At 45.3% G+C, this 72,089-nt stretch overlaps 1 protein-coding gene across 1 annotated transcript; it reads left to right on the top strand.

Moving 5' to 3' along the window:
* Positions 1 to 6,164: 6,164 nt before the first annotated feature.
* LOC146789817 (V-type proton ATPase 16 kDa proteolipid subunit c) lies at positions 6,165 to 54,961 on the top strand. Its single transcript, XM_085632172.1, has 3 exons — positions 6,165 to 6,315; positions 26,869 to 27,052; positions 54,044 to 54,961. The coding sequence occupies exons 1-3, from the start codon at positions 6,249 to 6,251 to the stop codon at positions 54,246 to 54,248; spliced, it is 456 nt and encodes a 151-aa protein (XP_085488298.1). The 5' UTR covers positions 6,165 to 6,248; the 3' UTR covers positions 54,249 to 54,961.
* Positions 54,962 to 72,089: the final 17,128 nt, after the last annotated feature.

The raw sequence follows: 72,089 nt of genomic DNA on the forward strand, positions 1-72,089 counted from the left end.
TTTTTTGTGGTAAAGATGAGGTTAGTAGGGTCCCTGTTTTTACATATCTAGGTCTCTTATTTGATGAGAAGGGGTCCTGGGGTTCGCAAGTGAAACATAAAAGAAATGTATTTGCAAGATCCACATCAGCCCTTATGGGTTTCTCAAAACGTCTAGGAGCCAGACCCATGGAAGCTATTTTAAAGGTCTACAAGGCAAAATGCCTTGCAATAGCTACTTATGGTTCTGAGATCTGGGGGTACGTTACTGAAAAACAGCAGATCCAAGTGGTGGAAAATGCATTTCTAAGAACCTTATTATCTGTGCCACAGTCAACCCCTACTTTTTCGATACATGTGGAGATGGGGCTGGATTATGTTTTAGACAAAGTGAAAATGGCCCCGATAATATGTGAGTTTACCTGGTCTGGAACCCTACCTGAAGCTAGTAACACGCCCCTTCCATCGTTTTCTGTTAACCAGATTTCGATTTAACTTAATTCATTTCTTTCTGGGAGATTTTCCCAAATGGGGTGTTCCGGATAAAGCTGAGCCCTGCAAGTGCGACAATTCATCGTCACAAGATACTTTACATTTTGTCATGTTTTGCAGGTTTTACTCAGACATTAGGAAAAGGTATTTAGTACCGTTGCTTAAGGAAATAGGGTTTGCTCAGGTTAGACCAGCACTTGTACACTTACAATTACTGAGTAATGTCCGGACAATTTTCCATGTCGCAAATTTCTTAGTTGCTGCTGCTCGTATTAACAATACGAAGAAAAAAAAAGTTGGCTCAGGGCATGCTGTACTCTGATCTGGTATGATGCTGTGGTTTTTATTCTGATTTTATTAGAAGGTTATGACTTTTAATCTGATTTTAAGTATAATATTTATTAATGATATTAACTGTATGGAATTTTTATTGTATACCCCAGTATGAATTTGAGGGGAATGTGTCTTAGGTCCCTGTCTTTTGCCTTATATAATGTTAATTAATAGAATTTATGGTGCTATATCTGTTTCCACTTTTAACTTGTCTACTGATGTAATTTTCTGTAATTGTCTCTTTTTGTGATATTACTTTTATCGAATAAAAGTATATGACTGACTGACTGACTGACTGAGTGAATTTGATGTTGAGGTATTTGGTCTGTGACGAAGGGGGAATTTGATGTTCCATGCTGCAACAAAAGCACCGCCAGTTCACAGGAGATACAAGCACACGCCGTATGCAAACATCCTCCCTTGGCCTTCTCTTACCCCCGGTTCCTTCTGCTACCGCCTGAGGCTGTGCACATCCTTCTTACCTGCTGAAAGGCAATATAACTCTCCATGTGTTCCCATACCTGACGTGTCACGCAGTTTGGTGCTTATTTTCCCTCAATGTTAAAGAATAGGAGATGTTTCAGCACCCCGGCAAATGTGCTGCATAGCTAAATTATTATTATTATTAGGAAAGTTTATAAAGCGCCTGGTTACGCAAAAGCGTGTCCCCGCGCTACACTTGCAAGAACTCAGAACAGAGGAGAGGAGGGGTTCAGTTACATTGAAAAGAGGTGAGTTTTTAGGTTCTTGCGGAAACTGGATTCCGAGGGGTCAAGGCGGAGATTAAGAGGCAGAGCATTCCAGCATTTAGCTGCCAGGTGGCGGAAAGAGCGTCCACCCATACGGGCCTTTCTGATTCTAGGGACCACCAATAGACCTCTGTGAGAGGAACGCAAAGCACGCGAGGGAACGTGCTTGGTGGCTAGGTTCTGGAGCGGTACCGGCGCTTTCCGCGCAAGAATGCGATGACATGTACAGAGGGCCTTGAATTCCACTCTGCGTCTTACAGGTAGCCAGTGAAGGCTATGAAGAGCCGCTTTGGAGTCTGATCTTTTGGGGTGTTTTAAAATGAGGCGGGCTGCCGCATTCTGTAATACTTGGAGGCGTTTTACTGCCTTACAGGTGGCACCTAGATAAAGTAGGTTGCCATAGTCCAGGCGTGATGTCACAAGGGCATGTACCAGCGTTTTCCAGGCGGACATGGGGAGGAGGGCAAGGACCCTGTGTAAGATTTTTAAGACGCTGAAACAGACACCCGCTACCCGGTTTATTTGGGGACCAAAGGACATCTCAGCATCAAACCATACACCAAGGTTCTTGACCTCCTGACGAGGTACCGGAGCTTCCCCCAGGCAGGGGGGCCACCACGCAGACGACCAGGCGGAGGGGCTCCCCCCCACCACGAGCACCTCTGTCTTGCTTCCGTTTAGTTTAAGGCAATTGGTAGACATCCAAGTAGCAAGATCTTGCATGCAAGCCTTAAAACTACTTGAAGCAAGTCCGGGTTCTCGCGATAGGGAGATGACCAGTTGCGTGTCGTCTGCGTATGACACGATTTCCACACCATGACTCGCGGCAATCGAAGCCACTGGGGAGATGTAAAGATTGAATAGGGTCGGGCTCAGGGACGATCCTTGGGGAACGCCCTGTCCCAGATCCATGGCTTTCGAGTAATGGTCGCCCAGGCGGACTTGGAAGCTTCTTCCAGTCAGGAAGGATTGGATCCATAAGAGTGCAGCTTCAGATATTCCCCCATCATTTAAACACTGTAGCAAGTTGGCGTGAGCTACAGTGTCGAATGCTGCGCTCAAGTCCAATAAGATGAGGGCCATAGTCTGACCCTCATCCGCCCCCTGACGAAGAGCCTCCGCTGCAGTTAAAAGAGCAGATTCTGTGGAATGACGGGGACGGAAACCGAATTGCGTCTTGTGCAATAATGCCGCTTTTTCGACGAAGTCCATCAGTTGTAAATTGACCAGTTTTTCGGCTACTTTGGCCAAGTAGGGGAGAAGGGAGATAGGGCGAAGATTCTCAAGCTTCTCGAAACTGATGGTCGGTTTTTTCCTAAGGGGTAGGACCACCGCCTTTTTCCAGTCTTTAGGTACAGTGGAGCTACTAAAAGATGTATTAAGTAGGTGCCTGATATAGGGTTCTAATACCACTAGGCTGTCTGCCAGGCGCTTAGGTGTAGTGGGGTCTCGAGGAGAACCCGACTTCACTGATTTGCAGATTTTTACGAGGTCTTCAGGTGGAGGGATAGCAAAGTGGGTCAGTCTGATTCTGTTGTTCCATTCCCTGGGGCTTTCGATGAATTCTGCACCCGCTCTGGGTTGTGTTGGGACCGCTGCGTAAATTGTTGCTATTTTCTCAGAGAAAAAATTAGCAATTCTATTGCAAGCGTCAGGGGAACAGTCATCTGGGACACTGGAAGATTTCCCACTCGAAAGGGTTTTGTAGAGTGAGAACAGCTCTTTAGTAGAATTACTGGCTTCACTAACTCTAAGCGTATAGTAAGCAGTTTTGCTCTTTCTAATTTGACCGTGATAGAGTCGCCTCTCGGTTAGGTAGGCGGCTCTAGATTCTTTGGAGAAGGTCTTGCGCCATTCTCTTTCGAGTTTCTTCAGTGCAGATTTCAAGGATCTAAGTTCATCGTTGAACCATGGAGCTGTTTTTTGTACACGGCCCCCGGAATTCGTTTTTTTTGATTTTTGAAGAGGAGCCGTGCAATCAAGTGCCTCAGTGATACGTAAGCATAGATTGGTGTTGGCTGAATCTGCGTCAGCCCCCCCCGGGCTTCCCCCTTTAACCAGTGCCTCGCCGAATTTACTCTGGGAGAAGGTAGCCCAGTTACGCCTAAGATGATATAGCAAAGCCGGCTGCGGAGGTCTATATCCAGGGATTCGAATGGTAAAGGGAACTAAATAATGATCCGACCAGGGGATAGGAATAGGGGGTTTAGATTCTACTTCCTCCCAATTTGCAAATATTGGGTCCAAAAGATGACCCAGCTGATGTGTAGGGCCGTTCACTATTTGTGTCAGCTGGAGAGCACCTAATGCCTGGCTGAAGTTCGTGCTTGTACTGTTTGATGGGTTGTTGAGATGCAAGTTGAGATCACCAAGTACCAGAAATACATATAAGGTCCCAAAGGCGAGACCGATTGCATTGCAAATGCTTGTTTTGGACTGATGCTGTTTTTCTTTGCACTGGGTCACTTCTAACCAGGCCCCAATGCATGTACTCTGACTCCTAAAAACATTTTAAAACTGGCTATATTGCTAATTGGCATATTTAACTTACCTACTGGTCCCCAGTATATGGCACCAAGTGTACCCAGGGCCTGTGCGTTAAATGTCACTAGTGGACTGCAGCACCCATTATGCCATCCAATACAGTGACAGTGCAAAAATGACTGCAGGCCTACCACTGTAGTTCATCGGTGCAGTTTTAAGACTGCAAATTCAACCTGTGAAAATAACCACTTTTGTCAGGCCTAAACCATCCTTTTAACTATTATTAAGTCACTGTTCAAACTGGAATGGCATGGGGGGCAAAACAACTATGGATTTAGGCCCAGATCTCTTTTCCGGGGTGAATGTATGACATTGTTCTGCATTCTGTCTATCAATTGTTCTTTTTGCAACTTTCTAAAAGTGGTATTTTCAGAATTACAATTTAAAATCTAACTTTGCCATAGTTAGGATTTTAAATTGTAAGTCCAGAGACAATTAGGAGACCCGATAAAGGAATAGGCTATTGGGACATTCAAAATTGATTGGCCCTAGCGAAAGCTTGTCCCCATGGCAGCTAAAAAGCATTCTCTGGATTTTTGTGGGTTTTTTTTGTGCAGATTTATATAGCGCGAACTGCACCTAAAGGTATTGGAGCGCTTTTACATGAGCACCAGTTACGTTACACTAGGACACATTGATTTCTTGGTAGGCATGGGGAGATCAAGTCATTTGCCCAGAATCACAGGAAGCTGAGCCGATACCAAGGCTCGAACCTGGTTCCCCAGCTCCACAGTTGGCAGCTCTGGCTATAAGGCCACAACCTCTAGGGACCAATTCATGCATGTAGCGGTCTAGTCGTTGGCCGCCTCAGAGAGTGGAGACCCCCAACCCGGAACACGACACACACATTGTATCACCTTCTGGCCAGGCGTGGCCAGAAGGCTTTAAATAAACGGGCCGGAGTCGCTCGGGACTTCCGGTCCATACTTGTACACCGTGAGTCAGAGGTCTCCTCATTTAGGATTCATGGCCTACCCCCACTGCTAGGCCAACAATGTACATACATGTAACAAACCTCAGCGGCAAAACATGCGGTGTCTTAGAATAGCCCTGCAACATATGCAGGTTGGGAAACATTTTTTTAAAGAAGCGTCACTGCACAAATACAATAAAATCCATAGTGTGAAAAAGCACTTGGGTATGCAGCATACATGCTAACATTTAGAAACAGAAAAGAGGGAAATTTTGAATTAGAAAAATGTCGAAGGAATTTATTGTCTGCAGTTGACAGGTATGAAAGCGGAATTAATTTTAGGCGTGGTAATAAGGATGTTTTTTTAAAATGTTTTTAAAAAGCTAAACGGGGGCCATCGACATTTTTAATTACTGCGAAAACATCTCAGTGACACCGGGTGGGGGGGGGGGATGAGCCAGCGCACCGCAAGCTGTGTTTAGCACCACTGTAATTCGATACAAACCTGTGTTCCCAGGTACGGTAGAGTAATGGAAGGTGGTTTCTGTGTGAGCACCACAAGCCCCACCTCGGCGCCCCCAAACTGGGAGGGGCATCGCTCCTGACTCTAAGGTGCGGTGTAACCGATGCCATGATATTTATCGAGAACGATGCTTATGTTTAACCTATGTTATATACCCGAGAGACCGACACTCAAACCTTTCACACCTAAGGGGCTAAGAAAAGTGTCAGGTCAGTAGTGCTTCTATAGAGGGTATCGACTGAGATGCTAATTAACTCGTCGTGGCCTCGCCTACTATGCTAATCAAACCACACGTCACTCCATGCTGTCAGAGCACTTAGTGCCATGACAAGTGGTACGATCCTGAAGGGGGGTGCAGAAAGTGCGTCGAACGACTCAAAGAATGTTCGGTGTTACCACACCCTTCAATGTTGCCGCTAAACACACTATAGTAAGTCTCGCATCCAAGAGTCATCACTGACACTGCAAATTCGTCTCCCTTTCGGCGACCCGGTGGTAAGGTCCAGGGAAAGAGGTGAGACGAAGGGAGGAGGTGACGTCGCTGCGTCAGGGGGAGCCGGCGCGTGACGCCGCCGTGGTCGCCATTTTACGGACGGACGCCCTATTAAGAGCGACTGTGCGGGGCGGAGGCTGCAGTCTGACAGGCGGAGAGAAGCTGTAAGAGCGGTAGAGAGATTATAACAGGGCCGCAGCATACCCAGATCTCACCCGCAGCCATGGCCTCTCCAGACTATGCCTCTTTTTTCGCTGTTATGGGTGCTTCCTCTGCCATGGTGTTTAGCGGTAAGCTTGTTGTTTCTCCTCGGTGATTGTATTACTCATCATTTTTTTTTTTTACACTGTTCATTTGCAATCGCATTTGTTCTTGTTCCCCAAAGGTTGAGGTTTCTTTTGGTGGCCGCTGGGTACCTTATTGAATACCACCACCCCTAATGGTTATTTTCGGATCTTTCCGGATACCTTCGGCTCTGCGGCTCCCGAGTTCGGAGCTCCGCCTCCTTGTTAACAACCGTCCAATTCCGTCTTTTTTTCTGCCGGTGTTCCTTGTTCTCCGTGCGCTTCAGGCGGGTGTACTGACGTCAGCGGGTCTCCCGACTCTGTCATGTGATTGCGGGTGGCCCGTCATGGAGGCTGACGGGCAAGGTGTGGTTGTTCTCCCGTAGTATAGGTTCAGTGGACTTCCTTTATGAAGGTTATTTTGTGATACTAGGTAATACATCTGGACCTTAGCCACTGTTTCCGTTCGAGTTTAGTTCACTGGCCATCGCCACGTTTCCAGATCTTCATCTGTCCTTCGTATGGGCTCCAATATTGGCCATCGTCTAGATCACTATATGAGCTGCCGGCGGCAGTAGCGGGCTGTATATCGGATACTGAATTATTATGGGGCTAAAAGCAGTGCATGTGCCTTTAACTGCCCAAGCAAATGTGGTAATAGGACGCGGTTCTCTAGGTTGTCACGTGAACATGGTGTTCAGGCCGGGCTAGCAATTGGGCTCTATCCATTTCTTTAAGAATATTGACCGATAGTTCTCATTGTGGCCTGCTGACACCCGTCACGACTTAATCCTTTTATAAATGGAGGGCATTAGGGATGTGTAGCGAATACACACTACGCTGGCTGTCTTATTGTACGTAGCATGGGTGTTGCCCTTAAACAGATTAATAAACTGGGAAATGTAGTCGGTACTAGGCTGTTGGTGTGACGAACGGTATCACATTTGGTTACCGTCTATTGTACACCCACTGAATGGAATTACAGGATGTGAACCTTAAGTAGTGTAGGGCAGGCAATTGATGTAGTGTGGGTGTTCAACTTAATGGCTTATTGTGGTATTGTCAACGTTTACTTCAAGTGACATCCTTTCACCGATTGATCTATTCGATTACGGAAAGGCAGTGAGTGGTGTGAGTATTTCTCGTTCTACTTTGATCTTATGAAAAGCTTCACTGGCCAATATTACAGTGTAGTGTAACGAACATTTTCTTGCACCCAACGGCAAGTAATCCTGGTGCCCGTTCACTATGACCTCTGCTTCACCTCAAGCCCATTTACCCGAATAGGTACATGACCAAGTTACTCGTGAATGGCTCTTAAGTATTGGCTTCTAGGTGTTGGTTGGCTGCTTTTGAATACGATTCTTCGGACGAAGGATTTTTCTTCTTTGGAGTACTGAGTGCTTTGTATTTTCAATTCACGTTTGCGACTTTTCTTGCTCTTTGTGGGAACAATCTTCTTGGACAAAATTCGGGTTTTGAATTGGAATGGAAGCTGGAGGAGGTTATATCTGTGCATACCGGATTCGCGACTTTTGTTTAAGTATGGCGCATGAAGTGTCCAGCTGATGCCGTAGCTTCAGACTTCTGTTTGATTTTGAAAATCTATTTATCAGGATTGCGGCGCTTGCGCTGCAAGTGTCTTGTAACATTCCCTATATTCGCAACAAAGCTGACCTATTTTCGGAATGTAATCATGGCTTTGAATATTTGCTAATTCTGGGTTATTTGATGTTGGCACTGCAGGATTACCTCCTGCGACTGGCATTGCAGGGCATCTTTTGTGTTTTGATTTTTTTGATGGCTGCATGCATTGTGATTGTTTTACGTTTTACATTTAGAAAATGGAGTGCCGGTGCCCATACATGGCACTGCTCAGAAGCCCGAGGTTGGCGCTATTAAATGTCAGCGCGCCAATAACCAAGGCTGTGTATTCCTGATCGACCTCGAGCCTCTTAAATCCTCTGCTAGGAACTCCCGGCCCCATTATCTCACTCTTACAGGTTACAGCTTTCTTCCTCTTTTGCATGTTTCAACTTGTATTTTCTCTTTTTAGCTTCTGCGAGTTTTTCCTGGTCTTGCTCTAGGGAAATGTTTGATCACGACAAATAAGTGCCGGTCACCAAAAATTAGTGTCTTTGTCCGCCATTGGCTCAAATTAAGTAATGGTTTGACATTTAGACGATCTTGTGTTTAATTTCAAAACGCTTCGGTCTTGGTATTTTTGACTGTGGCACTTCACAACAAATAGATTGGCAACTGTGTCTTAATATTATCGTGTACAAAAGGTTCCAAAAAACATAAATTGAAGGTTTTTTACTCGTTATGGCCAATTAAAGTGGTTGTTTAGACTTCAAGGAAATTCTTTATTTCAGTGTGTTCTAATTTCTATAGAACATTGGTAGCATTATTCCTCGAGGCAGATTTCGTGCACATAATTTTCTCTGAGCCAATTAAAGGGACTCGCAACCTGGCAGAAGTGGAATCGTTGGCCTAAAATTCTATTGTATAGGGCTACAATGTAGTTAAGTGTCTTTATCTCACTTCTCGCTGGTTTCTGTTTTGGAAGACAGAGAAACATTTTTTTTGTGTGGATACATAATTGTCCGTTTTTGGAATTTATTAGTGACATCTAGATCATCGAATTTGATTGAGTTGTAGTGTGCTTTTTAATTTGTATTATAGCGCTGCAGTATGAATGAAATATGCTGCCGTTTTGACACACTGCCCATTTATCATTGCGATCCTGTCGCCAATGCAAATCTACCTTTTGAGAATTTGACGAAGTAGCATATCCAAAAGGGTCGAGTGGGCTTCAGAAGCCTAATCCTGGATTTATCTTCGTTCCTGTAGTGCATCCTAGAAATCAATTGGAACCCTGGAATACTTGCCAGTACTCAGTCAGCTGCTCCTGCTACTATAGAATAGTGTTAGTGTAATCTCGACCTACCCTCCTCAACTAAGGCTCACAATTCGGGGCATGTAAACAAAGTTAGTGCTGAAGGAAAGCACCTTTATTTCAGCACCACTTCCCATAGAAAGAATGCTGTGCCTAAAAAGGAGCAGGGGGTTTAACTCTAAGTATTAATACAACAGCTGTATCTTAGTATTTCCCCCTCCCAAGAATAGTGCATCTTCCAGGTTTGGGTCTAGACCTAAAACAGCAGCCTCAAATTGTGGATGCAAATTTTGCTACTATTTGAAATATTCAGGCTAAACGTTAAATTAACTCGAGCTCCTTGCATGCCTCGGAGTTAAGTCCATTCTCCAACACTGTCCAAAGGGTCAGGGATAGGCATTAAAACGAGGAAACCATAGCACCCCTTTCTAACAGGTTCCGGCTTTGAGGTTACATAACCTTTCGGGTAAAAGGTTATCTGTCTAGTGGTGCATAAACTGTGCAGTGAAAGGATCCTGTAACTGGGCCGAGTGTAGCAACATCTTCCGAAATACAACTAATCGCAGCTTTTCTGTTTGCCTGGTCATCTTAGTCGTAAACTACTTCTGGTTGTGATACCAGAACATGCCTTATTTCAACCTGTATCATTATACCTGGCAAATACTGAAGCAGCCTTTATTAAGTGGTCTCATCGCTATACTACACCTACTTGGAAGCTTGGCTACTCAGATGCCCATTGATTATTTTGCACTTGTGAGCTAGGTTAGGTGGGCGCTCCTTTCTCGGGCACCACTTTTTTGGGTGTTTTTTGTTTTTCGGTTCCATGGCTAGCATTTAACCTTTGCACTGATGCCCACCAATTTCTTATCCTAAAGCAATACTCTGGAAGTGGAAAGATTTTATGATTGAACTGTGATGGGGCAGAAAAATGTTAACGAATATGCTTTTCACATTGAACCAAGTCTTGCTGTACTTCAGGAAGTTACTGGGGACTCTGCTATACCACTCTTTCTTGTATTGGGTACAGTGTAGAAAGGGGCCTTTATGAAGTTGATCATTTTCTTGTTTCCTGGGATCAACAGTTATTGGTTGCTAGATCTAGCTAGCAAGTTGTGTGCCCACACATTTAAATAGTTCTGGTAGAACCCTTCGTTAGTGCACTAAGGGACAGAGCTGAAATTGTTAAAATATGCTTTAAAAATATATATTTTACTTTAAGAATGCGATTTGCAACGGTTTTTGGGTTGTACTGTATTTTACTAGCGTCTCACAATAGGGCTTAATACATTTAGTCAAATTCCCCTTGTCTGATGCCCAGTGGTAGTACCAGGTGCGGCCTCTGCAATAGGGTATAGGTGCTTGTATGCTGTAGACGGATGTGCAGTTATGCTTTAGTGTATACGTGTACTTTGTATAGTGGCAGAATGGGCTTTGTGCATAGTCTCAATTCATTCTTTTAAGTCTGGGTTTTGAAAGTCCACCTGCCAACTATCTGTTGGTATACAAAGTGGGCTTTGTGTTTGTCGCTTTCAGTTAATGGCTTTCTTTGACCATAGACTGAGACCCAATCACACCTTTGCCCAACACCGCAGAATATTCGTATCTCACCCAGGTCTACGTTCTAGGAGTGTATTAATCTGTCTACTCGTTTGTTATGAATTACTTTCCAACTGTAGCTTTGTCTGTATCCTGGTTGATTCCCTCCTATATCTCCCTCCAGTGTGCTAATGTAGTATGCGTTAATATATTGAGTCCAGGGTAACCGATTTTGCAGGTGCTTGTTTTTGCGTTTCTAGCTTTATGAAATCAAAATGAGTGTTGTGTGTAACAACTCTAAAGCAATTTGCGCTTCTATAGCTAGAAGAGATTAGTAGCTGCTTCGGTGGTGACTTGGCTTTGTTTTTACTCTTAATGTGAAGGCAACCCTTGGTGTAATATTCGTTATCACAAATCTTATTTTATTTGTAGCTTCTAGGGTGCATTTGGCGTGTACAAGATCTTAAAGTAGTAAGTTATGCTGATTATGCAGAGTTCTGCTGTGGTGGTTTGATGTCCATTTCAGTTAAATAATTTAGGTTGCACTTTAATTATCTGAACGAATCCAGTCTAGGTGCTCTGGACTAGTATGTTTAAAACCTGGCGTACTTGGTACATGTAGTGCAGGTAACCATTAAAGTTTGCTTATCTGACGAAAGTCTCGATCATGGATGCCTTTTTGTGAAATAATCTTTACTTCGTGGGTTTCCCTTAAAGTGCTCTTTCACAACATCGTCTGTTTTTAGTAAACGAGTCTAATACTGATTAGATGGTTTGGTATGGCAAAACTTGTGTATGGTTCAAGATGTTGTCACTGTAAACATGTTGGTGGTAAATAACTGTCCAGAAGTACTGGTGAATGGGATGGTAAATCAAGACTGCATTCCTATTTTATAATTTGTCTGGTTGTTTTACGGGTAGTCTCGCGAGAAGCAATGCATACATTGACAGCCATTATACTCCATGCTGGATTATGTTTTTGCAACTAGTGTTCTGCATTTTCGCGTATTTGACACACCAGATTGTATGGTATTCACCTCGTTGTCTAAGGTTGTATCGCTATGACTGGGCAGATAATTTTGTAAACTAATCCCAAACAATTTACTAACCTGAAGCTGGCCAGATCTAGTAAGTGCTTCTTTCCAAAATGTTTCTCACATTCAGAGGAGGAAATTAACTTCAAGTGTGAAAGGATGAAGTACACCTGCATGTTGCCAAGCGGCAATATTCAATTAATCTTTATTCGGATTCAAAAAATGTATCCATAAAAGCACAGGTAAAAAAATCGATATTAAAATCAGGGATGTGGAATTCCTATAGCCCAACGCCCGGGACATATTGTTTGGGGTCAAGGGCAACAAGTTTCATGTGTATTTTGTCCTTGGGACAAGTAGGCCTAACTCCCTACATCACAAACCCTTTGACTGCCAGTTTACAGTACCACATTATGGGTCAGGGAAAGGCTTTGCCTTCAGTTAAGTTAATAATTGTGTTAATGTTCAAACTTTTTTATTTATGGTTCATTAATGCAAAACCTTTATTAGGGTGAGTGATGTAAGTACATGTTATAAGTTCAGACTGTACTACTGACAGTGGGTCCAGTATAAAAATGTGTACACAAGATTTCAATATTTAGCAATATGATGCTATGCATACTGCTCCCAGAATGCTCTGATTAGATGCAAATGTATGCAGAAGCTTGAAAGCAAGATTGATTCTTTGCTTTCAAAATAAAGTGTTAGCAAAAACATTTCGCTAAACTACTGTAACATTTTAGGTACCATTTTCCTGCAGCATGATTTAGTAAAATGTGTTGATGTGTGCTAGTGTTTCCCAAAAATATTCATAATGGAAAATCAGTGTAACCAGTTTATTAAGATTATGGGAAATATACAAGCACTGGTAAAGCCAATAGGTCTGGAATTGTTGGTCAGACTTTTGGTTTTGTCAATACGTGACTTGTTTTGGCATGTTTTTGAAAACCTTATTGGTGTGGGAGCTACTGGGCCCTCATAACAAACATTGGCAAACGCAAAAATTGTGTTGGTCTCAAAAGGCACACATTGCAACAGTAGTTCCCGGCACTGAACAAAACGACTGTCGATTTATGCTCCTTGTGAAAGAACAGAATGCCGTCACTCACAGTGAAGCTAGCCGACCGAGAGAAACAGAATTTTAATAAACACAAAATGTCATGGTTAACGCCAGACCGTATCAGGGGCCCAATTATTAAATAAAGTTTCAAAAGTGCACTAATGTCCTTGCATTAAGTGCAGATATACGACTTTCATGAATTCACAAGACTTTACAGAAGTAGGCCAAGAAATAGTACTCCTAGAAAATATTTGTGAACTGCATTTTAGCAGGAGCTAATATGCAGGTGTAGATGTACTCATGCGAAAATCTGAGTGTTTGCAAGTTCACTTTCCCTCCAACCAGTTTTTCCCCAACCCTGAAGTTTTATGGCTGCCATTGTCAGGAGTAAATTTCCAACCTTTCTCAGTATGGAAAGATTAGATAAGAGTTGGTAAAAACCCTTAAAATATGCAAATTAGGTTTGCACAGACTCAAAGGGGCATTCCAATCCTGGAACTGATGCTTACCTTCAGCGCTAGTATGTAGATCAGCTGAAACGTGGCAACATAAGGGAATTGCTAGTGTTCAAACCTTATTATGGAAGGAGCCCTGGCATAATGGGAGGTTATTCCGGAGCTCTTGTGTAATGAGATTGCTGCCATAATTTGTCACCGCATTACATGGCACTAAAGGTACAAGTGGATTTTGTTACAGGACAAGTAGATTTATGAAGAAAACTGCCCCATGGACAAGTAGATTATTTATAAAATTCCACACCCCTGTTAAAATACATAAAATCGATATAATAGCATTGTACAAAACGGTGCCCATAAAAGTCCGATAAATACAGAATGACATTACAATATAGCTGTAAAGTGCAGTTGGTTACATTTGTTCATTACAAAATGCCTAGTTTCATGTGATCTAAAAGGGAGATAACGTGTGCAGTGCGCGCCTAGAAATGAACCTTCATTAAATACTCATAGCAGTGCGTGAGCAGACTGCCGCTTTCAAGACGGAACCTACACGGAAAACCGAAGCATCCTCTTCTAATTTAAGAATTTCTATGTAGGCTGTCTTATGAGCAATAATGGCGGTTTCCTTAAAAGGAATCAAACCGTTTTGTATACATTTAATAGAAATTACAGGAAAAATAGAAAATGTTGCATTGTCACATGGGCATAACATTTGATCTATCTTAGCATTGAATCCTAGGGGGTACAGAGTATATATTTCATAGTACTCGCTCTTAGTCGAAACAACAATCCTCTTTCCCAGCGGCTAATATTCTTTAGATGGCGGCAGTCGTACATTTTCTAAGGACGTATACCTTGCTACTGAAGATTTCAGTAGTTCTTCATCATGTCTAGCCCTGCTATATTTGTCATACAACACCTCCTGAAGAATTTTTTTTTTCTTCCTTACACCATCCATATTAGTTGGGTTTAAGAAGATATGTTTGAGGTTTACACTGATAAGACTTTCCTGTACAGCAGAAAGCCATGGTATGTCTATCCCCTTTTCACATTTCAGGCAGTCGGTGATTATATTTCTTGTAAGTATTGCTGCTGGATTCTGCCAAATTTTAAGCCAAAATATACTAGGCTGTGCCCTAATAAAATCCTCAATTTATGGCAATTTTAACTCTCCATGTCAGATATACTGTGATGCGGAGATTGGGGCCCCCAGCAATTTCCTACAAAGTCTGTTTTCCTCACCCTGAATGCCACTACAACCAGTGAAGCCCCAAAACTTCCCCCTAGTAGGTTGCAACAGGGATACACTACAATTTAAACATTTTGGTAATGGGTAGTACCACCTCCAACACTTTTCGGTTGGGGTAGTGACAATACTGAATTGATTTAGCGAATTTTCCCCTGCTGTGTGCCCCATGAGTAGTCCAGGAACCATTGGCTTACTATTATCAGCCCCAGATAAGAATAAGTGCTGGTGCTTAGTAAACGTTCGTTGACTATGGGGATTGAATTAACAAGGTGCTTTTTTGGACCACATGCCATTTTAAAAGATTTGTTAAAATTTGTACAAAGATCTAAAACTGCCATAAAACGAAGCACTGTATTAAAGTGCGCAGTGCATTTGGTGTGCGGCCCATTAGGACTTGATCATCCCTATATAATAAGGCGGGTAGGATATTACCATTAATAATGGGAACATCATTAGTAAGCTTAGACAGGGAGTCATGCAAATCATTAATATATAAAATTAATAAAAGTGGGGCCAATACGCACCCTTGCCAGACCCCTCTGCCAATAGTGAGATCCTGTGTGACCTCACCGCCTTTACCAATCCGCACTCGGGCCTTTAAGTCCCTATGTAGGTATGCTAAGAAATTAACTTAAACTTCGTCCAACCCATATTTTAAAAGAATAGACCAAAGGTGTGACCTGTTAACAAAATCACAAGCTGAAGTGATGTCCATAAAGGCTAAATGGGGGATTTTAGTGCTACGGTAGATTTACCAATTAAGTTAAGGTTTAGGCACTGTTCTACAGTACCTATTTTGCTTCTAAAATCTAACTGACAAGAATTTAGAATTGTTCATCCTCGACCCGGGACTTAATCTTAAACAGGATTCTCCCAAGGATTTTTAATGTATTGTCAATCAGGGAGATTGGTCTATAGCAGCTAGGGTTGGAACAATCGCTCTTTTTAAAAATAGGAACAATAATACTAGTAATCCATGTGCAAGGAATTGGAGCAACAGTTAGATTATTAAATACATTCAATAAAAGGGGTGCTATAAAACGGGTTTGTGTTTAATAAGATCGATCGGTAGCCCGTCTGGACCAGGGGCTTTATTGCCCAAGCCTGGTGTATGGCTTCCTTGACTTGAGATATGGATATCTCAATCCTAGAGGGTCATTGAAGGTTATATGGTGCCTCATTCCTTGGTGTGGCTTGATAGATCTTTGAAAAATGGGATATCCATGCTTCGCTGGAAATTATACAGCTTGTAGTAGTTAATGTATGGCCTGCAGTTCTCATCTCCTTCACAGCCGACCAAAAACCATTTCAGTTTAAGTTTGACAGTGCACGCAAGGCTATCCCATCTCTTTTAAGACCTCTTCTTTCCGTTGTTTCGTGATGCACTTGTATTGGTGTCGCAGGGATTTTATTAATACCGGGTCCCTAGGATTCATCACAAGGGCCTCGCGGAGATCTCTTAGCTCTAGAGCAAGTACTATCAAACCAGCGTGGACCTCGATTAGACTCAGTTAGTGGTCTAGATAATATTTGTTTAATGACCCCACACAGTTGAACAAAGGCATCAATTACCGCAGGGTTGTGATCGACTGGTAACTAGCAATTAGTCCTGGAAAAGCTTTTATCATTCTAGGAAATGGGTCGTTATCAACTCCTCGCCCTCGCCAGGCTAATCTTAGATTATCAGTGGAAGGCACTAGGTTGCTAGCCCCACTTTCACAAACTTTGGCCTGCGGGCCACTTTTAGGGTTGTGATCGCCCAGAAAAGCTCGTATGACCTCAGCCCTTAACAAAAAATCTTCCAGTGAGGCAGATATTAACGCATAGTCAATAGTGGAGGCACAGCCTCGCCCTCTATATGTTGGTATGATATGACTATCTTTATGGGATACAGCCGCAATTTCCATTACATTTATTAGATTGTAATTCGACAAATGAATCAACAGTTCTGCTCCCTAATACACGGGCGTTTTATCTCTAGTGGGTTCATGATCTAAAATGGTACTGCTAGGAATCCTTGCATTGAAGTCACCACCTAGACAAATACCAGCTAACTTGTCAAACAGCCTTTGCAAATTTGAAATAAAATTTCACGTTTATAAAATTTCCATTTGGAATGGTATGAAAATCATTATTATAAAAATTAATCCAACAAATGGAAACACCCAGAGTATAAATTTAACGCCTGAAACTTGTCAGCACCCTAACACTGCCACCTGCAGAGATTTTAATCCAAACAGAAAGACCGCCTGATGGGCAGCTGATCTTACGGATAGGAGCAGTTCTGTTATAACATTTGAACCCTTGATGTAATTCCTGTGTTGCCCAGGTTTCTTGCAGCATGAGGATGTCATATGCTTGAACTACTTTTACCCATTCATCCAATTCAATTTTTGAGGCCAAACCGGCAATATTCCAGCTCAAGATATCTAAATTAAATTTGTTCACGACAGCAAGTTGGAGATCCTGGCCTTGACATATGGGCATAGCTGGTAGGAGAATGGTCGGGTTAGATAATGGTGAAGGTGCCAGTCAATCCTGGTTATCAAGGCCAGACAGGCTAGAAAATCTATTATGCATGGTCAGTGGAGGGGCCTCATGAGTTCCCGTCCCTGGTTTGTAAGAATGACCCAGCGGCAATGACCAATAAGAGTGGGGTTCACTGTGTTAGGCTCCTCTTTTCGGTAGTTTGAGTTGGGGTACACCAGCTCAGGGCTCGACAAATCCACCCGCTCGCATTTGCGAGGGAGAATTGATGAGGACTAGCTATTTTTAGGTCCTACTGGGCGAGTAGGAAGAGAAACTAACTTTTGTCCTCTGTCTGTGAAAACGAAGCAAAAGTGACAAGATAACAAGATTTAAAGGCATTTTTATTCCTCATAAAGGGAATGAGCAATAAAGATGCCTTTAAATCTTATCTTGTCACTTTTGCTCTGTTGTCGGAGACGGAGGTCAAGTAGGTTGAAGTGAGGTCGAGAGGATTTTCAAGGCACTAGACCTGCAGGACTAGTACCATTTTTCGGATTTTTCGAGCCCTGCCAGCTAAAACCAGTACACATGGGCATGCTCCCGGGGGAGAATGAAGACTTCACTGCTGCCTTTTGTCAGTTCCCTGCTCCGGCAGCTAGGGACTTCACCACTTTGTATGTTCTGCATGCTATGTGGACTGGCCCTAAAACGCCGCAAATTTGCTCGCGCTGCAGTACTCACTAGGGTATTTTGTGTCGCTGATGGCCCACATGGTGGAATGACGTGGGCGACTCATTGGCCCTATGCTAGGTTGTTTATCATAAGTAACAATAGATTTAGATAAACATTCTTTAACTTTATTGCGAGTTATACTGGTTTCTTCAGTGGCTGTTATAACTGGTGCCTGTGATTGCTAACCACTGGAAGGTACACCAACAGGATTAGAATTCAGTCCATGTAGTGTAGTAGTTTTAAGGGCAGTTATTTGGGAATTTTACTTGTCTGACAATGTCTCCAAATCTAATCGTCGGCAGAGAATGGAAAAGTTCTTGTCCAGTGTCTTTAAGGCGTTCGCATACAGTGTCCATAATGGAATTGATTGAGGCCTCACCCGGTCTGCAGCTGGTAGAGAAGGGCACAACAGCATCAGTTTGTGTACTGATTGAGCAAGTTATTACATTGGTTTGTGTTGGCTCCACTACTAAATCAACCGTGGCACTGTCGGGGGCGTTTACAGAGCCCAGGATCCATGCGCTATAGCAGTGCGGGAATGGATTACGCGGGGCAGTTGTTTCCTTTTAAAGACAATTGGTTTGGTTGGCTTACTTTTTCGTATTGCACCTGTTGATTTAATTATAGGAAGGGCAACACCATCCGAAGCGCCATTACAAGGTGCTGCCAATACCTCACCATTATTAGTCATTAGATCTTATTAGCGGCTGGGTACTGGGCGTTGAGATGTGTTAAGTGCCTTTGAATTATCCTCATTGTTGCCTAGAACTTCCCCTAACAGCGAGGCTGCATGGTGGCGCTGCCAGACCCAATGACATGTGCCTCTCAGTTAGTTCTATTTCGTTTACGACTATGTTGACTGCTCTCCAACATACTATCAATGCTTGTTTTAGTCAGTGGGTTTAGGCTTGGTCCTCATTACGTTTCCCCATGCTTATGAGCTTACCAGTACTTGTAATAGCGACAGGTAAAATAGATTTTGACTCACCTTAATGTAGTTGGGGTTGCACTTAAACGAGAAATGGCCCAGCCTCTTCTGGGCTGTGACTGGCACGCCCTTGGCCCGGGCACGCCCGCGTGCGTCCCGCGCTGCGGCAGCCCTGCATTGTTTTTAAGCACCTCCCGGCACTTTGTGGCGTGCGTGGGCGGCCTTTGCGCCATTAGGAATGCTGGGCCTTGTAGTCCCAGCCAGCGACCTCCACTCACAGCCGGGACTGTGGACTGCCCAGATCACTCTTTGCTGGTGGCTGGCAGGAATGCGGAGATTTGTGCAGAAAGTAGCACAGGTAGCAGCACCAAGTGAAAAGGACTCCCTCAAGCGGCAATCTATTCAACTTAACTATCTGAAACTGATTTTGAAAAATCCAAACTTTAACACCTTAAACTCCTCCCATGCCCTGAAATTCTATAAAATGATTTATTATTGAATGTAGTACTGTCTGGGCATTGGTTGCACCTCATCGGTGCCAGTTTCATACCAGAGTATAGCAATAAGCATCAAATTTAACCAGTCCAGCTCTGCAGAGTTCCTTCTAACGCACAGCAACACGTGTTGCTGCATTTTTAGTAACTTTTGACGCGTTTTTTTTTTTAATCTACAGAATGTTATCTACAGTTAAGCATTAATCGCCACGGCTGCACAATCACAATTCCAGTAGCCCTGTTCTAAACATATTTAACCATTGCTGTTGTGTGCAGTTGTCCCTTTTAGTGGTCTGACTTGACAGCACAGCTGTGAAAACCAGTGAAGGTACATTGGCTCCTTCCATATGCTGAGAGCCAAGGGTACATGTTTCAATTGGGCACTAGTTGAGAGTCCACATTACCATACCACATTCATTTAACCCCTTCGACGCGCATGACGGAACGGTTCCGTCATGCACGTCGGTTGAGCTGTGCGCATGACGGAACCGTTCCGTCATGGCCCCGCCCGCGCACGGAACCTTCAGCGTGGCGTGGAAATCCGCGCTGCGCTGAAGGGGTTAAAGACCGACCAATTGGCATTGCCAGCGCTTGTTAAATAGTTAGACAAACATGATTGCCAAACATGCTCTGGGCAGTCTGATCTTAAGTGTACAGTGGGAGCCTTTATCAGAAATGGGGCAAATGATTGAGAATCATTTGAAACCCTTACCACACTTATCCTCTCTCAGCCAGGATTTGAGGGACAGGATATATTACTGTAGGCCCCCACCCAACTACCTCTGCTGTAGTGGATCACTGTAGGATGGCTATGCCAAAGCTGGCATTCACAGATACTAGGGAAGAGTAGCCACCCAAAGCACAAATAAGTGTTTGAAATAAAAAAAGTTAAACCTCACGTGTGGACTTGGAAGGCTATTGGTTTATCTCCAGTTTGTTCCAGGGGTGAATTTGGATTAAGTCCACTAAAGCCGGGGGGGGGGGGGGGGGCGCTGAGGTGCTGCCCTAGGCAGGTATGTATTAATGTACACAAACTTGTTTTACTTGATTGTGAACCTTCCTGTTTTGAGAAGACTTAGGAGAAAAAATGACAGCCTGCTATGGCATCCGGCTTGACTCTGTCTCCCTTAAAGGCCCCCAAGAGTCATCTTGCCCCCAGTGAAGTCTTCTAGACAGAGAATTTTAAAAAGGAAAGACTTTTGGGCACGTTGCCCTGGTACTGGGCTGTGCATATCCTTTAACTGCTCAAACAGTCTGCCTCCCCAGTCAGGGTTTGTTTGCCCTCCTGCTGTGGTCAACAGGCCACTATGGATTGATTAATATATATTGCCTAGCTCCTGCCCCTAACGCTCTGATTTTCCTGCCCAGCCACCATCCGCTTCGGAAGCTTGTTATTCCCCCCCCCTCCCCCATGCCATCCAAATCTGGGGAAAGTCCATATGAATCAAGCGGCTGTTCGCCCCCCAACCCCCCTCCCACCCCCGCGGTGTCCTTTACTGGGCCTACAATACCCCAGCCTCATGGGACTAAAACTTGAACAGACCACTTCCACCTGATAGTGGGCACCTTGGTGCCTAAATCCAAACTGAAACATAAGCCATCTTGCAAACCGCATCAAGACATCATGAAATTTAATTTTTAAATAAAGGTTGAGTTTAAGGCTCTCCTAAATGACCAATTAAACTTATTGAGTAAATAAATTATTCCATATCAAAGGTCGAAGCTAGGACAATTTTCCAGCCCTGAACCCAGACTTCTTAATGGTTGGCCCTGATAACAAAAGCTGACAGTTGGTGTGAAGGTGCCCTGGTGACTTAAACTGAAACTTAGCGAGCAGATTGTTTTCACAACCATAAAATATCTCGAACATTAAGCAAAGAAGGTTTAAGGCCACCTTTTCTTTACCAGACAACCAATGTAAAGCAATGCTGTTCTGTGAAGCATGGTCTTATTTCCACAGCCCACATGCCAAGGATTGAGGCACGCAGATTTTAGTTCTAGCTAATAAAATTGCCGAAATTACTTGAGCATGCTACGGTGTAGGGATAAACTAAAGGCCCCAATAGCTTTAAATTTAAATAAACAGGTTGATTAATCTATTGATTGAGGGACCATAGTTAATCAACGTTTAAACTTAATAAAAAGTATCAGGAGTGGGAGCAGGACCAAGGAAAATGGGGCCACAAGTTTGCACACTAGAAGTAGCTGTATTAGCTTTAAGCTGAAGGAAGTTAACTAACATACACAACGATAAACCTGCAAGACAAGATGTTTTGTGCTGGCTTTAAAGCATGTAAAGAAAATAACCTACAAGTAATACAAAATGCTGCGGCTGGTTTGTTGCTCAATCTCCTGATAAGGACTAACCTGCTCTCGCTTGCGTGCCTTGGCTCCCAATGAATAAACTATATTTTGTTCAAAATCTTGCTTAACTTTAGGCTGCCACATGAAATGGATCCAAGGTATCGTTCAGCCAGGATAGAACTATACTGCCGGAGTAAGAATTTGTGTTCATCAGATAGATGCCCGATTGAAGTCCCTAGGATCCACCTTTCGAAAACAGGGGGCTGCTCATTTTCCCTAATCAGACCCTTGGTATGGAATGAACTCCTCGACCTTCGACATATTGTATGGTTGTCAGGTTAAAAAGCAAATGCATTGACAGAACTGATTTATATTTATAATACGATGTGTGGTAATAGCATACGTTGTAAAAGCAAGTGTTAGGGAAAAAATGCGTAGCTAAGGCTTTCAATTTATTTCTCTGCATTGTTCCATCGTACAACAGTCAAATACACACTGCTAAATCCTCCTATATAATACTTGAAACCAGGCATACAGTTTCAGGTAAGTCAGATTTATGTTCCTTAGCACCTATAACACCTTCATCCACGTGTTGGAAACCAGCCCAGCATTTTACTGGAGCAGCCACCAGACCTTCACGAAAGCTAGTACCTAATGGTCGCCATTTGACTTGATGAGATCCTAGATTGGAAACTTTTTTTTATTAAAAGAAATTTTAAAAGTGCTTCAGCTGTGTTTATTCCAAAAAAGTAGCGTCCCAATCCTTGCAGATATTCCTGCTTGCCTAATCCGAATTAGTTCTTTAAAGGAACTGGGGAAAGATCATATCATTTGTTTTCCTCTATTAGGATTTGCAGGTAAAACATGGTCTTTCACTTAAGTTGTCAGACCTTTAAAACTGCTATATCATCCGTCCAAAGAAACATCCAAACTCCTTAAGCCTTCAATATTTCATTTCTTCCCAAGCATGCACTAGGACTGTTCCAAGACAACCTTTTAAATCCATACTGACTAGACTATCCGGAGACCTAATTTGACTTTAAATATGGCCCTTCAAATGAGTTGGAGTATGTTCTGGTGTAGACCATACATATAGCTTCAACAATCGGAGATGTTTTGGGAATTTTCACATCAACCATATGAGCATTGATCTCAGAGGATTGGAAGTTTTTACCATAACAAGGATAGCTGACAGGCCCTTTCATAAAATTCATTCAAATTCCTCTTCCAAATTGGGAGGTAGGTGTTCTAATAAAACAGAGAAGAGTCAGCTACTAAACACTTTGTTATTGAGTCACACAATTTCCCCCCCCCCCCCCATCTCCCCTATGCAAGGCTGTTTACTGTCAATGTTGTACTATTCAGGAATGGTTATGGTTAAGTTGATGATACATAGCTTTAACACCCAGATTTCAGTTAAATAGGAGGCCCCAGTCATGACCAGTGGTATCTAACCATGAAACTGAGTGCACAGGTAAAGAGCGAATATTGACTAATCCTGCCTAATAAAACTATGCTTGGTTCTTTTCCATAATTATCATTCCAAATTAGCTAAAATTAATGTGTTTTTTGATCCAGTAAGCAAGTCTGGCCACTTTAAACCAACTTCTCGATATAATGGATTTAAGGTAGTAACTTAGAGTTTTTTTTTATTTTTTTTTTAAATGAATTGCATGGCAAATATAGATATTTACCTTCCGGGGAAACTAAACAGTAGACCAGCTTGCCTTAAGCAAGCCTCTGACTTCAACCCTTAAGTACGCGAAGGCCCCCACATGCAAAGAATATCTAGTAAACTAAAAGGTTAACCTGAAGGTATGGTCTCAAATTGCTAAGCAGCCCTCAACTTAAAACCTAACTGTGCAGATTGGCTGTGGAGCAAGCAAGTTGTGATGAAATGGTGATGTAAGAAATTAGGCACGAGATTATCTAACAATCTATGGATTCACACAAGTTTTAAAAGCCTAAACCATAGAAACAGTGAAATACAAAATGACAGTAACCAGCGATTGTCATCAATAAGTTATTGGACAGGAGACGTAAAATATGGTAAGAGAAATGCCCACTTTTAGGTGTAGTTTTGAGATAGGCCAACAGGGAAAGGAGTGTTGTCCCACTTGGCCTCCTCCAGATGGGAGACTGTCTGGTGCTGGGGATGAATTGCTTGGATTGTTAAACTGCTGCCCCGCCCCTTCCATTGACCTAAAACTCACACAATGGGCTAATTGCCAAAGTCTTGCACTATATTCCCCCATTTCACCTAATTGAAACGCTGGTGGTGGATCGAATGTGCTTCGTTTGAACAACTGTAACCAAATTAAGACCACTTAGACATCACATGGCCTAAGACTAGTTCCTGTCATGAGCGATCGGCCGGAGCCATACAAGGATGGTGTTCTGGGCCACTGGAATTATGGGGCAGCTTTAGTCAACAGAATATGCTGCACTTTCTGATATCATTTTGTAGTTTTTTTCACATGGTAATACTGGCTGGGCAGAGATTTAACCTTATTGCCAGTTAAATTTACTAAATGCAGAAAAAAGCAACTAAATGAGTTAACCTTTCCAAGGGGCCTACCGCTGCCCGCAAAATGTTGCAATATTTTTAGTAACTTTTGATCAGGGTTGAGCTAGAAACGGAACTTTTTTTTTTTTGTTAACCTGCAGATGATGGGTTATCTGGCAAATAGGACAAATCAACAGTTAAGCAGGAAAACCTGCAGAATCCCAGTTCAGTGGCCCTGGGTACAGTATTGATCAGAACTTAATACCGCCATTTGTAGAGTGCGAACAGCTACCTTCATAGGTGTCCCAGCACTAGGCAATAGATGGCATGCAGCCGTGCTGCACACCGCATAAACTTGCATGTTATGCTGTGTTGTAGGGCTTTTTTGTATCCAAACACATTCCAGAACTTTCCCTCAAATTCAAGCAAAAGCAGATGTCTTGGGCAAAGTTTGTCATTCGCAGGGCATGTCTGATTATTTCTTTCCTTTGAGGCGTTGTGCTACAAATTAAAAAGACAAATTGGCTAACCTAGAGTTCTGATGTGATTTCCTGCTTGGTCTACTTGATATTTGAAGAAATAGGCCCTTAAACTCAAATATATTTTTAGCTTCTCCCTTCATTGCAAAATAGTCTGATTTAGGATTGGTTTTTTAGACATTTTTCATCACCACTTTGAGCTGTTTTTTAAATAACCTTTTGTCCATTGCAAGTAAATTTCCCCCCCCCCCCCCCCCCCCCCCCCCCGCCTATATTCAGCTATCAAGGGTGCCATATTCATCTATCATATTGGCCAGGTTTGTTCTAGTAGCTTGTTAATTACACCACGTTCTGGGATTGAAGGTGATAAGGGGGTTTGACGAGTTTAATGGCGTTTAGTCCATGATCCAGTTTTAGGTCTCTAAACCTGGCTTTTGGTGAAGGCGAGGTGATGTAGAAAAGAATGGGACTAGTTGACGGGCAGCATGATGTCATTAAACTGACAGTTTCTTAGCATTCATGGTAGAGTTAAACTTTCTCATTGGTCATTTTGTACATAGTTAGGTTAGATTATCCCAGTGGGTGAAATATAGTGAGGCTGTTCCTAGTTCACTGCATCTGTTCGAGGGCCCTTGCTTTGATCTATTGCACTTCAGGCTTCTTCACTGGCACCTCCTCCGTTTATCTCCACATTGGGCATCACCTGAAACTTATTCCACCTATTTTGCGTCTCATAGAGATCTCCCTAAATTGAAGACTGATTCTTTTAGACACTTGCATGCTTTTTAGTGACTTGCCCACGTCTCCTGAGTTGATCAGAAGAGAACTACTTATCAGCTTCTGCCTACGACCTGGTACTGGATGTGATCTGTACTCAATAGAACTAAAGATTACTAACGATTCCGTGGTAATTTGTCTTTTTGACTATTAAACTCATAAATACACTTGTGAAAATATGGCATGTTTGTCACCATCGCTATGATAGCTCGATGTGCTGCATTATGCTGCATAATTTACCCCTCTGCGGCCTAATTCCAGTAGCCCTGCACATGCTGTGAAACCTGAACTGTTGGTGTCGGACCCACACACAGACTGACTTGACGGACCAGCATGGGGATAGTTTATAGACTTTCCTTAACTTAATTAAGGTGCGTCTGAAAACATACTTGACACGTTTCTTTGCAATAATAGAGGTTACTAATTAAAACCATAAACCAGATCATACAATTCATAACATTTAAAAAAGCATACAAGAGAAATGAAAGTTTATCATGCATCTAATTCGATCGCTAAACATCTATATATTTTTTTACAGTAAAATAGTTTAAGACAACCATTTGTTTATTTTAGTTTAAGTATTGCTGTCTGAAAAGCTTCACAGCTGTAGCTATGTATATTCACTTGAAGTGACTCCCTAATGACAAAAGACTGAATAATCTGTATTGGTGATCACTCCTTATGAAGGCCTTATCTTGCAGCACATTTGCATACTGGGTATGCCGGAGGAGCAGCAGGGGTAATAGAATGGAATCCAAAAGGATGCATGGTTGTTCAAAGTTAGTACTCGGATTAAATCCGAGGGATGTGCCCTAGTCATCACTGACTGAAATCTGTTAAGTGACCTTATTCTCCCCCCCCCCCCCCCCCCCCTCCCCTTTGCCTCCAGTATTTCCAAAGCAAATTCAGCATGCCCATCCGGTGTCTCTCATGCTGAAAATGGAGGTTTTAGACCAGGCCAGCTTGGCTTGTCAAACAGATGTCCCCAGTGTGGAATGAAATATTAGCACTCGTAGCATGATTCATTAAGGTAGTGCAACGTGGGAACCATAGCAGACCCCTTCTTGTACGTTGAATTTGTGGGTAGAATGCTAAAACAAGGTGCTAACTAGACCAGTTAGTGGAAAGTGGGTGGGAGGGCTACTCGCCCTCCTCGCACCACTTGCAAAGTGACTAGTTATGGAAAACTTGTATATAAAGGAAACACAGCATTTTCCCATCAGCTTGTAAGTTCACCATTGGCTGCACGTTCCAGGTCTGGAACGTTTGTATTAACAGCTTCAGCTGCATGTTTGCTCCTGTGAAATATTAGCCAACCGATTGGCCATTGAGGTAGCAGTAGGCTGGGGATTCTTCCTAATGGCATGAAATGTCGAAGTAACTTATTAATAGCTGTTACCATTCCCGCAGGAAACCTGGTCTTTGGAAAAATGCCTTAATGTATTTGCATAACTTGTTTTTTTTTTTCCCTCATTCACCACTCTTCCACTGCCAAGTCTAAATATAATTTTTTTTGTTTAATAACATTTCACTGCCTTCTGTGTGCTAGATTGGTTACACTGGCAGGGTGTATTAACACTTCCAATTTGTTTATTTCGGATCATTCTAATGCTTTTTTTCTGTTCTATCGCCAGCCCTGGGAGCAGCTTATGGCACAGCAAAGAGTGGCACAGGGATTGCAGCCATGTCTGTCATGAGGCCGGAGTTGATCATGAAGTCGATTATCCCTGTTGTCATGGCTGGTATCATTGCCATTTATGGTCTAGTGGTGGCGGTCCTCATTGCAAACTCTCTCACGGAAGGGATCACGTTATTTAAGTAAGTATTCTATCCATCATATCCTTGCGAATTTAAAATGTAATTGCATTTGTGATACTGGACCTGAACTTGAAAATGTGTCGTCTGAAATGTATTAGCAAACTTTGGCTGCTAGTGTCATGCCTAAGTGAATGGGATGTTTAGAGGAGTTGCAATCATAAATGACCGTGTGGGGTTGATACTTTTGCGTTTATAAAAACCTGCCTAAATGAGGAGTTACTTATACACTGTGATGTACCTAGAGAACCTGTAAAATGATTAACCGTTCTCAAGGGCTAAACAATAATTTCACAAACCACATGACATCTTCTGTTTTTAAATCTTTAAAGGATGCTCCTTTGCCATATTTGAGCATGAACCTATTTTTTACTGACAAAATAAATTGGATCCTGTAGTGGTATGAAAGCACTTCATGGCTCTGTAATATATATCTGACCTCTGATCGTATTTGAGGTAGCGATTTTATGCTTTACCTTTGTTTCTGTGGTCTGATAGGATTTCAGCAGGCATCACTGAGGCACATATTTCTCAGTCTCTTTGCTAGGTCTACTTCAAAAGCTGAGATTCAGTCGGTTTGAGGATCCATTATGGTGCACAGTAGTCTGTTTGTTTTGGCTGTCAGTTAAGGTGTTTGAACTGCCGTTCAAAAGCTGTAATGGGCCATTTTTTCATTCCCTTTATTGGTAATTGTATTTTTATAGCACTTACTACCCCCAATGAGGCATTGAAACGCTTTTCAGCAGGTAGCACGCTACTCAAACCCAAAATGAGGTGTTGGGATTAGTATAGGAACATATGGATTAATTTTAGCTGGGTACATGTGAGTCTGTTAGTTGGAATGAAAAGTATAATGGAGGGATTGAAGTGGGGAGGGTCTAGAAAGTGTTTATTGGGCGATCATAGTAAGATGAAGTTTGGGATGAGTCAAAGGAGGTATACATGAGGGAAGAATTTAGAAAGGGTTGTGTGGGAGATCATAGTAAAAGGAGGGAGGAGCCTACTTTTTATTTTTTGTAGATTATAGTAGATTGACGTTTTGGGAGAGTTGGTGTGAAGGTAGAGTATCTATTGAGAGGTATAGGGTAGTGCATTAGTCTATTTTTTTTAGTCTATTTTTTTTTTACAGTAGGAGTAAAGTAATATAGGTACAGAAGTACATGGAGGGTATACATGTATAAGGAAGATAGTATATCAAGATTTAAGTTTTACTTCATCTCAGACTCGAGGGTTGCTGTAATTCAAGCTAATTTGTTTTATTTTATAACCATTTTTTTCAATATGGAAGCAAATTGTAGATAAATAGTGATATTTGCATATTGTGATTAATAAGATGGGAGACCCATAAGCATCTAATCAAAATAACTTATCAAGACTATGCAGTGACTTGTATCCAAAAGTACTGTTTACATTTGTTAAGCAAACCTTCAAGAATATAAATAAAAAATATATAATTGTACATCTGTAGATCAAAAAATATACACCTAGATGTAATCAAATGTTTGTTCACAAAGATATACTGCACGTTTGTGTTTGGTGGTTTATGTAGGAAAGACTACTTTTGAGTAGTATTCTGAAGATAAGGTAGATACCTGTAGATCTTGTGTTTGGGGGTAATGAAATCCATAGTCAGGGGGAGGCGTGCCTCTGCAGGCCTAAGCACATTAAAGGGGAAATGAGGATACAAATTCTGTCATGGGTAGGAAAACGCAGCAGTTTTGACAGTACTAATTGCACAGAATCCAAGAGTTCTATTTAAACAGTCATGAGTAGAGAAACCTCAGTTAAAGTTTCAAAAATTCACAGCACAAGTCCGTTCTTGCCACCTTTTTTAATTGTGCCTCTTTGAATGCAATCATTGCAGGCTCCTTGGCAGTCTTCTTGAGTGAGTTGCCCTTTGTTCCAGCTCAGTCGTTGGCCAGCATGCTGTGTTCCCTTGTCACAAAGTTAATCTCTTATCCTTTGGGTCATGGCTGGTTAATTTTGATTGTTGATCTGCCCCTCAAGGGTTTTACGTTCCTGTGATTCCTCCAAGCAGATCTCACTTCAGATATTGTATGCTCCGTGTGATCTTGTAGGCATTGGGTCCTCTACTTTAATATCGTAATTCTTTTAGTTTATCCTGAGAACCTCTTCTGTGGGAGCATGGAATGACCCAGTGTAACACTTTTATTTGTGCAGTGTGTTTATTTCTGCATATGTAGAAGATGCTACATTAAACTTCTGTACTGACGTCCCTGTGAGCAGATTGCTAATTCTATGGTATGTAGATTCCTTATTGCGTGCAATGAATGGAATTCCAAGTTTCAAGTCCTTTGAGTAGTTCTGTGGGGAAAAGGGTGGTGTACATGGAGCATAATAAACTATCTTCGTTGTTCAGATCTTTAAATCACGTTTATATTGGAGGACAAATATATTTGTGGTATCCGATTTGAAGATGGTTTGTAGAGCCAAGTCTAAAGGCTAGCCTTGACCCGCTACGTCCATTAAGTTGAGTTTTTTTTATTTTTATTTTGGATTTTGGGTAAAACCATGTTTTCTTTCTAGAAAGACTCCACTTCATGGGTTTTAGTACATACAGGATGTTGGAATGAATACACCCCAATGGAAAAGAATAACCTAGTTATACTCACCCCATCCAAATACCATGACCCGTCTTGCAACATAGTTGCCATTATTTGTACGCAGCGTTCCCTTGTTTTGAGTCACTATCGCCAAAATTCCTCTTCAAGGAGGGAATCTGCGCATACTTGATCTAAAACAATCCCCCCTGTAATTGGCCCACCTCTACCAGATTTAAGGGTGTTTTTCTGGGCACCACATCGTCTGATCGACTGCCGTTTCAACTCCCATACAAAAGTCCTTCCCAATTTTTTCCATGCCTCCAAGAGATGGTGGCCCATCCGCTTTCCATGACCTGCCTCAACCCCTTTTTTCGCCAGGGTAAGAACCAGGAACACAGTAATTTGTATCTATTGTCTCTGATTGAGAAGAATCCCTTTTGGCTGTAGCGGTGGTTCCCAAACTGTGCGCCATCGGAACTAGCCAAGGGTGCTGTGCACGTCTTGAGAATGTAGAAAAGGTATGTTCTGAATTTTGTAATGTGCAAAATCTATTTATTAAGACTTTTTGTTGCCAGAGTAACCATTTGGGCATGTCATGTGGGCTAGTAACAAAAGTGCCACCTATCTGTGCCTGAAATCATGGTTTGTCCCAGCACGTAACTTGATTCATTGAATGAAGAGCCTCCGCTTAGGTGGGACCAGGCTGAATTGGGACACAGCGATGCAGTGTTATTGCTGGCAGTGTTCTACTTCAGGCCATCGTCATTATGAGTAGGTTTGATAGAGCAGTGAAATGTGAAATTTTTCCGAACTCTACAACCCGCCTTCTTTTACAACCTCTTCGCAATGAGTCAATATGAAAGCAAATTGGCCATTCTAACAGTTCCCAAAATCGCAGAACGCGCTACCTATTAATAGGACTTGTGTTCGGTTGCACTTGATGGAGATCAACAAGACAAGGTCTCGTCCAACTGGACTGTTTGCGGCAATCATTTCTGAGCCTTATCCCTTAATATTGCGAAGTCCCAAACTTTTCAGCTTTGGGAAACACCATCTCACACAAACCCCACATTACTAGCATGGCCACCTCCCTGCATGGCACGAATTGGCACTGAATTAGTGGGGAAATTACACCACTTAGTGTTTATTCAGTGAATAATGCAAGACTTGCCTTCGAAAGGCACAGTAAAAGAGGTTTGTTAGTCCTAAGAAAAGCGTAGGAGTATGCACTGTCACCATTCAGCATCACAAATCCTATCAAATGACACCAGTGCAGGCATAATACTTGGAATATCTAGAATTCGGAACCGGAGTTTAGCGCCTATTAACTCCCTGCCATGTAATGGGACCTATTGTGATTATTATGCATTCATCAGGGCCTTCCAAGCTTTAAAGTTCTATTTTCCCTACACTCCAGGACAGATCCTTACTACATTAGCAGTGAAAACCACGCCTTTACTCTTTCACTATAAAGGCCACAGGTTCATTCTGCTATTTATTGGCAGGTTGATTGAACTGTCAACGTTAGTACAAGTGAAACCGCTGTAACTATGATTCAACCTAACAGTTCTTGTTGAGTGACTAGAACGACTAGTCTGTCACTTTCTTGATGTGGTCATGCATAGCCAGTTTAATTTGCACTAAGTTAGTGTTTCATATTTCATATAATGGCGACTCATTGTTTTTTGTTTTGTATGGAAGGAGATTGATTTAAAGCATAAAAATTAATTGAGATGAGCCCAGGTAAGTGTAAAGTTTAGAGTTAAGTAAGGAGAGAAGGTAGGGTTTGGTTAACGGAAAGGGACCTAGACTGGGTTCATCAGAGCAATAGACTGAGGGAATGATTAGCACTTGGGGTTGGTAGAGGATACAGTGGTCTCCAATATTTTCTTATATTTATTGATCCACATTATTCTGTACAACTATCAAAAGTACAAGAACAAAAGGAGGAAGAATAAGTACAAATCTTCACCCATGCCAGTCACTTGAGCAGTCTTCATAGTCCATATGTTAATCTCTGCCAACGTAGAACCTCATTGGCTGTAGCAGTCTATAGCAGAATCTGCTATTTAACAGAATCAAAGGGTTTAGCTCAGACAATTAGGTCCAGGGACTTGCAGGTCAGTGTTTGGGAACTACTGGTCTAGTGAAATTACCCAAGAGGACACTTCCTGCTGGGCATGTCAACCCTTGCCAAAAACCACCCAGTGCCACACAACTCACAGTATGTATAAAAGTACCCTATTTTGCCCTTCAGCAGAGGCACATCTGGTAATCCATTACCCCCATGTGCCATAAATGACGTCTTGTGTAGTAAGCTCTATGAAGGTATTTATTGATCAGCCAAAGGCGGGCTGAAATCGCTGCCTCGCAAGGCTTTCTCAAAACGGTGGTCCAGTCCATCGATCGGCCTCCCAAGCTGGTCGGAGCGTAGGCAGCGTGTTTGAACTCTTCGTGACTAGGGACTGGTAAATCTACACTATTTTGTGATCGCCCAGATCCCCAAGAAGTTTTCTTTCCAGTGCATTCAACTCTGGAAGAGCCAAGAGGTCCTTAATGTGTGGAGTAAGAACATGACTGAGTTGCAAATAGCAATGTAATTGGCTACGATGCAGTTGGTATTCAGTCTGCGGCTCTTTAAATCATTTCAGGACAGTGCCATGCATCTGAAAGGGTGGAGATTCCAATATTCCACATCCGAAAGCCCTTGAGCTGGGCACCCAGTTTGAGCATGTCATGCTTCCACAACGGTGTCCCCTCATGCATGTTGGCCCCCCCCCCCCCCATATAAAGTAATCTAACGAGGGATCGCCCATTTCTCAACTGGGTCGCACAGCCAGTCAAACCACCTATTGCTGGTTGAGAGATGAGGCATAATGGGAAAGTACTTCAACAGAGGCAATGCCCCGCATTATGTGGATTGGAAGAATGTCCGAAGTGTGGTGTGGGCAGACCCACCCCAAAGAAGCTTAAGAATTTCATTTATCTGTTGGAACCATAGCATGGGTAATTCTGCAGTTGGTACGAGTGGGACGTAGAAAATTTTTAAGATTGTGACCTACCGGACAGTGGTAGGAGTGGCCAAATCGCACTCCTTACTTTTCTTCATGCTAGTGCTGACGACCGGTATCATGCCACATCTGGGGAGCTTTACACTCCCAAAAATGTACAGTTTCAAACCTCCGCCCCGACTCCCACTGTCATCTCTGCACGGATTTTGAGACTTCCATATAGAGCAGAGGTCTTCAAACATTTTGATACAGAGACTACCCCCTACACACACACACACACACACACACACACCGCCACCCCTCCCCAATTGCCATAGCACATTTTTACATTGGAGAAATAAATTAAACGGTGGTGAGTGCAGGGGCGTGGCAAAGGTGTGCCTAAAACAAAGGGCCTCATAAATGAAGCCTTGACGTAGGGCAGTGCCACAAGTCGTCTTGCTGTGCTCCCCTTGGCCAATGTGAAAGGGCAGGAATGCACATTATTTATGAAATATGGTGCATTCCTGTCCTTTTACCCCTGCATTGGCGCACAAATTGCTGCCTAATGCCAACATAGGCAGGATTGTTTTCATGCAGGAAGGGGCACCTTTCTGCTAAAACAAATCCTGAGAGGTTTTCCTTTCTGTGTGCTGCAGAATGCAGCACATAGAAAGAGGAACCCACATAGAGTAAAAACAAGGAGAAATTAAAACCTTTCTCCTCGTTATGCCTGCTGTGGGGAGGAGGCGTAAGGTTTTGGTGCTGCCCCAGGTTTACAGGTTTTACAAATCTGGGGCAGCGTCAAAATCCATGGGTGTTGTGTAGGAACACTCACTGCAATGCCTATGGAACGCCTACTTGACATTGTGCAAGGCAACACAGCCACTTGTCGTACTCTATGTGAGACCATGCAAAGACACACAGGGTGACTTTGCGTCACCTTATAGGTATGAATGAGACGTTTGTGCCACCAAAGTGACGCAGCGCAAGCCTCTCCTAAATCAGCACCAAAATATTTTTAGGTCTTTCACCATCCGGTAGCTACATACAAAATAATGGGTAGCTTAAATGAGAAGCATTTCCTCAATGGGAAATGCTCTGTGGTACATTATGAAACCTGTTATTTAATGGACTGCAGAGGGCTGTGTCACCAGATACGCACAGAATTAAATTTGGCTGGCGCAGTGGAGAATAGTGACTTGTGTGTATTTAGTGCTACGAAAACAAAGCACAGTGAATGTGTAAGTGGTTATTTTATACTTGCATTACACACATAATATAGACTGCTACAAACTGTGCAGATAGTTTTAGGATCAAATGTAGCCTCCAAAATGTAGATTTGAGTAATCAGACCATAAGTCTTTTTTTTTTTTTTTCTTTTTTTTTTCCTCACACATGTCCCTTCAACACCTCCCCAGGGGAACTAAGCACTGTGTAAATACAGTTGTGGTTAAAAGCTTGCACTTCACCGCCCAGTTAACTCTTTGCACCACTATGCAAAAAACCCACATCTTTGCCTTCACAATGCTTGGTTTATTCAAGCAATTAAAGCCAGAACCACTCCCAAGCACCCATTACATTTGCAGATTAACTCCTAGCGCACATCTGCATGTCATTCAGGCAAGCAGGCACCCTGGGATAAAGACTTACTTGAAGGATTGTTTTACCTGTCTGCTGGGCCTTTTAGTTTTACTGCACGAGACTCTAGATTCAATTCAGCGAAAGCATTTTAATTGGAATTAAAGGGTCCGGCCCTTTGTCCTAAAGGAAAAGCATGTTTTGTATTCCAGGCACAAGTTAGGCCTGGAAATGCGCGTCCCCCCCCCCCCTTCCCAGGGCTGGGGGTCGCCCCTTAGAGATTGAAGACCGCTGAGGCTGGACCCTACACCGAAGACTGGCATAATTTGTAGGATGCACGGCCCTGAGCTCTCTGGGTCAGTGTGGAAGAACAGGAAATCGTCCGCACAGAGCGCAATTCTGACAGACAAGTCCGCAGTCATTCAAAGCCCCTCACTTGGGCATCCACCTGGAACCATGCGGCCAACTGCTCTATGGCAAGCACCAATAGCAATGGGTAAAGCACCAATAGCAATGGGTAAAGCAGAAAGTCCTGCCTCGTGGCTCTGCGGATTTGGAAAGGCTGTTTCCGTGCTGGCAACCCGTACAGTCACGGACAGATCAGTTTATAGTAGACAGACATAGTAGAGAAATCTGGGGGCCAAATTTAGCCTCTGAAGGGCAAACAGAAAATCCAACTGACAATCAAATGCTTTATCTCAATCCACCAGAAGCGCCGCCGCGGCCTCCCAAGAAAATCTGCAAGAGCTAACTCATTGTAGATCTTATATAATGCGTGGCGTGTGTCCCAATTGGGCATGAAACCCACCTGATCAGGGTGGACAAGATCTTGCATAAATATCACAAGCCAAGGTCTTTAGGAGTTCCTACACGTTCAGGAGGGAATAGGACGATATGAATCGTGTTCCTCCAGGGGGGGGGACACAGCTAGGGGAGAACCTATAACTCAGTGTGACGCCAGTCTAGTGGGGTTAACTCTTTCTAGAGCAGAACGGATCACTCCTAAGATTCCGGCATAAACTAGTAGATTTAGCGGTGCAAAAATTGAAGTTTTGCGGCAGTTTGGCACTTTCTTTTTTTCTTTTTAAAAGAAACATTTGATTCTAGCGGTGGCTGGGCCAAATTATTGATTTTGAACTAGTGCCCCTGAAATCGCACCACACGCTTTCAACCTGTGGATGGTGGGGGAAGTGCTGAGGGCAGGGAAAGAGTAGCAGAGAAACTGCATATTCTGCTGGGACAAAACTTACTTGCAATTTGGTATCCGGGTCAAAGCAGCAGTGGTCTCCAGACAGGGGAATGGGACGTAGCAGGTGAGTAAACCAACTCCTCTCCTGCTCGCTGATCCCGTCCTTTTATTTTGCTCAGTGGCCCACACTGGGCCAATAAGGAGGAATTTCTAGGGCAATTTTGAAGGGAAAAAAAACCTTGTGTGACATTTGTATTTCCCCACGTCTCGTGGTATTAAAGTACAAGCATTGGCATAGCCAATTGGCCCTTGCCTTTGGCGCTTTGTGTTTAGCCAGAACTTTTGGCTATGTTGTAGAGCATTGTGGCTGCTGTGCATCATGTTGAATGTTAGAATAAAGTGAGCTTTTTTGATACCTTTACACAAAGGCGACGTTGTATGCAACCGAAAAACCTGATTTAAAAAAAAAAGATTTTAACATAAAAATTGTCTTCAGTTTTTTTGCACAGCTGGCAACTTCTTCCTGCCTGTTCTCATGCTTGTTATAATTTTAATTCGAACATTGGCAGCGGATGGACACTAGCGGAGAATCAAGATGCCAGATTCCAAGGGCAGACTGACGTGATGCTTAAGTGGTGCGCTAATGCAAAATGGTGGTGAATGATGTTTGGTGCTCAGGTAGTGACACTATATGGTGTGGATTGTAAAGTTCTGGAGTTGAAATAGGTTTGTGTAATTATGCGTTGTGTATTGGAAATGTGTGGAGTTGGATTGTGTGGCCTAGAACGGTGGTGTTGAGTGAATGTTTAGTGAAATTGTCATGGTGTAGAGTTAATTTGTTATGTGGTACTGAGTGGTATGTGTAGTGTTTTTATGTTGCATTGAGTAGAGTGCAATATTGAGGCGTGTAATTATGAGGCACTGAGTGGTATTATGGGGAGTGTATGTTTTATTGAGTGCAGTGTGGTGGTGGTGGTATTGTCTTGGATGCTGATGTGATGGCCCTTGCTGATAGTCCTGCCGGGGATAATCTTGGCTAGTGATGTGATATTATTGGCTAGTAATCAGCAGTATTGATTGGTGGTATTGTCTTTGTTGGTGATGTGATGGTCCTGTCTGATAGTCTTGGTGATGAGGCGTTCCTGGCTCAGTTGCTAGTGCTGCGATTGTCCAGGCTGGTATAATTCTCACCCAGGCAGCATTGCTCCCATCTCCTGGAAGCCGTGCTAGTAGTTTTTCTTTGGCACTTGTATTTGGCACAAACCGTCCTTTGTATGGCATCGGCGCCCGCTCGATAGTCCAGGACCTGGTTTCCCACTCCTTCCATTGCAGACCAGAGTTTGTGTTGAGGAGTGTGGTTAGTAGGGTAGGCTTGTCTGTTTTCATGAATTGTGAGGTTTTGCGATGTGATTGTGTCTAGCTTGCAGTTGACCGGTTGCTCTTCGTGAGGGCGAACTACCTTTAATCGATCCCAGGTCGAGAGTATCATGCGGTTAGACATTGGAAGCATTTTCTATTAAGCACAAAGAATGTTTAGTTTTTTTGTTGGATAAGAATTGTATAGGCTGTACAAAGTGCGTTTAATAGCGCCTTGCAAACGTAGTGCATCTTCCATGATCTATTTTGCATTAGAGCATTGTGCAGTTCCTGTGTCTCTGATACTCTCAGGCTTTGTCATCTCTGATGGAAGGGTGCCCCAACCCCTGCAGACTAGGAGATGACCGCCTTTTGCTAATAGGTAGGAGGGGAGCTACCAAACACATGGCACCTGGTAGACCCTGTTGTACTGTGACGCTTTGTGCGTGGACTAGAATGAGGGGTAACCAACCCCTTCTGAACCACCTCACAGGCACCCTCACGAGTGTCGGCTGTGGGTCAGAAGTCTCCAACCTAGTTTGCATTTGTACTCTCCCCTACCTCACTTTTTCACACCCCTACACTGTTCGGACAGTAATGGGTCAAGGCAGGTCTACATACCTGTACTGTGAAAAGAACGTCTTCCCCCCCCCCCCCCCCCCCCCCCCCCCCTCTCCACCACCTTCTCATACGCCATCTTAAGACAGTGGTCTGGTCTGTCGGGCAATGGTGTGTATGAGCAATTTAATACCATGGACCACGTATTACACAGCATGCACACAAATTAAATAAGTCTTAAAACTCAGATTGAACTGGCTACGCCAGAGCTCTGCCTATATCTACAGGGCTCAGACCACTGAGATGCCGCGAAGATCAGCAGCAGATGGGCCCCGTTGCCAGTGCACCTGCTGCCCCAATTGAAGGTCAGCCCCTGCTGCTCATCTCTGCAGCAGGCGTTAGCCCACCGAGATGCTGCAAAGTAGTCTCTGCCGACAGGCCTGCCAGCATGTGGGGGGTTTTGTATCTTGTACCTGCGCTGAAGGCTCCTCCGGGGAGCATTCTGTGTGAGAAGCACCTGCTATTAATTATTAATGGTAGCATCCTCGGAGGTGTGTGGGCTGCTATGTAAACCAAGAATCACATGGCCCGCTGAAGGAAAGGAAAAAAATAAAACTGTGCAGAACCAGCACTGACCGCCATCTGTTCCAATTAACACTACCGTGAGACGTGGGCGCGATAATTTGAAACGGATGGTGCTGTTGCTTCCTCCCGTGCACCCTAGGCCGGGGATAGAAAGCTGGACATGCACCCGCCTTGGACCAATTGCCTGCTGTCTTTCTTGGACGCATGCAAAGGCCAATTGCGGGTGATTTGAAAAAAAAAGACTCGCACAAGCATGTGTGTAGTTTAAAAGCCTCACAGAGCAGCACGTGCGTACTGGCTCGGGTAAGACCTAAAAATGGTACCTCACTTGTGTGGCTAGAACTAAAACGTGACAGATCATTTCACTCTGCAGAATGCGTGTTTTTTTTTCTTTCTTTCTTTTCCTAGGTGGCTAGTTATGGATTTTGGCCCCAGTTCAGCTGGCGCTCACAGAAAAGTACCAAGCAGTACCTTTTTTCAAAACTAGACACCTGGGGAGTCAAGAGTGGGGTGACTTGCAGGGTGCTCACCAGGTTAGTTTTTTGGTTTGCTTAGTATCTCCTGCAAAGCTCAAACTGTGGCAAAAACATTTCCTTGCTTTTCAGTGAGGAAAAAGTACTGAAATGTACATGCAGCTCTAAATTCCTTACCACCCAGTGCTTTTACACACACCACACACACCCCAAAAGGGAAGTGCCCACAACTTATTGTGGTGTTGTATGGTAGGTGTGCTAATTAGTTGTGGGGTCGGCAGCCATGTCGAGAAACCTATCAAACACAGATTTTTTTTTTTTAATTGGTCACCCGGGGGAGTCCAAGGAGGCGTGAGTTACCTGTCTCTTCCCCACCCAATCCCCAGTTTGCTTACGTAGAATACTCTGAAAAGGTCAAACGTTGAATAAACGCACATTTTCCTTGGATTTCTGTGATGTAAGCTACAGGGATCCACAATATTCCTCCCACCGCTTAACTGATAAAAATGCTACCCTACTTGTGTGCCTGGGCCTAGTGCCCGTGACAGGAATGGCTCAAACGATAGCCATAGTCTTTGCATGCTGAGAGGATGGCTCTGAGCCAGTCTCTGCACACAAGGGGTTAAAGGCTTTGCGAGTATGTGTTGGAGTGATGGAGACTGAAGGAATTTGCCATGTTTTGGATAAACAGTAATTAAAGACTAACTTGGTGATCGGGATGTTTTTCTAGCTAGCCAGCCGGTCTGAGCAGAGGATGGACTGGTGTGTTCATTTGATCCCTTATGACGAAGGAATTATAAACTATAGTTTATAATCTTGTCCTACTTTGGTAGGTTCTAGAATGAACATCGCACTACAAAATCGGTGCACTATTTTATGTATGTTAATTAGTCTGTCCAAAAGGGTATGTTCCTTAGGAGAAACTCACTCAATATACTTAGACTCCAGATTTCAGAGCGGTGTTTCTTTGGTTGGTGTGCTCTGATTTGGTTTGTTTTTAAGAAATGAGCAAAATATTGAGCGTCGACTTTCCTTTAACTTCATTTAGCAATGAGATGTTGCTGCAGTTTCCATCAGTGGAATGTGGTGGGGGGGGAAAAAACCGGTGTATTGTTGGACAAAGGTATATGTGCGTGAATAACCAAAGGCAGACTCCTTTTTCTTAAGCAAAATCTGCTGCTGCACAGTTGTGCAAACGCCGTAGCAGTGAGGGTTTTTAAGTGCTCGGGCATCCGCTCACTGTTCTTGCACTAGCCTCCACGGGTCTGCAGCACACTTGCATCCCCACCCATGATTCTCATTCTGAAGTTTTGTACCCCTTCTACACACCCCAGTTCCTCTAATTTGTCATTTCATTCGGACTACACCATCTTACCCACCATGACAGCTTGGAGCCAGTCGTCCGATTCTTTAGCCCTTTATTTCCTGCACCGTCTGATCCTGTGCGGTGCATGTCATCGCAACGCTCTACAATGCCCTGCTTCAAACTCTTGATCATTGTACATTGCTCTGGTTCAAAACTGTTTCTTCCCATAAGCCTTTGGGACTTGCCCTGACCCTCCATCCATAAGCTTTCATTCTCCTTGCAGAGGATTATTGAAAGTTAGTGCTGGTTAAATCTTGTCAAACCTCCCACAACCCCATCTAGTTTGACTTCGGTTTCAAAGTCCCGTTTCTCAAACTCATGTGACACGAAAGATCTGCAAGTAGTCCCTTGTCTTGTTTCACATCGCTGCCTTTGATCCATTTGACATCTGTTTACTCCCAAAATTACAAACCTGGGCATAGCAGTTTAGGTTCTTAGTTTCCCTGACCACCCTTCAGTTCTGGTCTCCACGCTGAAACATTTGGTGGGCTATAATTACACCAAGTCAACAGCATTTAGCTTCTCAAAATCGCCACTTGGCTGATTGCCTTTTTTTGGGCACATTCCTTCACTTCAGTGCCTTTTGCTTTCCTATCCTGGACTGACTGCTATAGGTGGGAGGGAAAATGCTGAGTTGAGGTTTTGTTTGCCTGTAAGATAATGCATTAGTTATTTTTGACTTTATACAAACTTAATTTTAGAAGGCCTACATACTAGACTGTTTGCTCAATTAAACCTGGTCACAGCCTAAACTTGTCAAACGTCTTTCTTCTGCTCTCGTATTGGGGTTTTCAATTTCCTACATGGGTTTTCTATGCAGAATGAAACCAAGCCATTATTTTGTGTACTTTTCCAGGTGTGTTGCTCCATGATCACCCTCCTACAGTGATAAAAGCCTTCAGAAACATGAGTGCATCACTGGTCACCTGTACTCTTGTGTTAAGGAAGCTGACATACCAACTTCTCAGACCAGATGCGGTAATGTCAGTTGCTTTTGAGAACTATCACTGCCTACCGCCATGCAGGTGCTATAGTACTTATCTTCTACTTGGCCTTTGTGTCTTGGTAACCGTTATTTGCTCCTAGGAGGTACAGGAATATCTGTCTTTGGAATGTGGGAGGTTTTTTACTTTGTATAAAAGACTGTAGTAGAAAAGGGTATATTAACAGTGGTAACCCACCACAAAAGGTGGGATACATATTACGTATGTGCATGGAGAGCAGTCATACTTTGCAGTCTAGTACGAGTAAGCTAATCGGCAAAAAATTCCAGTATTCTGACATAGGCTTATAAGCCTGTGGAGTTCAAGTGACCTCTACCTCTAGAAGTATGCCCCATGTCCTTTAAAATGTATTTGCCTAAAGGTGTTTGGGGGGGGGGGCATACTCTGTTACTTGAAGCAGGTATTTAGTTGGGGCAAGCCCTATGTCTCTAGGCCAAGATGTAAGGGTGAGCAGTTCAACCAATAATTCGAAGTACACTTGACCAGTATATAAAGTTTGTGAGCCAGCTTTTTAATTTGAGGTACACCTGCCCCCATCCCCCGCTCTGCGGGCCACCAGTCTGTTTGCTGTTTAGCAGGAGATGGTGTGAATTTGTTGCTTGGTGCTGCAATGTACTTAACATACCCAAGTAGGCAAATGATGCGATCCGAAGGTATTTCTACTTTGTCATGGCGAATAGGGCTGTGGTGAACTCACTCCAAAATGTGTTAATGTTCAAGTAAGTCCAGTAGAAGTAAAGGAACCTTGCCTCATGCATACTGACTCTAGCACAGCAATCCTGGTGCAGTGTTCTGCAAATGTGTAGTGGATAATACAAAGGCTACTGCTGGCAGGAACTGGCCTATCTGTGCACTACTAAATTGCCAGCTCTCCTCTTATCTTGTTGCAAGTCAGACTCCCAGTATGGTTTTGCTCTCTGGGGCATCTCCACTTGTATTGATTGGTCCATATAGTGAAGTTAAGGTTTTTAGTGGATGTGGTGGCCAGGAGTATGGCCAACTTAGCAGAGTTTTAGGGTGCCTAGGTGAAATGTAAGGAGGGTGGTGCTAAAGTTTCTACGGTGCCTGTGATGTGTAGTTGTGTCCATAGATATGCTGGGGTAGCCAGCCAGGAGTTCGGGCAGTGATGGGATGGTACCCTGGTTGTATAGGCTGCCTCATGTAGTTGAGCATTTTTCTTGGAGCTGCGATTTTATTTAACGAGCCCTTATGGGCAATCTATAGCAACAGGCAGGGAATAAAGCAGAACCGTAACTACTAAATTCAGGAAATGCACTCTGTGAATTGGACCAGGGTAATCTTGGATTCCCTTGGGACACTACGAAAATACAGAGAATGGATTACGCCAGGGCTGCGTTCTGTCCCCACTGCTATTCGTGTTCCTTTCCAACTACATTACATAAGGCTGGTGTGTTAAGCCCTAAGATTGGGGTGGGTGGAGAACCCCACATACCATGTCTGCTATATGCGGACTATCTAGTGATTGTGGACATGACCGTTTGTTCTGCAAAAAAAACTGACGTTTATAATTATTCAAAGAAATGCATTGCAGTTTATTTAGAAAATACTAACATGGTGCTGGGAAAGAGGGTTCCTTTAACTGGCAGTTGGGAGAGGTGAAAGTTGAGGTGGTGGACAAATATTTGGTTTGATACCAAACTAAATTTGAGGGACCACATAATCACTAAAAGCAAAGGGTCTTTCCTCAGTATGGTGCCTAAAGCAATTCAAGCGGAAATATGGAGGCCCTTCTCTGTGGCCAATTCTATCTGCCTTCTGGGCAATGGTCCGTCCACAATTTCAATAGTGTAGAGGTTTTTATCTTTAGGCAGTAAATTGGATTGGAATTTAGAGGAGGGTATATGTGTGAAACGGCTCCTTGCTCTCCCAATATCGACTTTGATCCAGGCAGTGAGTAGAATGTGATCCAGGCAGGGAGTAGAATGTGAACTTGCAGCCTGCAACTTTCAGGGACTGCAAGCTACATTAACTTCTGGCAGAGATTGGGTAGGGACACCCAAAATATCACACCCTTGTAAAATAAATGGAGGAAAGCAAACTTAATTGGGCATCCTAGTTTAGTCCTACGCTAGGTAAGATGTGTTAAACTTTCTCTAACCATACCATGGAAACTAGGGCCAATATAATCAATGGGGTGACTTCAAGTCCTTGGACCTGGGTGTTGATTGATACAAAAAACAGTGGTCCTAGGTCTATCTTTCATGGAAAATTACCTAATTACACACTAGTCACTCAACAATTCTGAGCCTCCAATTAGTCAGCTCATGGTTACATGAAACCAATTTCAATAAAAAAATATAGGCTGTGCAACAACCAATGATTTCAAAAAGGCATGCATTTACAATGAATTGAAAGACCAAAAGGGTCAGAGGGGTAAAGGGTTGCTCCGAAAGGAACGTGCAAGAAGGGTGCTCGGGTGTGGAGATTTGAAAGGCAATCGGAGGGGAAAAGGGATTCCCAAGAGAATCAAGGGGCTTATACCTACAAAGCTCTATGTAGGACTTCATTTGAACAGTCTTCTTGACCTGGCCAAACACAATATAATTTGTTCACATAATTCACAAAGGATCAAGAGATATATCTCCTGTGATTTGATTAGGGGGGACAACGTAATTAAGGTCCAGATCCGATGGGGGATGGCGTTGACGTTTCGATCAGACTTGACAGCAAAAGAGGGAAACTACAACCTCAGCAAAGCGGATCTTCCTCAGGCCGGAGAACTGGATAAGGGGCAACCCTCAGAGGATTGCGGGTAAGATTAAAGCCCAGTGTAACCACCCGCCTCAGTATTGAGGTGTGGCACCCAAGGGCTCCATATTAGTTGCAGAGGCACCCAAGGGCTCCATATTAGTTGCAGAGGCTAAGTCGCTAGTGCGCTCCCAGCAAAATAATCCTTGCTGTGGCTCGAACTGATTCTTTGGTTCCTACCAGTATTGATTACTTGAACCCTGAACTGATTCTTCAGCTCGTATACTGTGATACTAATGTGGGAACTCTCACGTATCACTAATATGGAGGTTGTAGTTTTCATCTTTTGCCGTAAAGTCTGATCGAAACGTCTGCCATCCCCCATCAGACCTAGACCTTAATTCCCTGTTGTCCCCTCAATCACAGGAGATGTATATCTTGATCCTTTGTGAATTATGTGAACAAAAGGTATATAGTATATTGTGTTTGGCCATGTCAAGATTGTTCAATTATCAGTCCTACATAGTTTTGTAAATGTGCCCCTCCATTCTCTTTTGGTCTTTCAATTCATTGTAAATAATAAATTACATGCCTTTTTGAAATCATTGGAGGTTGCACATCCTATATTTTTTTTTAAATGAAATTGGTTTCATGTAATCGTGAGCCGATTAATTGGATGCTCAGAATTGAGTGACTAGTGTGTAATTGGGTCATTTTCCGTGAGATTGGTCCAGGACCACTGTTTTTTGTATCCACAGAAACTAGGGCAGCAGACATCCGAACCTCCCCCCCCCCCCCCCCAAAACAGGAGCTACGTGCTATTGTCAAAGGCTAGAAGATTTGTTGTTTGGGGATGTAATAGTCTACCCAGTTCCTGGTAAATGGGTGGAGTAATGATCATATGTCCCCTTTCAATGAGACCATGCCAAGTCCTAAAACGCGGTATTGAAATTTAGAGTTGGTCTGAACCCATGTAATGCAGACAGGAAGATAAAAACCACAATAAAACTGTGTACATGTGGGCTACTGGAAAAATGCAGTGGCCCACATCTTGATGGACTGTTTGTGGTTTCTAGAACGGAAGGAATTTCTAAAACTCCTTTTATTGCTTATAAAATTAATAGGGATCAAGCTCGTGGTCTGATTTTTAAATGTATGTGCAATAGGAAGCTTTTTAATTGCAACACAGGAGTCCTTGACAGAATGGTTAATATAATCTAAAATAGGCTATGGGACAGGAACAAGATTCTACCCATTCTTTGAGGACGTTCTGGAGCTCTGGAGGCCCCATATGCATACGGAAATGTACACTTTATGTGCGATTCTTTCCTCAATTAGTCATGAATTAAGAGCTATTTGCTATAGTGACCATGCTCCACTGTGTTTATCAGGCTTTTATTGTGCTTTGTATGTTCATGGCTGTACTATATGTATTTTTAAACACTTTTATTTTGGCACCTTTTATGGCTATATTAGCCGAATAAAGTATATAATAATTGAGAACCTGAACTACCCATCCGCTTTTCCCATACTTCTGATTGTGCAGTTGGGTGAAGTATCTCCAGTGGGACTTGGCATGGGCAGACCACTGAAGGGATGTCAGGGGAAATCTGGGCTTTGCCATCTGTTACTAAGCAGCAGCGAGTAATCTTGTACCAGTGAAATAAATGCTTGATGTGCCTGGGCACATGGATTATAGAGCTCCATGTAGGGACCTCAAACCTCCACTATGAAAGGGCAGCGTGTGTAGCCCACTTTTAGGCTGCTTTTCATGCCAAGCAGACTAGTTGCAACCAGATTATTTAAAAAAAAAGAAAAGAAATCGCAGTCCGCACGAGCAGAATATTAAATTAGACGCAATGGCTTGGGCAAAAAAAGCACAATCCAGTGCAACATATTTGCTGTTAAAGGGCAGATATGGGGTTTACCTCAGTTAATGTATAGCCCAGAGGGAGTAAGAAACCATGGAATGTAGGGTTTCTTTAGATCGCTTGGTCACTGGCTGGCTTAATTTCTTAAGCCTTGCCTACAGATTGCTTTCAGCTACCTGTACGGTAAACACCTTATGGTTTACAGCAAAATCTCGGTGGACTTGGAGCCTGCCCATTTTTTGTGCCATTGGTTGGCCTTGCTGTCAACTCTTACTTGATGGCTTGCCTAGGTCTTGTAGAGTATAGCTTCTTAACCATTTTGTTTAGATCAGCTGAATTTCATTGTTCCACCATTCATTTAGGGAGCAAATATTTCTTTAAGCGCTCTGAGAAGGAATATATTCTTGCACCCGGAGTTCATACTTTGCGTGGGTCCACACTAACCAAATTTCCTCCATGCTGTTTCCCATTTCCACCTTGGCCATTGCTTCTATCTCCAGGTTTTATTTTAGAATTCAGCACTATTGCGTCGTGCTAGACTTGCATTTTCTCACCTGCTTCTCAATTGCTCCCCACTCATCTTGGTCTTTTAAATTTCATTTTTCTGGAAGGCCCGGAGAAGGCATTTGCTGCTGGGCCACTCTGCTTTCACAAATGCACTTTGTGAAAGTCTTTTTTTAATTTACTGCTCAAAGTGTTAGGCAACTTATTTACGGCAATGTCGTTCTGTAGACACATTACGTCATGGGTGTGCATATTCATTGGAAGGATGTACCAACCCCCAGTTTATATGGCTTTAATATTGGTTTGGAGCATTCCCTGACTGTACCAACTACTGCTCAAGCTTTGTACGGAGTGCTAGTCTTGATGTTTCCTTTCCTCCTATCATTCAATAGCAGTTTGACAAAGGGCTATGAAAGTGAACTGCAGATGCCCCAACTGTCAAACGTTCAAACTATTTATTTTTGAAAGCAATATGCTACTCCTAAATTGCAGTTATGTGGTAATGCAAGTCTTCTCCATTGATGGGTTTACCAACTGCTTTGGTGCAATAAGCAGCTTATGTTGAAGGAAGAACTTTGGGTACATAGGCAACCTTAATTGGTTACGCCAGTTCAGGTGTGTACCAGTTGCTTACCCCTTGGTTACATGAGGTTGTGCAATTGCCTGGAGTTTTCTTTTTGAGGGGTGGTTGTTGTAAAATGCTACTATTCTGATAGGTTTGAAACCGTAGATTCGTCACCTTTTGAATATGCCCCAGTCTTCAGACTAACTGTAAAATCTTGAGCAGTACTTCTATGTGCTGCTAGGTGGGGACTACCAGGTCACTGGCGCCTAATGGGTGCCACCCCGGCACACTATCAATTCCTTTCTTTCCACACAAACGGAGCTGATCCTTATGAGCGATCTGTCGTGTGGGTTTCAAATTTGTTAAATGGAATTTATTTTTTCCTTAGAACTGATTTTGTCAATTTTTAGCCTTGCTCAGTGGGATAAGCACAAGACACCTACCAAACCCACATTTTAAAAGTTGTGGGGAAATGACAAATGTCTGGTTCTGATTCCCATTGTGTGCCCGCTGTTAGACCACAACTCCAGCACCTGTGTAGACTGTTGATTGACAATGTACTATCTGATTACAAACTAGTTTCTCGACATTAGGCTCAAGAGAAGAACTGTAGGTTGCAGTCAATTAACAAGCCAGATTAAAAAAAATTAAGATCTTACACACTTCCATCATGAGGACTGAAAATATAGTATGTATGGCATAACACGTTCAATCATACCTCGGTAGAATTTAAACAGTGGGTATATAAACCATATTCAAATGATGCATGGTACCCAACACAAATTAACCTTTGTTTTGCACCATTCTGTCATCCATACATTTCATTGCAATATATTTATTTGGGTACAGTATTCCATTTATCTTTTACGCTTTATTTACTGATACTCTGTGGATATAATAGTGGCTTAATTTATCAGTCCTCCATATAACTGCAGTGGTTTAAATTATTAGTCATTCTGGATGATTGATAATTTAAGTTTTGTGGTCATGCACTCCCTTTTTGGGCCCCGGCTCCCTTTGGCACACCTTTGGGCCGCATGGAACAGTCATGTCCCAGAGCCTCCAAAGTAGGAAGGCTCATAATTTGCTGTGGTGGTGAGGGTGGCAAAGGTATTCAACCTGCAGCTTCCCTCCATCCAAATTCAGACTCACATCTTCACAGATGTGAGTCAGACATCCCATTTGAAGCACTTTATTCCCTTGGAAGCTCTCACTGACCCATTCTTAGTGACTGGCTTAGCTCTGCACAAGTTTTCCTATGCACAGCATTGCCTGGTGCCACCACCTGCCCCCTGCAGACCCAGCTTTTCTCACCAAGAGTCTGATTTTTGCAGCTCTCAAATTTCATCCCGAAGCATTCCCTAGTTCTCCTTGACCAGGGATCCAAAAGGCTGGATTCTTTAGGAAAGAATCGTCCCACAGCCTAGCAATGTGTTCAGTAAACACTGCATGCTTCTTGGGCTGCTACTCCAATACATTGTGGTGACAGTAGCGCAAGTGATGTCCAGGGTCTTAGACCCCGAGCTATACTGAACTAGGCCATTATTGACCCAGCAAAGGTTAACATCCAATGTGGGTTAAACACCAGTGGCTCGGCATGGCTATTGTCTCCACTGTAGCCCTACACTGCCACACCTGGCTTCACAGGAATTCCAGTAGTATGTGATGTTCATGCCCATCAATGGTCTCACTTCGGTGGTAAGGCCGACTTGGCACTAGATCATCTTGGAGTCCAGCACCTGTCAGATTCTTGTATTCGTCCGTTGTCACTCCATCCACACTTCTGCTTTGCCCCTTTGAATACTGTGGCGCAGCTGGGAGCCCCCATTGTATCCGCCATACCCCCAAGATTACCAGGCCACCCAGCTTCCATAGCTATGGACACCGCTCCCACAGGCAACCTGGGAACCAAAGCCAGTGTCTTGTCCACTCCTCAGGCTGCTGCGGCCTCTAAGCAGTTTCCACACAATACAGCAGCTCTGTTGGTGGCAGAATCTAACTATCTGACCCAATGGTAAGTAATCCAATGTGACGTGGTGCTTCAGATTGTCCTGCATTGTTACACCCATCCACCCTTAGGCACGCTGCTTCCCTTGCTACTGGTCAAAGATAAGCTACCCAAGTTTCATCTCTACTCGGCGACAGGAAGCGCCAACTGAGCCATCAAGAGGGTGCCAGCATCAGAGAAAGTCATGGTTGCAATTCCCACTACTTCCTGGTGTTGGAAAAAAGACAAAGGCCTCTATCTTATCCTTAATCTTTGCGTGCTCCATGCTTTATGCCAAACGGGCTCCAAATGCTCACCTAGGTCTCGTCTGCCCTGGAGACTGGAGGGTAGCATTGGACATTCAGAACGTATACTTTTACATCCCAGTTCTGCAGGCCTGGTCATTACTACAGAGTGGGCCCGGAGATTTTCCTGTATGCTCCCCTTTGTCCTCACCAGTGCCCCTCTGATCTTCACAAAACTGGTGGTGGTGGCCGGAGTAAATCTGCAGAGGTTTTGGGGGTCCAGTCCCACCCACCACCTCAACGACTGGCTGTTGAAGGTTGATTTGCCTCAGGCAGTTGTCGCCCACCTTCAGGCTACAGCAAGCCTTCTGCTGGGGAATTCACTTACTTGCTGTAGTCACACCTGACTCTAAGTTGCTCCATTTTATCAGAGCCATTCTTCAGTTCTGTGTTTACCTTTGAGTGGAAAGCCTTGGCATTCGGGCTATAATTTAAATGTTTCAGCTTTGTGGTATCTTCTTGAATAAACTTACAAGTATTTCCTCAGACTGCTTGGAGTCATTATCAAACCTTGGTCTTGGAGCTCAGTGATGTTATGACCATGTGCATCCTGTTGGAGAGACACAGGAGATGGCACATTTAGGCTCTTCAGTGCGACATACTGTCCCAGTGGACGGGTGGGGGGGGAGGGGGCTCTCTGATCGCAGTTAATCATACCCATCTCCCTTTCTCACCCATCTCCCTTTCTCACCCAGAGCAGACAGTGACTGGTGGCTCACTTCTGGGTTTGGGTGGCCACCAGGAGAGCTGGAGATCAGGACTATGGTCTCTGAAGTCCCAGCTCCATATCTCAGTGATGGTCCAGGCGTTGGAACTCTCCTGTCTAGACTATGGGAACTCCCTCTACCTTGGCACCACAAAGTCCACTACAAGGGAACTGCAGGTTGTGCAGAATTGCACAGCCAAGCTGCTTCATCACACCATCTACTCATTCGGCCAAGCAGTGCTAAGAGAACTGCACTGGCTCCCAATAAATGAATGGATAAGGTTTAAATCCTTGTGCATAGCACATACAACGCTCTGGGGAATCAGTCCAAAGATAAACCATTCTCTTATGGCTTTCCATCGCCCTACAAGATGCCTCCGGTCAGCCAGCCTGTTTTTGGCAGCAGTATCTAAAATTAAGAGCCTGTTCAGGCTGCCGCACCTTCGTACAATACTGCCAGACTATGGAACACACTTCCCATCCAGTTACGCTCAACTGCCCACCACCTCTTTCCAAAAGCAGCTGAAGACCTGGCTTTTCCAAAATCTGCCTTAACCATCCAGCCTTCATTTGCTTTTTGCTGCTAGCACGGGGATGCCTAAGGGTAGCCATGCGCTTAATAAATGGTAAGATCTATATTCTGGAGTCATCAATTGGCATTGAAAGCAAAGCCTTCCCTCAAAGGAAGCCTGGTGTGGGTGTTCAAACACCACCACCATTTGGTATTTCAACACGGGGTGCAGTTGTGGACCCTGCATCTGGACATGGCTGGACCATCTGGACATATTTCTGTTTCAACACCTGGTGGGGCCAGGGCAGGCTAGCTCAGCTGTCTTGTGGATTACGTGTCGTCTTCATCTGCAGGTGGTGCATAGTCTTAAAGAATGGGGGGAATCTTGTTTGTATCCACCACGAAGTGCAGTTTGGGACTCCTACACACCTTCTGCAAATACAGCTTCAGCCCACAGTTCTCAAGGATATCGGTACTGACCAGGCCAGAGTCCTTTTGGTGACTCAAGACTGGCCAAGGAGAGTTTAGTTTAAAGAACTCCTGGGCGTGAGTATTTGTCCTCCTGATCATGCAGCCTGTTTGGGAATATCTTCTGAAGTAGCAACATAGCAGTCTTTCATCCAAACCAGCATACCATTCACCTTCGTTCCTGGAGATGGAGCGGCAACAGTTTGATCTTCCTCCCGAGATTTGTGGTGAATTGGCAGCCAGGTGTGCCATTACAGAGACAGTGGATGCCTGCTTTTGAGAAGTTTGTGGCTTGGTATTCTTTGTGACAAGTTGACCCACTTGCTGCATCTGTCAGGTATCGGTTATCGCTGCTCGGCAACACTTTGCCCCGAATACTTGTAAAGGTAACCTGTCTGCAATTTAAGAATTTTTACAGTTGTTGGTTCAGCCCTCCAATTCAGTCACCTGTTGTGCTTTTTCTTTAAGGATTGCATATTTTCCTGCCAACCCCTTTTGTTATGCCCCAGTTCGACCATAATTTTGTCTTAAATATTCTTGAGTTCCCCTTTTTGGATACTTTAACAGCTACCAAGTGAGATTCATCCTCTTTCTGTTAATCTGCCCTTCGCCAGTTTTTATCCAGAAACATTTTATAGATGCAGGCCTCATTCCTGCCGAAGTGGTGAACAATTTGTGTCTGCCAGAACATTGCACTAACTACATTGTTTTGCTGCACCTCGTCCTTCCAAGGAAGAGAGACTCCATCGTCTGGACCTGAATTTTTGTAATGGTTTTTAAAAAAAATTATTGGTCGCATCAAAGATCACTGGCGGGTCCATTGCAAGACCCGTCGGCCTTGGGGTGGCATTCCTTAACTTTTTGCCTTCACCCCCTCCTATTTTTCCGAATTAGTCTTTGTTGGCCGTAGGATTCTGTGCACTCTACCACTGCAAACCAGTGCTTAACAAGGTTGGTATATTAACTGTTACTAGTAGACCTACAGCACATTGTGCAACCCACTTAAGTAGCCCTTAAAATGGGTCTTGCTGCTGCCAGTGCAGCCTCTTGGCAGTTTTAAACTAACAATTAAACTTCTCAAAATAAACCCATCGCCAAGCACAAAACTCATTTTACTGCATATGTCACCCCTAAGCTAGGCCCTTGACAGCCCATAAGGCAGGGTGCATTGTAATGAAGGCTCCCTTCTGTTACTAATTTCGTTTGAAGTTTCTTTTCACAGAAATGCAGTACCCTTTTTTTGGTCTGTATTTATATATAAATGTGGTTAAAAATGAAGTTGGCTTTTTTGACTGATTTAAAATGTCAGTAATGAATGCTAGGCTATTAGCTGAGAGGACTGATGGGTAAAGGGATTAAAAAGAGTGACTTTAGTTATGAACCTTACTTAGCAGTAGATGTGCGCAACATTGATACTAAAATGTGCATGTTTTCATGTTGGTGCATTGATTTAGCTGTGTATTCAGATCATTGAAAACTGTTGGATTCAGATCATTGAAAACTGTTGGATTCAAGCAAGTGTTTAGCAGTTAAATGTGAGCATACACTAGGTTCAGTTCCATATTTTTCCAAAACAAATATGGATAATTGCAGATCCGATTAGCAGAAAATATATATGGATAAATGCAGGCAAACATAAAAATGTATTCCATACATCCTGGAGCCCTAATTGTAAAACTTGGACCTGTCCAAGTAGTGGAAAACATTTTGTTTTTGTACTACAAGGCCTACCTCTCCTTTAAGAGAACGTTGGGTTACTTAATGTAAGACTTGTCATTGGGTGCAGGTAAGAATGTCATGTTTGAGGAATTTGAATTTAAAATCCTCTAATGGTAAAGTCTAATTCTACGTCCATTCTGAAAATGCCATATTTAGAAAGTTGCCATTTTCTTGTCCTAAACATCTGGTGGCTGCAGTCTGTTCCTGAAGCACATAACTGGTTGTAGTCTGCAGTTATAATAGAGGTACTAGGTGTGATTGGATAGGCTATTGGGGAAGGGGGGGGGGGGGGTGTGGCTGTGCACAGCTCCACTTGCACTGCAAAAGATTGTCTGCAGGCGCAGTATTGGTGTGAATTTGTGAGCATGGCAGTGAGGCAGGAAATTACAAGCACTTTTGTTAGAAGCCTTAAAGTTTCTCCCACTTCAAAGGAGGCACCAGTTACAAAAAAAAATAGGACCCTCAGACCCACTCTTGAGTTCACTCCTGACCCTGCAGAAGCAGTCTGCTGCTGTGTTTAGGCATTGTGCATTTGCAGCAGCCTCCCTCTACATTCTTGGAACATGGGAATCTTCACCATGACTTCGTCTAGCTGCTCGCTGGCGACGCCTCCTTTCTCTGCTGGCTGCCTTTAGATATTTTCCTTCCAAGTCCCAAGGTAAGCGGGAACTGGGCCAAATCCACTTTGTGCATACAACCCATTCGCAATTGATCATAACTTTAGACTTTGCCTCAGTCTCTGGATCTTTTAGGTGCTAATTTTTCACTTGGAACTGTAAAAATGTATTCTTCTGATTGAATTTTTGGGTCAAATTTATTTTACTACTTCGAAATTGGTGTGGTATTTTTCTTGTGTTTTCACTTTGTGCTGCATGAATATTTTATACATTGCCTCCAAGATGAGCCTGACTGCTTTTGTACCAAGCTACCAGAGGGTTAGGCACAGGTTAATTCAGTGGCCTTTATGGTTTATCCTGTTGAGTTGTAAATGTTGCTTGAACAGGGTTTCATCCTCTCCACCAACAACCTAATTTCTCACAATGATCCACTATTCATTGGGTTCCCTGGAGCAAAGAAAGGAAAAGCAATGAATCGTATCACATTGAATTGTGCTCTGCATAAAAATCTGCTTCACATTGGCTAAGAAGCCCCCTGAAGACTTGTGTACTCACTCCACAAGCGCTAAGGCTTCCTCTGCTGCATTTGCGCCCTGGGTACATGTTATGGACATGTCAGGCTGCTACATGGGAATCATTCAAAAATGCTCCTGAAACGATACTGCCTGGACCATTGAGACTTGCACTTTGTCCGTTCAGTCCTCCAGGACTTTTTAGTGTAGGCTAAATGCAGTCCCACCTTTGGAAAGGTATTGCTTGGGTGTCAATTGTAAGGTGAATCTGCTATTAGAAGGCTATCCAAATCATTTACTTGCCTTTTTGATAACGTCTTTTCTGATACTCTTGTCTACCCAGATTCCTCCTCAACCCTCCTTGTTTTGCAAAATAGGCTTTTCACCCATACCTGGTTAGATTCTAGATACTAGTCGCACATTTTTCAGTTGTGGCTGCAAATTGTCAGCGTGCTGTGGTGGCACCATTCACGTCACTTCTGACGTGGAGCTGATCACCACCTACAGCGCATAGAGGTACTGGGTTTTCCCAAGTCTAGTCTGACACCTGTGGAATATTCGAAGGTGTGTAGTCTGATAGTATCAATAAGACATACTGAAGGCAAGCAACTGGTTAATTTATACATAGCCAGTGCTAAGTTAATGTGTTCTCTGTAAACTGCAACCCATGCTGAAGTTGGATAGCTAGCTGGGTAGCAAATGGAAAACTGTGTCCATTGTAAACCTGTGGCTAACTGATCACAGCTTCTGAGCATCTGTACTCTATATGTAAAACTGATATTTTGAAATGTGATTCACATGTGAAGTAGTTTGATTCTTCTAGTGTTAATCTAGTGAATTTTTCTCTTCCACAGGAGCTTTCTTCAGCTGGGAGCTGGCTTAAGTGTAGGCCTGAGTGGTCTGGCAGCTGGCTTTGCCATTGGCATTGTAGGAGATGCAGGTGTGCGAGGGACAGCGCAGCAGCCCCGGTTATTTGTCGGAATGATTCTGATTCTCATCTTTGCAGAGGTCTTGGGTCTCTACGGCCTTATTGTGGCTTTGATCCTTTCAACAAAATAAGGGAGCAACCACGAGTCTGGAAAAGTCCACAGAGTATAACACACCGTTCAGTGAAACAGAAGCTCATGGTTTTATCTCCAATATGTACAGTCGTCTCGATTTGGTAGTTTCTCTTGTAAATGCGCAATGTATGTTAGTGACCATGTTTGTGCGTAACTATTCAATTGGGTGGGCTCTCTGGCCTAGTGTCTGGCATGGGGCTGCTAATCCATGTGCAATTTTCCAACCCATTTTTGCCATTGAAGTACTTTATGTATAGATATGAAATAGAACTGTAATTTTTTTTTCCTCAACTTGATGTTTTATTTATAAAGATCATTTTGTCATACTTGAAAATGAGTTTGACCTATGTTTCTCAATTTAGCCCAAATCCTCTCCCTTTCTGGATCTCCATGCTGCATATATATATATACTACTTTAAATCTCGTCTAGCTACTCCGTGGGGGTTTCATTGTGAAAGTATTGAGAATTCCTTGGATGTAACAATTTGATTCTCAAGATTGCTGTAGTGTCCTGATAACTGGCGTGAGTTCTGTTTTTGTGTTTTAATACAAGGATCAAATTGATTCCAAGCTGCCCGTCCGTGTTACTAATGAGGACCTGGGGAATACGTTTAAAACAAATGAAAGTTGATCTGTATGATGCAACATTTATGATGGTGTACCCAGTGCTGGGTTTCAGTTGTTTCCAAATAAACTTCCTCCACCAACACACCAAGTGACTATTACTTCTACTTTTCATTTTTCAGGTTTCTTCTGAGTAAAACCCTTCACCACAGTCTTGGTGTTGAAAGTGTTGGCTCTTGCTATATGCTTCGCTGACGAGAGTACACATTGGCATAAGATGGACTGGCTTTACCCCTGCATAGGCAACTTTCAATCAGTAGTAGCACATTGTACTGTTTGTCCTTTGTATGGAGGGTCTTCCTAAAAATCATGTATTCCTTTTGGTTTATGGCTTAGCTAAGCTAATCTCAAACAAATAAAATTTGTGTTTAATACTGAAGCAGGTCCGTAATGATCAACAGTGCAATTTTAATTTAAGTCTTACTGGATTCAGTCCTTGCAATATTCTTTGCCTCCTATTTGAAAGGTAAACTCATTTGACTGCAAGAACGAGGCAATTTATTCCTAGGCAACATTTTTATGGTTCTGCCATCTTGTGTTTTACCACAGACTAGTAATCCAGTACCACCAATTCTTCCGCTTTCCGGTCTTGTTCCACCTCTCCTGTGTATACCATGATTTTTATAAGTTCAGCTGAGCAGAGCAAGCCAATATCTATTTCAAAGAATTCTTCACAAGGATTTGCATTTGATTCCACACATTAAAAGGGGTTCCTACTTCTGAGCGGCGCTTTAAACTAGGCGTTGAAGTGTTATGGTGTCAGTAAAGAAAACTGATATGCTCAGGACTTATGCTCACTGGAGACCCTTCAAACTGATTGCCCCCCTTGTTTACACGAAGAGGCTTCTTGAGGTGGTAGGTATTTGCCATTGAATAGCTTGACACCAGTCTTACCACCCCAGCTTTTTATAGTGTCCACTGTGGACCTTCGTTAAAGAGGGGTTTCTGACTATGTTAATGTACTTTACCAGAACAATTTTTATTGAGCCATTATTTGGGGTATAGGTAAATTGCTGAGGTTGTACTTTCGCCTAGTGAGTGTCCCATGATCCCCTTTTCCCTTCTAGAAAAGTACACCACCTATCGATTTGTGACTTTGCTGCCTAAGGGATTTCTGGTTGGATATTATTGGCAGCATTGGACACTGCCTTGGACTCTGAGCCACTACCGGAGGAAAGTTTTCACTATTGTGAAATTTTTGTGTAATGTGCTGTGTGAAAGCTGTGCAGTACATTTAGCATTGCTGCAAAACAACCCGCCTAACCAGGCTTGCCTTACAATGATTCCAAGACCTAAAAGTACCTTTACAGAATTTTTTTCCTGATGAACAAAAGTATGAAATATGCCTTCTGTTCATCTATCATGTAACGAAACGTCCTTTCAGAGACTGGGAGAAGTGCCACATACAGTGGATTGATCTTGAAAGGCTACTGCTTTTTGGCTAAAAACAGTGGGTTTGTGCACAACTGCCTTTGTGTACTTGCATGGATCTTCCACACGGAGCCTAAGCTCACTTTCCTATAGAAAGTTATAGTGACAAAGATCACCTTTCAGGAGACTACATGGAAGCAAGACGAGTGGAGGGGCTCAAGATGTTTTTAATCTAATGAGGACTACATTGAGATTAAGTTGTCCTGGGAGGACCTACTCATTCAAACCTTCGTTGAATGAATTTATGAGAAGCTTTGAAAGTGATCTATTGGTGAGGTACATGGTGCTTGCTGCTAGAGGCATACGTACAGAGGTTAAATCTGTCCTACAACTGCAGGATTTTTTTTTTTTTATTAGAAAATTTTATTGAACAATAAATCAATTACAAGCATGGGCCTACAACCACCAGGGCCGGCCGCTAGATTCAGAAAGGATCATACAGTTGTTAAGGCAATAGTCGGCTCCCGGGGCCCAGCCCCGTACATGGCTCCGGATAGTCCTAGGGAAGCAGGATACATAGGATTAACATAAATAACAAATAAAAACAAAAGGCGAGGCATAAGGGCAAAAAGTGTGGGTCAGGCTACATCCGGGGGACTCTACTTCAGACCTTCAAATAGCTATCAAGAGGAAGGAGTACTGATAGGTCGGGGGGGGGTCACGGGAGAGGAACGTCTATATTCGGTTGTTCCAAAAGTCGCAAGGAACCATCAAGGGTCAGGGGGACAAAGCAATATCGGTGTCCACTAGGGGGGGGAGTACAGATACCCCCACAATACGCGTTCCATTGCCCCCAGATTCTACCCCATGCCCCCGGTTTACCACGAGCCACATACACAGTCTTCTCCCTGAACATGCACCAGTCCATGTTCTCCTTCCATACGGACACGGTGGGAGGCCGCTGGGAACCCCAAAGCTGCGCTATCTCTCTTGGCAATCATGTTCCCCAGGGCCGCCCACCGAGTCTGAGCCGCGTTATAATCATTGGCTCCCACACATTCAGGACACAGCGACGCACCTCCGGCAGAAGCGCCACCCCGGTGACCCGGCCCATGACCACATGAACCCGGCGCCAGTATTCCGCCACCTCGCGGCACTCCCAAAGGATATGGAGAAAGGTGGCACTGAGCCCACATCCCCGCTTACAGAGCCCGTCTTCAGAAAATCCCATCGAGACCAAACGGGGACCCGTCACATACACCCGGTGGAGAATCTTTAGCTGGACCAGGCGGAGACGGGCTGGAATGGCCACTTCCTTGGGGGACGACAGTGCGGACTGCCAGTCCTCGTCGTCCAGTTCCACCCCATCCCCTGTCCACGCCTCCCGAAGGCGCACCAAGAGGTCAGCCCGATTATTGATAAGTTTTTTATAAATTAAAGAGATAGTACTGTCGGGGACATGACCATCGAGTATGCGGTCCTCGAGAGGCGAAGAATCCGGGATCTTGGTCCCCTCCCCAAAAACCGAGAGCAGGGCATGCCGAACCTGGGCGTAGCGAAAGAACTCCCTTCCCGTAAGTTCGTATTCGCTCTGGAGCGCCGCGAATGTTTTAACCGCACCCTTAATCCATAAGTCTCCCACTCTACTAATACCAATCGTGTCCCAACGGTCACAACTGCAGGATTTAATAAATGTAACTTTTACTGCCAATTGATCATTTTAATACCTGACGTAGTTTTTGCATTTTGTTTATTTTGATTCAGAACTTGAAGTTTTGTTTCTCATTGGAAGTCCTAATTAACCCTACTGATTAGAATGCAGTTGTACACAAGCCTGTGCTACTTTAACAAGGGTAAATGTAGTGACTTTTAGCTTTGTGTCCCAGCTGCTCTCCACAAGACAATGCCGAACCAGTTCCAGAACCCCAAACACTAAGCACCAACCGTTTTCCCTGGGTAACAGCTTACGCACAGTCCTCTGAGGGACACCTAAAGACCATTATTCAGTGTATTGCCTTTTTTGGATATGGCCTTTTCTGTAGTGTCAATCCACATTTTTTATTTTTTTGGGGGTTCGAGGCATGTGGGCTGCTGAATTCATATCTGTGCATAGATCGCCACCTAGTGTTGGGTCCGGATGTTTGCACGTTGTTGTCCTGGAAGAGTCTTCGAAGTATCCTGAGATAGGTGACTCCTCCCCTGGACCACAGTGCGCATGGGCATCCTCTCCATCCTCAGATTGTTTTTTTCGCCATTGGGTTCGGATGTGCTTATCTTGACTCAAGTTAGGAAAATTTAGTTTTCAGGCCAAAAGGCCTTTAGTTTTCGTCGGTACTGTTCCCGATCGGTATCGACAGTTTACAGGCTAGTTTAGCAACAACTTTTCGGATCCATTAAATCCGACCATCGACCGAACTTCGACGATGGAATTGAGGACCCCTTTCAAGCGGTGTCCTGTTTGCCACGCCAAATACCCACATATCGACGTCCACCCGGTGTGTAACAAATGCCTCGCATGACGAATCGAAATGCATGGCCTGTGCCCGATTCAGATCCAAGAAGACTCCGGAATCGACGAGCCGCGCGACTGGAAGCGCAGCAAGCGGCACCGACCAACATCTTCAGCACCGAGGACGAAGATGTCGAAAGCGTGGAAAATATACCCTCCAGCCCCACTTCCGAACACTGTTCCAGATCGGAAGACGTAGATGAAGAGCTTTTTCACAGGGAAGAAGCCGACGATGAGGTAGGAGACTACGATGAGGCCTTAGGGGCCGAAGAAGGTAGCTCTGGTGAGGAGCAGGGCCTACCCGTCCAAATGGAGGATATCCCAGTGTGTCAGTCGACTGCTCCGGTCGAGGGATCGCCTTCGGGCCTTACCCAAGACCAATCCCGCAGTTCTTCGGCCCTGCCCTCTGGCCCAGCCACGGACATACAGCGAGAGCCATTATTACCTAAAAAGACGGGTTTCCCTTCCACGAAACGGAAACCAATCGTCGCACCGGCTCAACAGAAACCGAAAGTGAAACTGACACTGGTCGGCTCTAGGACCACCACACCTTCGACGCCAGCCAAACCCGTCGGCTCCGACCGCACCAAAAGGGACTTCGGTGCCGAACTCGCTGCAGCCGATGTCGGCGCCGACCCAAAAAGAAAAGCCGTCGGTATCGCCAAAGCGCCTCGACCCCCGGCACCGAAACAATCTGCACCGGCCACCAAGGTGAAAATGGCCACTGCATCGCAATCCACCTCGAAGGCAGCGACTACGGTCCACTCATTGACGCTGTCGACAGCTACTACCTCTCCTCGACTCGATGACCCGGTGACTTCGAAGAAGTCCACACCTGCCTCTACGGAACCACTCGGCGCCAACGAACCGTCGGCGTTCCAGGTGCGACAAGTGGCAGCGTCCTTGCAACGCATCAGGGAAAAGGCAGCCCTCCAGACCTCGTCTGGCTCGGAACCGAAAAAGGCACAGCAGGCACCTTCGGCACCGGCCAACATCACCTTTGGTTTGCCGCCATCCACGGCGCCGAAAATGTTCGAGATAAGAACACATGTTACCCAGACAAGGTCCCCATTTACCGAACACTCTCCTACTGGGACATCACTGTCCCACTTCATCGACGCAGACACCGGCAGGCTCATGCTCCGAAAGCGGAAGATCACTTCCGGGCAGGCTTTGGACTCTTATAGGATCCCGCTAAAGCAAAAAATGCCGGCGGAATCGGAACCAGTTCTTTATGAACGCATCCACACCTTACACAGAGCCAGTCATTCTCTCCGACGCACTCCGACACAGATGCAGTGGAGGACTACATGGGTGACGACACCACCTACCCCGGGGACATGGACCCTGAGGGCCAGCAAGACCCTGATCAAGTCTGGGATGACCCTGTGGACCCAGGTGCCGCTCTGGATACACAGGACATAACTTTATGGCGCAAAAACGTCCCCCACAGAGGACACTGCTGCATTCAACGCCCTCATCGAACGTGCCGCAGCCAATCATGGAGTGCAACTCCACTCAGTCACTATCGAGGACGATTTCTTGGTGGACACTTTCGCATCCTCTGAGAGGACTGTAAAGACTCTGCCCATGTTGAAAGGTGTCCTCAAGCCAGCAAAGGACATTTTCAAAGAAACCACCAGGGCACAGGTAATTAACCCCAGGATCGAGAAAGTACAAACCCGCACCTGGGGACCCCACGTACATTAGAAGCCAGTTGCCTCTGGACTCCATCGTAGTTGCCAATGCTCGCAAAGGGGCACACTCGCAGACAACTGGTGATGCTCGTCCCCTGGACAAAGAGTCCAAGGTTCTAGAGACCTCCGGCAAAAGGATTGCAGCCCAGGCAGCATACATATGGCGAATTGCCAATACACAGGCGCTCCTAGCTCGCTACGACCGCTCACACTATGACACGTTAGAGACCCTACTCCAACACCTACCAGACGAGTACAAAGAGGCAGCGGAGCTCCTCATCAGGGAGGGACAACTTCTCACAAACGCATCCAAGTGTGCACTGGATGCCGCAGACACTGCTGCAAGGGCAATAAACACCAGCGTCCTGCTACGACGACACGCCTGGTTACGAATCTCCGGATTCAAACCTGAGGTCCAAAATAACATCCTCAATCAGCCGGTCAACCCAGACTACTTATTCGGACCGGAGGTTGACACCACCTTAAAGATTAAAAAAGACACGGACACTGCGAAGTCAATGGGGGGGCTCTGCAAACGCAGACATTTCGTAGTGGCTCCTTTCGTCGCCCCGGAAATAGAGGTGCAGGTAGAGGACAGGGGGCACAGCAAACCTACAATAAAGGGGGCACACAGAGTTCCTACGATAAAACCCGAGGTGGATATCGTGGCTCCAGCACCAAAGGCAGAGGACGTGGTTACGGCAATACCAGGTCCTCCCCCCAAGAACAAAGTGACGCCCTCTCCCTTCCCCCCGACCACATAACATCTGTCGGGAAGGCTCCAGCAGTTCCTGTCCACGTGGAATACCATCACCACGGACACGTGGGTCAAAGACGTTATCCAACACGGTTACTGTCTCGAATTAACCTCCACTCCACCCACCATACCGCCAAAGCACCGTCCTATGTCCTCAGAGCACTTAGCGTTATTACAGCAGGAAGTGGTAAGTATGCTGCAAAAAGGCACAATAGAGGTCGTGCCCGTCCACCAGCAGGGAACCGGGGTGTACTCTCTGTACTTAATACCAAAAAAGGACTGGTTACTCAGACCTATCCTAGACCTGAGACCCCTCAACCACTACATTCTCTCAGAGCATTTTCACATGCTCACCCTACAGCAGGTTCTCCCGCTCCTCAGACAGGGAGACTTCCTAGCCACGCTAGGCCTCAAAGATGCGTATTTCCACATACCCATACACCCGACACCCGTCACACAGAAAATATCTCCGGTTCACCATTCAGGGGCAGCACTACCAATTCAAAGTCCTACCCGTCGGAGTGACAACAGCACCCAGAGTTTTCACAAAGTGCCTAGCTACTGTGGCTGCACATCTACGAAGGCAACACATTCACGTCTAACCTTACCTAGACGACTGGCTTGTTCAGGCAAAGTCAGCCCAGCAATGTGCCAGCCACATGTCCCGCACCATTCACCTTCTTCACAGTCTGGGATTCTCACTAAATTACCCAAAATCACATATCCAACCCGCACACGTACAACAGTACCTAGGTGCGACCATAGACACTCTGGCAGCCACAGCTCAGCTAAATTTAGTGAGGATCAACGGCATGCAAATGCTGATTTCCAAGTTCAAACCCCAACACTCCCTTCCTGCGCGAGTGTTCATGCAGTTGATGGGCATGATGGCCTCCTGCATTTTCATAGTCCCACACGCGAGACTACATATGCGCCCGCTTCAGGAGTGCTTGGCATGTCAATGGAATCAGGCTCACGGGCAATTAAAAGACCTAGTGTTGGTGAGCGGTCGGGCGTACAACTCTCTGCATTGGTGGAATCCACAAAACCTTTGCAAGGGCCGACCGTTCCACGAGCCTGTTCCACAAATAATACTGACAGCGGACGAGTCTCACCAGGGATGGGGAGCTCATGTACTCAATTACACAGTGCAGGGACTATGGACAATACAACAAAAGATGCACATCAACGTTCTGGAACTGATGGCAATCTTCCTGGCCATGAAGGCATTCAAAGTACACTTGTGCAACAAAGTCGTGTTGATCCGGACGGACAACATGACTGCCAGGTACTACATACAGAAGCTGGGAGGAACGCACTCTCCACAGTTGTCTCATCTGGCTCAGAGCATGTGGAAGTGGGCCATTCAGAGGAACATATTCCTCATGGCGGAACACCTCCCAGGCAAGGACAACCAGATGGCGGATCTGCTCAGCAGACACAGCCACCAGATGCACGAGTGGGAGCTACACCCGTCAGTACTCCAACCGTACTTCCAACAGTGGGGTCATCCAGAGATGGACCTATTCGCCACAAGCAAAAACTCAAAATGCCAAAGCTTTGCTGCCAGGTTCCCACATCCAGTCGCAGGGCAATGCGATATGGATGAACTGGTCCGGCAGATTTGCGTATGCTTTCCCCCAGCGCCGTTGATACCGCTGGTGGCTCGCAAACTGCGACAACACTCACTGACACTCATCCTGGTTGCTCCAACATGGGCACGCCAGACATGGTACACCACCTTTCTGGAACTTTCCGTGGTGCCGCATCAAAGGCTGCGAATCAAACCCGCGCATTTGACGCAGAACCATGGAGAAATTCAGCACCCAGATCCACAACAGCTGAACCTGGCGATCTGGCTCCTGAAGTCCTAGAGTTTGGCTACCTAAACCTGCCACCTGACTGTATGGAGATCATTAAGGAAGCTAGGAGACCCACTACCAGAGCTTGCTATGCAGCCAAATGGAAGAAGTTTGTCATTTATTGCAATAACAATGACATTAACCCGCTAGACTCATCCATTCAAAACATAATCTGTTACCTCTTACACCTATACCGATGCAATCTGGCATACACCTCAATACGTATCCACTTAACCGCAATAGCAGCCTATCTCCAAAACAGGCAGCACCTCTCTTTATTCAGAGTGCCTGCCATCAAAGCCTTCTTGGAGGGACTTAAACGAGTAATTCCCCCAAGACACCCACCAGCACCAGTGTGGAACCTCAACTTGGTCCTCACCCGACTGATGGGTCCACCCTTCGAACCTCTCCACTCATGTGAGATTCAATTCCTCACCTGGAAAGTAGCTTTCCTAGTAGCAATCACTTCGTTAAGAAGAGTTAGTGAACTCCAGGCACTAACCATTCAAGAGCCACTCATACAGGTTCACGCAAACAGGGTCGTACTACATACCAACCCCAAATTCATGCCTAAAGTAATATCGCAGTTCCACATGAATCAAACGATTGAACTGCCTGTTTTCTTTCAGAATCCACAAAATGTTGCTGAAAGAATGCTCCATACACTAGACGTCAAAAGAGCCCTCATGTACTATATAGACAGAACCAAAAACTTTAGGAAGACAACTTTTTGTTGCCTTTTCCCCACAACACAAGGGCAACGCCATCTCCAAAGCAGGTATAGCCAGATGGATCGTTAAATGTATTTAAATTTGCTATCAAAAGGCTAAACGCACATTAACGATTCCCCCACGTGCCCACTCAACACGTAAGTTAGGGGCCTCCATGGCTTTCCTGGGAAACATTCCTTTACATGATATATGTAGAGCAGCCACATGGTCCACTATACATACATTTACCAAACACTATTGTGTAGATGTACACTCAAAACAGCAGGCAGCTGTAGGACAGGCTGTTCTCAAAACTCTTTTTCAGACCGCTGCAGCTGGCACTGGTAGCCGCCGCTAATGGGAGGTACTGCTATGTATTCTATGCACAGATATGAATTCAGCAGCCCACATGCCTCGAACTGAATATGCTACTTACCAGTATGCATCTGTTCTTGGCATGTAGGGCTGCTGACATTCATATCGCCCACCCTCATCCCCGGCGCCTGTAGCAGCTGCAGCTCTCAGAATTACTGTATAGCATGGTCATCACTTTCTGTATCTACTCAATCACTGCCACAATGGCGAAAAACAATCTGAGGATGGAGAGGATACCCATGCGCACTGTGGTCCAGGGGAGGAGTCACCTATCTCAGGATACTTCGAAGACTCTTCCAGAACAACGTGCAAACATCCGGACCCAACACTAGGTGGCGATCTATGCACAGATATGAATGTCAGCAGCCCTACATGCCAAGAACAGATGCATACTGGTAAGTAGCATATTCATTCCCCCCCCCCTGACCTAATTTTATTTGGCTTTAGTATTCTGGGCACTATACCACTGCTTAACAGTGCTAAAGTGCTGTAAAGTGTTAAAGTAAGCTGTATACGTACAACACGGTAACTGGCTTATTTACAATTGGAATTTTTTAATTTGCTTAAGTCTCATAGAGGGCACAAAATGTGCCCAGGGCCTGTAAATCAAATGCTACTTGTGGACCTACAGCACTGATTGTGCCCCCCACTCAGCCCTTTAAACATGGCTCCAGCCTGCCATTGCACAGCCGGTGTGCTGTTATAAACTACCATTTCGACCTGGCAAGTTAACCCACTGGCCAGGCCCAAACCATCCATTTTATTACATACATTTCACCCCTAAGGTATGCCAGAGGCAGCCTATGGGCAGGGTGCAGTGTATTTAAAAGGTAGGACATGTACTCTTTTTACATGTCCTGGTAGCGGGAAAAACTGCTACATTTATTTTTCGCTACTGAAAAGCCTATCTCTCCATTGGTTAACGTTGAGATTGCCTTAACACTTGAGATGTATTTTCTGATTGGGGAAAAGATCTTTGGAGTTTGGTTTCTCTGGACTAGTGTTAAAATCACAACTTCATGTGAAGTCTGGTTTTAAATTGTAAATCAGAAAATTGCCCTTTTAGAGTTAGCATTTTCTTCCTTTTTTTGTGCTTTACTGGAGCACCAGTTACATTACACAAGGACACATTCATTTTTGGTAGGCACTGGGAGATTACGTCAACCGATATGTGCCTCTGCCTGGCTCTGAATACACATCTGGGTTGAGTGATAGCTGGACTTTTTGCATTCCCTCTGGACAGTCCCAAAGGGACCTGGGGTGACACATGCATCCTTATGACTCACCACCAGGCTGATTGGTCTTCCTGAAGTAGACTGGGAAGAAGGTGCTGGCACTTGAACCAGAATAGGCATGTGCCACCCTACTCATCTCCCCCCTCCCCCCCCCCCCCACACCCTTGAAAGAGATGTGTACCCCCCTTAGTGAGTCTGGCGTCCGGGCAGGCGAGTCAGGGACCTTGTGATATTTAAAGGTCTCTTTGAAATCTTCCCCACTTCAAAGGCACATTTGCTTCGAAGTACTGGACCCTTCCACCGCAAAATCAGTCCTTTACTGGGACCAAGGATATTCTGCCTGGAAGAGCTGGTGTGCTGCAGGAGGAACTGCCACTTTCCTACCTGCTGCCCCCTGCTTGGGATTGAGATGCAATGGGCCCGTTCTCGAAATCCTTGCACCGAAGTTTATCCAAGGGCTTGTCTTGCCTCTCGTTCTTGGGCTCTCAAAACTACTTGTAACTCTGCCATCAGTCTTACCCTTGCTTGAGGTTCCCACTCCAGTCCTGAGCGTCCGAAGTGGGTTTGGCAGCTGTTTCTGCTAAGTGACTCCTCATCCCCTCCAGATGAAATGCTTTCTGATGTGCTGAACCGAGGGCATCCCTTTGTGTCTCGACAACGCATTAACTCTACTGCAAGGTTGGATGACATGGTGCTGATTTGGAGACTGCTGTAAGGCTAGCCTTCGACACAGCATCAAACAGATGACACCAAATGCAATGCTTGTCTCCAACGATTAACTCTTCCTCCATGCAAGGTACTTTTTCAGCAGGTCTGCATCGCGGTTGGCTTAACTTTGGATGTACCCCGTTCTAGCTCGACCTCCAGTACCATTTTAGCACGATTAACTGCAAATCCCTGATTATTGATCTTCAAAAAATCCTCTCCAGTTCTACTTATTGAATTTGTCGTTTTCAGTCTTGTGTTACTCTGATAAATATTCTGATTTTCTAACCTGTTTTTTTTAGTCTTTTTGTGGTGTTTTCAGTGTTACTGTAATAGTGGTGGACGAATACTTTAACACATTGCCTTTTAAGTTAAGCCAGACTGCTCTGTGCCAGGTTACCAGAGGGTGAGCACAGGTTAATTTTGGTTTGCTCATAGTGATTCCCATCTTGACTTTATTATGCTATGTTCCATCTTCTGGCCTACCTTCAGTAGGGCGCTTCTGGTATTTTTGAGTATAGGGTTTACTACCATTTTATGTTTACTGGCTGTTAGTAGAGTTAATGGTTCGAGGTTTAGTATAGCTCTTTCTACTCTCAGCCAAGCAGGTGTGTACTCCTGGTCTTGTAGAATCAGCAGCTACTCTGTTTTGCCAAAAAGGCCGTTTGGAAGGTCTTATCTGCCAGGTTTAATCCGCCTAGATTTTTCCCCAGTCCTAGTTTTTTAGGGCTTATCCTTGTTTTTTTTGTTGCGCCAGATGAAGCTATTCAGCATCTTATCTATTTTGCGATGGAAGTCGTAGGTGAGAATTAGAGGGAGCATATTAGCCAGGTAGTTGACCATTGGGGTTACCATCATTTTGATGTTTCAATCCTTCCCCACCACGTAACAAATTTCGTAGACCATCCCTCCAGCAGCTTCTTTTTCTTGTCCTACATTATTTTTTCATTTTGTTCCAGTGATCTGAAAGAAACACGTTTAGTTAGATTCCTCACCTTAGAATATCCCCAGGTGTCAGACTGGATCCGGAAGATTTTTCGTCAGCAATACCCCTTGCGCGTTTCTAGGCGTCGTCTGCGGCTTCACATCCGTCGTCTGCATCGTGCGCCGGAATGACGTCGTCTGAGTACTTCGCCGCCCTCGCGCGCTGACGTCAGTTCTTTTTTTTTTTTTTTCTGCGCCGATCCGGGAGAGCTACCCCGTTTAGTCTTTTTTGACTAAGTTTTTTTGAGCCTTTTTGATCTTGTCTCGACTCCGGTGCCGGTAGGATGCCTGGTTTCAAAGCCTGTGCTGACTGCAACCGCTTGATGTCGGTTACGGATCATCACTGCCGGTGCCTTTACTGTTTGTGCCTCGACCACGTCGCGGAGTCGTGTTCGGACTGCAAGGCCCTGACCTCGAAGGCTAGACGGGAGCGGTCCCGTAAGCTCCTCGAGATTTGCCACTCTGCTCCGCGCCCCTCTCGATGCCGGTCCAGGAGGAGGTCCAAGGATCGGTCGCAGAGCCGCAGCCGACGTCGTCATCGCTAGTCTGGCTCCAAGTCTTCGGGTAAGTCGAAGCACTCCAAGAAGTCCAAGTGGCGACACCGCTCTTCGGACTCCCCTCGCCGGTCGCGTGACTCGGCCGAGGGTCAGGGTGGTTCCACCCCCGCGGCTCCAGCGGAGCAGCAGGCGCCGCGCAAGTCCCCATACCCGCCGGTCCCTGGGACTGACGTGGCGCCGGCGGAAGTCAGTGCCTTCCTCGCGGCCATGAGGAGCCTGGCTCCGCCGTCGACGCCCGCTGGCGCGCCTTCGGGCCCCGCGGACCCGACTGGGCAACCTTGCATGCCGGCAGCTCCGTCGCCGGCTTCGGCCCAGACGCCGCAGGTTCCCGAGGGACTCGTCCCTGCCGCCGCCAGTCGACCTAGTCACGCCTCCTCCGCCGGCGTCGACACCAGTTCCACCGCCGGCTCCGCTCTGCGTAGAGCCCCAGTTCAGCCCCGCTCCGGATCCGGCGTCGATGGACGCCGCGTACGGCGCCGTTAGACACATTATGTCCATCGTCCGGCTCCGCTCCTTCCTCCTGTTTACCAGGAATCGGATGACGGGGGCGACTGGGAGGGGTCCGAGGACCCTATGGCCGTTCAGGCTCAGCTGTCACAGGACTGGGCAGATGAACTGGGGGAGGCCAGTGGTCTGGATACCTCTCCAGACACTGGATTCATCTCTCCTCCGACTGTGGCTTCGGAGGAGGGTGCTGCTTTCTCTGTGGTGCTGCGCAAGGCGGCCGCAGCCCTTGGGCTCGAGCTGCCTGCCGTGGCTGTGAGGACTAACGTCCTCACTGAGGTGCTTCAGTCTGCAGCAAGCTCCACTGAGCCTCTGCTGCAATTCAATGAAGCCCTCATTGACGTTCTGCAGGGCACCTGGTCCAAGCCCTCCACAGTCCCTCCTGTGGACAGGAACGTCGCCAGGTGCCACCGCCCTGCTCCGGGCGACCCCAGTTTTCTGTCCCAACACCCCACCCCCGAGAGCCTGGTTATCCAGGCTTCTACCTCCCAATCCTCCTTCCCGACCGCTCTGCCGGACCGGGATTCCAAGAGACTGGAACAGTTTGGCAAAAAGCTGTTCTCCTCCCTTAGTTTGGGTCTGCGGTCCTTGAACACCGCCTGTCTTTTGGACCGTTATTCCCACTCTCTGTGGGATACGGTGGAGGACGTGCTACCCCTGTGTCCGGAGGAGTCCCAGACACGACTTACCCAGGCTCTGGCCGATGGGAGGGATGCAGCACGACATGCTATCCGATGTGGGCTTGACACTACGGACTCGCTGGGTAGGGCGATTTCTACCACGGTGGCACTTGGACGTCACGCCTGGCTGCGGTCCACGTCCTTTTCGGGGGATGTCCAGAGCACTCTCATGGACATGCCCTTTGATGGCACTCGCCTTTTTGGTGAGAAAGCGGACAGTGCGCTGAATCGCTCGAAGGACTCCCGGGCTACGGCCAAGTCCTTGGGCCTCTCGGCCCCGCGGTCGCAAACTTCCGCCTTTCGTGGCCAAGGAAGGGGTGCCTCCTCACGTCCGCCTAGCCACCAGCCGCAGAACCAACCTGCGCGGTCGCGGACGTGGTTTACGCCGAGGCGGTTCTGGAGGACGACGCGGTCAGCCCACATACACCCCGGCAGCATCCGCCTCCAAGCCTTCCTAGTCCGAGCTTTCCGGCCCATTCCTCGCCAGTGGGCGGCAGAGTTCGCCATCACCTGCTCCACTGACGTACCATCACCTCTGACAGGTGGGTGCTGCAAATCGTCCGAAGGGGCTACTCCCTCCCCTTTGAGATGACCCCTCCAGCCATGCCACCGCAGCACCACCGTGTCTCGGAGGATCATTTGAATCTTCTGCGAGAGGAAGTTTCGGCCCTCTTGGCCAAAGAGGCCGTCGAGCGTGTTCCGAGCCCAGAAGTAGGTCGTGGTTGTTGTTCCCACTACTTTCTGGTTCCCAAGAAGGGCAAAGGGGGCCTACGCCCTATCTTGAACCTCAGGAACGTCCATGCCTTCCTCCGGAAGGAACGGTTCAAAATGTTGACTTTGGCTCAGGTTCTAGCTGCCCTCGACCCTGGAGACTGAATGGTAGCGTTGGACTTGCAGAACGCATATTTCCACATCCCCGTCCTGCCGGCCCACCGGCGTTACCTGCGGTTCACGGTGGGCCAGGAGCATTTTCAGTTCACCGTGCTCCCCTTCGGCCTCACCAGTGCCCCTCGGGTGTTCACGAAAGTGATGGCGGTGGTCGCAGCTCATCTGCGCAGATCAGGGGTTCCAGTCTTCCCCTATCTCGACTGGTTGTTGAAGGCGGGCTCACCCCAGGCAGTCGTCTCCCACCTCCAGACTACGGCGGATCTCCTGCATTTGCTGGGGTTTTCCATCAACGTGCCGAAGTGACACCCGAGTCCCTCTCAGACGCTCCTCTTCATCGGAGCGGTTCTCGATTCGGCGTAGTTCCGGGTCTATCCTCCGGAACAGCGGGTCCGGGATATACAGGCCCTGATTCCCATCTTTCGGCCTCTATCCTGGGTTTCGGTCAGGCTAGTGTTGCGGCTTCTGGGGCTGATGGCCTCCTGCATCCTACTAGTGCATCACGCCAGGCAGTGCATGCGGGCTCTGTAGTGGGACCTGAAGTTTCAGTGGGCCCAGCATCACGGCAACCTGTCCGACCATGTCTTGATCTCGGAGGGCACTGCACAGCAGTTGCAGTGGTGGCTCACGGACCGCGATTGGGTCACGGGCAAGAGCCTCTCCCTTCCCCAACCGGAGCACGTCGTAGAGACTGATGCGTCCCTCCTGGGATGGGGTGGCCATATGGGAGAGGCGGAGATCAGAGGCCTCTGGTCTCCGGCGGAGTCTCGCCTCCACATCAACCTGTTGGAGTTGAGAGCGATCCGACTTGCACTGAAAGCCTTCTTTCCCTCTGTCAGGGGAAGTGTCGTGCAGGTGTTCACGGACAACACCACCGCCATGTGGTATTGCAACAAACAGGGCGGGGTGGGGTCGTGGACCCTTTGTCAGGAGTCTCTGTGCCTCTGGACGTGGCTGGAACACCAGGGCGTCACCCTAGTGGTTCAACATCTGGCGGGCTCTCTCTCCGAAGTGGCGCAAGGTCTCTTTCAGCAGTGGGGAGAGCCTTGGTTAGATCTATTCGCCACCGAAGAGAACGCGCAATGTCTGCAGTTCTGCATGTTGGAATTTCCAAGGCGGCACTCGTACGGCGACGCTTTTCGTCACGAGTGGAGTTGCGGTCTGTTATACGCCTTTCCGCCTATACCACTTCTGCCCAGAGTGCTGAAGATCAGGCACGACCGGGCCCAAGTCATCTTGGTGGCTCCGGATTGGGCACGAAGGTACTGGTATCCCGAGCTACTCAGTATGTTGACCGATCCTCCGATATGTCTGCCCCTTCGGGAGGATCTTCTGTCGCAGTAGCAGGGGACGGTCCTCCACCCGAACCTGTCCAGTCTCCACCTCCATGCGTGGAGATTGAGCGGCGGCAGTTGATGCCATTTGACTTGCCTCCTGAAGTCTGTGATGTCATTCTGGCAGCCAGGCGTCCCTCCACAAAGACGGTATACGCCTGCCGGTGGACCAAATTTGTGGCATGGTGCACAGCAAAGGCTGTGTATCCCCTTTCCGCCCCTCTTTCTGAGGTTCTCCTCTTTCTTCTTTCTTTGGCCCGGCAGGGCTCTGCCCTGGGCACCCTGAAAGGTTATCTTGCTGCCATCTCTGCCTTCTTACGGCTCCCTGATCAGCCTTCTCTTTTCAAGTCCCCTGTAGTTACACGCTTTCTAAAAGGCATTACTCACACGTTCCCTCCTGTCCCTTTTGTAATGCCTCAGTGGGACTTGAATCTTGTTCTCACATTTCTAATGTGTGCTCTCTTTGAGCCTCTTCATCATTGGCCTCTTCGTCTGCTGACGCTTAAGACTGCTTTTCTGGTAGCCATCACCTCGGCTAGACGGGCGAGTGAGCTCCAGGCTTTATCATCAAAGCCTCCTTTTCTCTCGGTTCATCCGGACAAGGTTGTCCTTCGGCCTCGTCCCTCCTTTCTTCCGAAAGTGGTGACTCCATTTCATCTTGGGCAGTCTGTCACCTTGCCCACCTTCTTTCCGCCTCCGCATCCTTCCAAAGAGGAAGAGAGGCTCCACCGTCTGGACCCAAAACGTGCACTCCTTTTATCTGGACCGCACAAAGTGGTTCCGGGTGGACGACCAACTTTTCGTTGGATATGTGGGTGCTAAGAAGGGGAAAGCTGTGCACAAACGGACCATCTCTCGGTGGGTCGTTTTGTGCATCAAAATTTGTTATTCCTTGGCAAAAAAGGACCCTCCTGTTGGGCTGCGCGCCCATTCTACTCTGGCCACAGCGGCTACTACTGCTTTGGGACGGGGTGTCCCTTTGCAGGACATCTGTCAGGCGGCGACGTGGGCTTCGCTACACACGTTTGCCAGGCATTGCCTTGACAGCCA

Source organism: Triturus cristatus, chromosome 10, assembly GCF_964204655.1.
Source record: "Triturus cristatus chromosome 10, aTriCri1.1, whole genome shotgun sequence".
NCBI classification, from domain to species: domain Eukaryota; kingdom Metazoa; phylum Chordata; class Amphibia; order Caudata; family Salamandridae; genus Triturus; species Triturus cristatus.

Excerpts from the sequence above, each read along its gene's own strand:
- LOC146789817 (XM_085632172.1), top strand. The coding sequence starts at position 6,249 with ATGGCCTCTCCAGACTATGCCTCTTTTTTCGCTGTTATGGGTGCTTCC. Across the intron at positions 6,316-26,868 it reads CTCTGCCATGGTGTTTAGCG|CCCTGGGAGCAGCTTATGGC; the intron begins GTAAGCTTGTTG and ends TTCTATCGCCAG. Across the intron at positions 27,053-54,043 it reads GAAGGGATCACGTTATTTAA|GAGCTTTCTTCAGCTGGGAG; the intron begins GTAAGTATTCTA and ends TCTCTTCCACAG.